The following is a 72,089-nucleotide window of genomic DNA, read 5'->3' on the forward strand; positions in this document are numbered from 1 at the left end:
GAAAATATAACAAGTTTAAATATACAATCCAGGTTACCACTGAAGATTCAATTGCGAAACGACCTTACCCAGTTCCACTGTGTTATCGAGATAAGGCGAGGGAGCAGATCCAAAAATGATTGCGTCAAGGTATCATTGAGCCTGCAGTGTCAAAACATCACCATCCCCTGGTAATAGTCAGAAAGAAGAACTCAGATGATGTTAGAATCTGTCTTGATTTAGTTGCTATTCTTGAAAAGATCTGGGTATATGTTCCAAATTTGAGCTTAAGGTTGAAAGAATTCAATACAAAGTAATGTGTTCGTATTGTGCGCTCATTATATACATGACGTTCAATATTTACTGATCTAGAGTGCATACAAGTGATTGACCTCTACTAATACTGACTGGCGCAAGAAACTTAATAATATTTAATCCTTGTATCACTGATATGCTGTATTTAATAAAATAGATTAGGTTATGAGTGAAGTATTTGAAATGAATATTATTATATTGCTCTAGGTAAATACTGTATCAATGTTTTAAATTTACTTTTTATATGCGTATATGTTTCAACGATTATATCAAAAGAATTCTATAAGGTTACGAGTACAAAGCATGCTTTAGTGTGTCGTATACCGTAAACACATATCACTTGTTTTAATCCTTTTCGTAGACATTAGTACGTGAATCCGTGCTAAATTCAATTGCTTAAATATATATATATTTTTTACTATGACGAATGCAAACAAACTATATAATGCAAGTGTTTTCAATACGACGATGCCCAATAGAAATGTGCGATGTTTTCTTGCAATGTCTTTCTTCTTCACGAATACGGCCCACTTATTAGTTTCTTACCTTGACTTGCAGGTTGACACAAAACAAGTCCTTAAAAGTTTCTTGTTCCATTATTAATTCACTTACAAATAATTCTTCATAGTTGCATTATTATTTTATTCTTTTCTTTATACCTTCCTACCTGTTCTTACTTCCTACACTGCTGCTGCCGATCCTGTGTTGTCAATGTTGCCAGTGAAGTTTAGACAACATTGGTAGAGTTCAGAAGGTTACTGAGCGGAGCGCTCAGTCACACCGCTCGAAGTGAGCGAAACTCAAAACTCGCGGAAACAACACGTATACAAATGCTGTTGGGGCAGCGTGTCCTGTCACATTTATTTTGATTTGTTATTTAACTTGGAGGCTTGCATGATATTTACTCTAACTACGCCCACCTCCAGCGAGAAGTACTTATTCCCTCTAACCACTAAGTCCGCTTTAAATATAAAATTAACTGCCCGAACATGACAATCGAACCCCGGTCGGGTTATAAAATAGAGAACATGTAAGTAATATTTAGAGATAAAAACAGCGTAAAAAATGTAGTTAAATACTATGGAGTCATAATACAAAGCTACCTATTTGAACGAGTACCATAAGTTAGTCCTTAGATTTCATATTTGTTTTTCTTCATGCGTATATCCATCATCACTGACGTTCGTGTCCGAGAAGGACGCGCGAGCAGGTCGTTCAAGCTCTCTTTGCTCTGATTCGGAGTAGATGTAATGCTTCCTTGTGCAGGTCACGTAGCACAGGTTGGTTCAGCCTTTGCATTTGTCTTTTTTAATATATAACAAGTTTGCAAGTGTACTATAAATCCGTGTGCAGTTAGTGGATAGGCTCCAAGAAAATAAAAGAGTAGAAACTATTAGGAGCTAAATAGTGAAAGATTTGTAATCAATGGCGAACTTTGAGGAAAGTTACAACAGTAAAAATTTAATTTTTATCACTTCAAATTGAGATAAGAAAAATTTCCAAACTTACTAACCATTGTATAGTACACGTAATCAAAACGTTAGCAAGTTTCTTAAGTTGAATTGAAACGATGGAACTAATTTTAACCGATGTGACTTCCTTCTAAATGCACCACTGCTTATAACTTTTGTTGGCGTCTTTCATCATAACCTGTTCCTAGTAGGGTATTGGCATACGCCAAGAAAAGTTGTTTATGACGCATGATGACACTATTCTCTTGAAGGAGTGAGTCACTCTTATATCAACTTAACCGTATATTCTTAATCTGTATGAAAATAAATGATATAATGTCACGGTCGTATAATATACCCAATGTGCTGCAAGCTCATTACTTACTCCAATATGTTTATGAGTAAAAGTGTTGACAACAAAAAGCGCCCGCATCTGTCCTTCTGCGCCCCGTAAGGATGTCTGACTACTTTTATAGCATCATCTACCCAGTAGGTTAGGTAATAGCCCATAGCTAAAGACTGCTAATAAAATAAGGCATTAGAATACAAACTTTAGGTAATCTACTCTAAAAATTGGTCGCACCACTTTCGCGATGAAGAAAATTGACATTTGGTCGACTGTTCGTTTTTGTAACTGGCAAAGAAGCGTTTTTCTTGAAAACTATATAGAACAATACGTAAACGTCGTTTGAAGTAGTCGTTTTTTTTTTCAATTTAATACAAATCAAAGCATATATAAGTAATCACGTAAGGAACTATTTTAAGAGCTGTCCAAACCTAAGGGCAATTAACGTAATCCAGTTCGTATGCATTACTGAGCAAAATGTGTACGCAGCAGCTGTAGAAACCGAACTCAAAACATGTTAGTAAGTATACAGATAAAGAAAGTTGTTTGCAAGTGTCAGGTAGTCTAAAAATATCGAGCCTTTGTAGGGTAGAATTGAGAGTTTGTTAGTTGTTATTAGGAAATATTATTAACCATATTTGCACCAGTTTAGTCAATGACTCCATAATCCCGTTGCTAGGGACCTTCTGTAGTTTGTGGTCAAAAATTGTGACACACGTTTCAACAGATTTCTTTTTAAATCTTAAGTTACACTGCTCAAGGAGTTTTCCAGACATCGAAACAAACAATAGTTTAACAGTGCTATGTCCGTGCTATATGGTAGCAAGAAAGCTTTCGGCCATTTGGTGCGTGTGTGGCTTTAGGCTTTCTACGCTTGCTGTATTAACACGTGGTTTCATACAATTTGCCTTTTGTTGTACTTGCATGCAATATTTTAGAAGATTCGCAATGCGTCATAGCATCACTGGTAGTTCATTAGCTTATTGGTTTGCTGCCAGCGTAAAACTCTTGAGTCAAGCTTGTATGGAACACTGAATGCAAGGTTGCACCCAACTAACTTTGTTACTGGAATCAAGTTTGTGGTATGCTTGCACGCTTTCCAACCAAGCTGGATGCAAGCTTACCGATTTCTAATGCAAGCTTACAATATACAGTTTGCAAGTTGTCTCTGCTCGTATGGTGTTCTATTTTGAACTGAGTTCTCTCAATTTCTGACAGGTCAAGTATGTAAGCGCACTAATGATGTTAGCATGGTTTACCACACTCTTGCTGTTGATAATTTCCAGCCGTTTAATTTGAATTACTAGGCACACTCGCATTAAGTGTCGACAATTCAGGTCCGAGTCTGTCATTCTGCCCGACATCATCAGTTCGTGGTGCAAGATACTCTTTCAATTCCACCAAACACCAGCTTAATCTACCGCGGTGATGTGTAAGCTTTGCCAGAGATTGTAGAACTTCTGGTCTCTTCGACTTCAATCTTTCCCGTATATTGATGTAGGTTATATGCTTTTCATCACTTGTGATCAACTGTATTAAAAATGGCTCGCATTCATTACGTTTCAGTAAGATTTTCAGATAAAATTTAATCGTGTATAATTCTTTGAGTCAGCTCATATGCTACTAAAGTGTCGTGCTCTTTTTTCTACCTAGCTTTATGCAAATAACTTAATACTATTTGATGATGGACATTAGGTCATTGGTAATGTCATTAGTGCCGATCATATTTCTGGACTTTTCCCAGAATATCATCCACTTTTTCTGTGATTGGTCGCTCACAGCGAGTTGCATTCTGGACATCAAAATTTTTGGAACGAAAGCGACTGAATTGCGTTTTTGCTGTTTTTCAACGTATCTTGTTCATAAACAACATTAATTTCGTTGCAGAACTTCGAAGCATTTATATCTTTATCGCAATAAAATCGTAAGATATAATGCAGCTTTGCCGAAAGCACACATATTTTGACGACATATCTTACGTCTGAATGCGAGAATTTCGATACATTTTCCATATACTTGCTTCAACCGTCGGCTAACGAATGATGTTAAGACTTACTCGCTGAGACTCATATAATCTGAGATTAGGGATACTCACACCATCTTTTGTGCAAAAGGCTCACTACTTTTGAACTACCTGATAGTGAAAAAGTGCCTCTGTTGCATCTTAGGACTTGGGATTCATAAGAGCAAACTATTTTAGGTCTTCTCTTGGCCCTTTATCAATGCATTTTCCACTACTATACCGCTCACTAAAACGTTTTTTATGTGAGGAAATGGGAGTACCCCGAAAAAACCCACGGACACGATGTTCTCCACGACAAGGTTACTTGGTCGGGGATGGAACCAAGGACCATATGCACCAGAGGTAAGTGCTCTACCGCTGTGTTTTCCTGTCCCTCATAGCCATGTTCTAGTGATCAATGTAGTAGTAGAATAAACATTGATATGTGGCTGCAGGAGTGCCTGAAGTACATTGCTTAATAAATCTCAAGTGATGTAATGCAAAGTAGATTCAATTTTCTAATACTTAATTTTTTGAAAATATGAAATTCTATGTATCATATTACTTTTGTACTCAAAATGTGAATTATATCTTTTTCATTCCTTTCAGGCAGTGGGGAATTTCGGAATGGATACCATGGACAGTATTGCATGTATCTCAATAACATGCGTGACAGCAGTTTTCCAAAAGAGTACTTTAAAAGAAAGTTGGAAGAAGATTGGATGCGGTGTCCTCTACTCTGTGACAATGAGTATCCGTGTAGAACACTCACGCCCATCGTTAAGTCCGAGAGAGAGAGGCTTAGTGGAGATATAAATAATTATTCACAAGAGGACAACAAATGTAGCTGTGTGATTATTTGGAATGTGAAAAGTAAATCTTCGTGTTTTAAGAAGGAGTTGTCTGTATTAGTAGAAACAGTAATTGAAAAGTTTTACATTGTACTAACTTTATAGACTGAAATTGATTTAAACTAGTCGCAGAGTAAAACAATACGCTTATTGAAAGAATATTAACGTGTAACAGATTCGCACTCTTGGCTTCATAGCAAAATATATTATTGTACATTAATTACAACTTGGTAGTGGTGATGATAATGATGAGGCCATAGAAATTGAACGTATTTTGTGAAATATGTTTGGATTGTAAAATAAAAAAAGAAATTAAAAAAATAGTCTATCGAAATGTATGTAAATGTTATTTTGAATCTTCGAAGTTTGACCTTTTAGATGGCATTATTTTATTTGATTGTGTTGCATTTTTAGTATTCTCATTCTATTCTTCTATCCCGTCGGCTAAGTAAGACGATGGCATATAATGTGAAATAAATGTTCAAAGGTATTACATGATATGCATATTCTATCCTGCAGTTGCTTTAGCTAGCTTTAACATGTTAGACGGCTTTATTTTATTCACACTACTCTTAGGAGAGTAAAATTCTAAATATATATCACAGGCTATTATTAACTACATACAGAATTCTCTGGAATTGTCCATATAGATATCAATATAGGTTTTTTCATATAAATATTTTGAATTTTGGTTGTATGTCATATATGGTGCATTGAGAGCACAAAAGAATCAAGTACTTTGGTTTTTGTTCCTTTTAGTTGCAATTCATGTTTGAGATATTTAATTGAAGTTCCTTTCATTGTTTATAGATTCATATGAAGATATTGTAAATACCTTTTGAATAAGAAAGTTTTGGTTCTAACCATGTATTTTCTGTCAGGAAAGTAATTGTACACCTATTTTTCGAGTATGGCATTCCTGCGCTCCATCCGTGGAGAGTATGAGAATTAAATCAATCAAATGTTTACTGAGGGGCTAAAAGAAAAGTTCAATCTGAATAAGACACTGCAGAGGGGCACAAACTGTGAATACGAATAGTGCATAGTGTAAATAAAGGACGACACCGAAAGAGAAAGCCAGAAACAGCTGTTAAACTTAGAAAAAAGAGTAAAAATTGTCGAAGTGAGAACATAAAACATAAATACAACAAATACGCCGACAACTAAACGTTCACCACGCCGTGATCTTGGTGTAGTGGTTAAGGTGCTGGCTTACAAATGCAAAGGTCACCAGTTCGAATTTTCAGTTGCGACATTTTTAAAAATTTTTGTAAATAATACATGCAGCTCGTGAGAGATGGTAAAAGAGGTCGTATTTAGTTTTCGTAGCAATTATTATTGGTAATGTTTAGTACTGATAATACTTTTTGTCTTTGCGTTTTGCTTTTATTCTTGTCTTAATTTTAAAAGAGAAGAAAATCCAAACAAATGCCAACAAAATTCCTTATACTTTGAATGTAAAGGCCATTTGCAATTAGTAAAGAATAAAATTTGAACGTTCCGATGTAGCTGCAAAAAGTAAAAAGAAAAACATGGAAGTGGAGTGTTCGAATCCATACTCATGGTTATTAAAAATACAATTTCTACATGCCTTACACCTCCCGGCCACGTTTCTACGTTAGCAAGTAAGAGGTTTCTGTTTAGGTTAGGCTGCTCAATAAGTTTTGCAAAGGGGCCCGGTTTAGCTCTGACGCACCACAGATGCGAGAAGGGAGCAAAACACTTTTTCTCTCTTCCTCTGTGTGTCTATTTATCTACTTATCTGTATATATATATAGACCCTATATAACGCTATTTGTGAACGCATTAACCACCCTAATTTTCAGCGGATTGAGACGAAACTTGGCCCAAACATTAATTGTTGATATATCTTGAGTTCGTTAACTAGAATATTCAGAAGAAAATGTTCAAAATGGCGGCCCTTCAAACTCTTAAAAACTTCAAAGGGAACCAAAATATGCCCATAAATAGGTATTCAGATTGTTTGAATAACTTTTCCTTTTTTACGGAAATATTTGTGTACAGAGACTTATTGTAATATTGGACCCGATTAATCGCATAAAGAAGGTTCTCGCCCTTTCGCTACGGTCAGGCTTTTGTTTGTAGGAGGGGGTTATTTTCGTATCGGAACAAGATGATTGTCAGTGATGATATGAAATTACACACTGAAAGTGAATTTACTTGTTAAACGTGTTATTTGAAAGAATAATATAATAAATGTGCTTTCCCCTAACACAGAGAACTGCAAATCATGTATTTCGAGTTCGGGAGCGTGAACAGCGAGGAGTGTTATTTGATTTGCTTTTTACTAGCACATTGCATTGCAAATAAAGGTAGGCAACATTAGTGGTAAGTAAAATAATAATAATAATAATAATAATAATAATAATAATAATAATAATAATAATAATAATAATAATAATAATAATAATAGGTGTTGTTTGTAGCAAGGCAGTATATTTTTCAATTCTTCTTCAAACGAAATGATTGTAACGCCATATCTCCCTTACAAACAAAATATTAGCAATTTATATCGAGAGAACGGGAAATTGTAGAGTGATGGGAGCAACGTTGGACAGTATGCACTCATACTACTCAGTAAAATAAGCGATTTCATTGCAAAATGAACGAAGAGTCATTGCTATGAACTTATATCGAGAGAACAGGAGGCTTTAGTGAGATGGGACAAACGTTGGACATCGTAGACCCACAAGGCGCATCGAAAAAAATTATGGAGGGAGCCAGCATTACTTATTTCCACATAATAATATAAAATAATATTGTCGAAATACACACACGAGTTAGCTAGTAATATTTCATATTATTATTATCAACAGCGTCTTTTCATTACGTGCGCATGTTTGACATGAAGCCAAAGAGAAGATCCATCATTCGAAGAAAAAATAAGAATAGTCAGTTACTTTAACTGTGACCGACGGAGAAAAAGACGAAAAGAGTGGCTGCCTGTAGCGAAAACAAACAATACTTTCTCTCAAATAGAAAAAATCAAGCCGAGATAGGTTCGAACTCGCACGGACGACGCGAAGTGTCAGTGCTTTGTCCATTTTTTTAGCTGACTCACCGAACGTGTTTCAGTAACTTACTTATTGCTAATTTTACTTGCTTCACTCGTTTAACTTGCTTTTTCTAATAACTTATAACGACAGGGACACGAACACAGAAACACCAAGGACAGTTAAACATCATAGATGCTCTCCCGCCGGGAATCGAACCCGGGACACCATACACCATACATCCGGCGCACGTGCAAGCCACTAGACCAGCAAGAAGGGCACTCCTCACTCTCTGTGTCGTTAGGGATTACGACCACTGTATTGCCAGCTATCACTTCTGTGGGTTGTATACTATGATCACATGTTTCTTCTTTGCTGGAAGAGTTAAACCTACATTCTATGTAATACATGAGGTATTTAGACTGGGGATGGTATCGAGACGAGACGAGACGAGACTTTATACAGTCTCGGTGTCGTCTAGGTTGATAAGTAGCGGTCTCGATCTCGTCTTGAGTCAAAATTCGCTGTCTCGCTCTCGGTCTCGTCTCGGTTAACAGATGCCTGTCTCGATCTCGGTCTCGTCTCGAAAGTCTCGAAATATATAGTGTGAAATTAAAAGTGTGAAAGTATTATTATTGTAAGTCTGTCGTTTCCGCTTCTTATTTTTTTGCCTTCATTCTTGACTTAGAATTATGGTATGATGTATCTCTTCGTAGCTAATTTGCTAGCGCTAAAGCTTTCCATGTGTGTGTTCCAGGTTCAATCATCAGTGGGTATAACATACCCGGGATGAAACCCTAATAGTAACTCATATTTCACTTTCAGCAATAGACTTTGTCTCAAATAGTTTTAGTACTGCCTATACAATTAAAATCTATTAAATTAACCCCAGTACTATACAGTAGTTTATTTCCTTCCATTGAATCAGAATTGTTCAATACCTCCTAACGGATAACTCAACACATAGCAGCACGAATGTATTTAATCGTACCGAAATTTAAATTTTACAATTTCTCCGTTATTATCCAATACATTCTGCTTTGGCTGCCATTTCAAAAACAGAATATAATATTCATTATCTTAACAAATAGAGTAAATTATTACTACAATATATTTTGTTTCAAATTGATCAAATGCTTTATTACCGTTTCACATCTCAGTGTTTAATTGACACTTTAAAACAGAAACTTCCTTAACCTTGTGGTGGGAGCTATGGCACTCATCTTTGCTATCTGTGGTCTCGAATTGGATCACCAAACAAGTTAGATTCAAAGTCCGATGTTTCGTATAGTTCGCGTCTCACTTTAAGTACATTCTGTTTCTTATACAAGTAAATAAGGTCGTAATGTATTACATAAGCATATATCCAGTGCCGTAACACAGATTAAGCTTATTCCTGAACTCTCAGCGGTGCATGTGATCTTTATTCGAGAAAACTAATCGTGTGTTCATTATGTTGAAATTTTATATTGATTGAAAATTACTTTCGAAACATGAACATACATATTATATAAGTGTATAGGTAATTCGAGCTACATGTATCTATTTTCTCTGTCCCGGCAATACGAGTGATTCTTAACTTTCTAGTTTTCTTTTCTATTAATTTTCGTAGTTTTGCTGCAATATGAAGAGTCAACAATGTATATATTTTTTTTATCGCTGTACGAATTTCGTTAATTTTTGGATCGCTTTTTACCCTACCTTACCCAGTAAAAGTTTATATATATGAGTTTTAGAGGTAGACTATGCTAAGTCACTTTTTGCTCGAAACAGATTTAATAATACTTTTTAATAGATTATGTTCTTTCTAGTGGTGTAATAATATAAGTCTAAAAGCATCCTATTACTTTGTATCTACTTAGTATAGTTTGAAAAACAGTACGATAGGTCTTACTTAAGGAACTGGTTTTTCGCTTCTATTGTACAATTACGAAATTATGACTTGGTTTAGTCTAACTCTGAGGTCCAGCTATAATAAAATCTTAATAAACCATTATCAACCCACTCCTAGATGAAGATCTTTCCAAGTCTTCTCTACAAATATTTATCTTGAGCAATTCTTTCTTTCTCAGGTTACTCCCCAGTTGTCCTTGATTTCGTCAAACCTTCTTGTACAAGAACGTTTTCTAGGCTGTTTATAGCTTGTGGTATCCTGTCTAGAATTGTTTTTGTTCATTGATCATAATTTCTTCCAATATGTCCAGCACATTTTCCAGCCCATATTAAAAATAATTTCATTAGTACTAGTCATTAGTTGCCAAATAATTCATTTCTACTGTATATATTTGTCCTACAAATAGTTCAAATCCGCTACTTTTGGAGCACAGACACGCTAGTTTTTGATCTTCGAATCTTACAACACTGACTCAATGCTTAATGTCAACACAATGTGAGGACTCCATTTGGTCTAGTGGCTAGCACGCTTGACTTCGGTTCGCGTGGTCCCGAATTCGATTTCCGGTGGGAGTACAGTTGAACGACCGAAGTTGTTCGGATTTCATTATTATCATTAGCTCCACGTCTCCTTTAGACGCCCTAGCACAATCGTGAGACTAAAACAAACCAAACCAAAAATCAATGTGTATTACTAACTGTAAGTCCTTGAATAACTGCATACAGCTATGGTATGGATCGAGTTTCAGGTGGTCGGTGGTCAAACTAAAACAAGTGAAATGTAACTAGGGTTTAATTATAACTTTTAATTACCAATGGTTTTGTGTATATCACGATTAAGGCTTAGGGAAACAACCAGGGTTACTAAAAATATATCAGTTACATTTGATTTCTGTTACAATTTGCATGTACGTGTATTGCTGGAACCAAAACTTTGACATTAGCATTAACATTATAAAGACTACGAAAAACATCGTCCTTTGAAAACATTCTTGCACCATAAAATAAATTCGGAGTAATTTAAAAATATTTTGCAGTTTAGCTACGTTATTTGCACTAGAAATATATATTTAAAATAATATTGGCAACACTACTTAAAATAATGGAACTGCGACTTGTAATTAAAACCACTAAAAACTATTGTTGTAATGTTATAGAAACAAACTAAAGCAACAATCATTATAAAAATTTAACACAAATACGTTATTTTAAGCAGTACAACAATCACTATCCATGTGTTTGGTATCTCTGAAACGGTTTGAAATAACAATTGTTGTAAATGACATTATGATCACTTAAGTATTTTGGCAGCATCTACATGATGAGACGTGATATGTCAGCACGTTTTCGAAGTCAAGTCTTTATAAAAAATTAATTTTTTCATTCCTTGTAACTTTGATCCTTCATTCATTCGAAATACATTATACCATGATCACAGTATTTGACGCTAAGATACAAATGATGCACATTGCACCGTCCATGCCATTTGAGTTATTAGAGATCTCCAAAATGTTGATGTTGGTGATACTGTATTGCCCTTTGTTACAATGAATAATGTATGTGGTATTGTTGTTTTATTTAATATCTAAATTAGCAGTAGGTAATGCCTTACATAGTGCAATTTGAGAAAATACAACTTTATTTTGCGTTACCAACACTGCTTGTTTATCTAGTGGTATTGCAGAGTATCTAGAATAATTCTTCCTTCAATATTTCACACAACATGGTACAAATTTTCAGTATTATATATATATATATATATATATATATATATATATATATATATATATATATATATATATATATATATATATATATATAGGCGTGGATCCAAGGGAAGAGCTATAGGGGCCATATCCTCCCTTAACGCTCAGGTATACACGGAATAAAATGAACTTCAACCCTGCTTCACACTGGATAAAGAGGCAAAGTATAGTTTAACCCCTCCCTTGATCATATTTTGGATCCGCTCCTGTATATATATATATATATATATATATATATATATATATATATATATATATACAACAGCAGTGGATTTTGTTTCGGGAGAAGCATGAGGAACGGGTAAGAAACATTTGTGTTGTGCGTGCAATGCGAAAAAGTGATCACAAATTCATTTGGGGAGGGTCTTCAGCCCGACACCTAGCCCCTAAATACGCCACTGTACATCAGCCAACCGTTCACATATTATCTCACACAGCAGCGAAACAAATTTTGAGTAAAGGGAAAATAGCTGTCATAATTCGAGACGAGACCGAGAATTTCGATACTGGCCAAGGTCTCGTCTCGATCTTGTCTCGATTCATAGAGGTCTGTCTCGGTCTCGTCTCGGTATGTAAAAGTCCGTCTCGATCTCGGTTTCGTCTCGAATTATCGAAACGAGACCGAGACTAGGTGCCATTCCTAATTTAGACCTACATGCTCTTCATATATTGTAATAAAAGGGTCATGCTGGGAATAAGAAAAAGAACATTCCTTGGGAAAAACGGAAACTATTGGCATCAGAAATATTTATCTAGCAGAAATGCACAGTAGTATATTTCAGAATAGTTACTGTTTAGTTCAGTAAACGAATAAAGGGGTATAAAATTGAAATATGTCGCGTCAACGAAATCGACCAACGAAATCGAAATTGACAGAGGCGGAAGCAGATGTGTAGTAATACAAGAACTTGGTTAAATTGATAATTGGTTCTTTATTCTGTAGTAGATCGTATCAAACTTTACGGGAGAGCAGAGAAAGACTTACTAACGCTGTCATAGAAAGGTTTAGTAACACGATCATATAGACACAAATGGATGTAACTATGAATACTACAACTTGGATTTAACGAAAGCCGTTTAGATATTCGGTGGTTTGCAGGGTTGTATAAGACACAAAAGGATAAGACAATACAATTCTTCATACCTCAGCTTCCAGTAGCTAGATACGTGCAATTTCTGGATAGATACTGAAACTCCGGTCGGGTTTTAATACATGACGTACTGCAGAATACAAAATGCTTTGCATTACTTGTTTGTTTGTAGACAGCTACTAGCTTAATGTTCTGAAAGGTTGTGTATAAACTAGGGATAGCCAATTCCGGAATTATTACTTTCCGTACTCCCGAAGATCAAACCGGACAGATTCCGGAATTCGGAAAATTCCGATTTTGGAATAATTCCGGAATTCGGAAAAATCCGATATTGAGAAATTTCTGATTTCCTTAACATTCCGGAATTCGGAAAAATCCGTTTTTTTCGAAAACCTGAGCTTTTCTCAATTCCGGAATTTTCTGAATTCCATGATTTTCCGAAATCCGAAAAGTGAAAGTCCTGCTTCCGAAAAATGAATTTATTTTGGTTAGTATGAATCGTGGCGGGAGTAAGTCTTTGACCAGGTAATGGCGACGGCTTTGAAAGAAATTGGGTGTATGAGAATTCAATCTGTCATATTTGTAGTTTCGTGTGGAGAAAAAGCAAACTTGTGAACCAGCGGTTTAGAACAACTCAAGTTATTAATGTAAACTTTTCCGACTTCATAAAAGAAATACGAAATACATTTTGAATCAAAGAAATATAACATACAAGTTTGCAAGCGGAGACAAAGAAACCTAACGTAACAAGGCTAAAAACGAATCTTTTACCGCGTAGCGATCGCGGTTCAGTAGTCATGGTGCTTGTGCGAATGCACATTGTATATTTTTTTTTACTTCAGTATTTTTGAACTCGATTGATCGGCGATAACATATGTTTTATTATATTCAGATATTTGAATACTCGGATGTTTCAATACTTGAACTATCAAATCTTCAGCAATAATAATAGTAATAATAATAAACTAATAATAATAATTATTATCTCGTAGAATATTAAAAGCTAGGAGCTAATTATCGCTCAGGTCATACCATTACAAGCAGAAACGTGACATTTGGAAAGAATGTTTTGGTTTGGTTTAATGTTGCTCACGAGAAGAGGAGTTTCTCATCTCGTTTCTAAAACAAATAAAATAACATGAGAATTAACATTTTACATTCGAGACGGGTCAAGGCTAACACAAAATTTTCGTCTCTCTTTGGACATTAGAATCGAGACGAGACGAAAAGTATGGTAAACAATTCCCGCCTTGTCTCGATTCTCGAAATAGTGTATGTCCATTCTTGAAGTAACAATTGCTCTCTAGATTGAATCTCATAGGCTATTTCGTTACATTATATTTCAGAGCTCATTGAATTATGCTCTGTGTAGGTATTTTGTAGCAATGCTTTTATATTTACCTCTGCATATCCTAAAAATTATATATAGTGATATTCGTGATATTCAGTTATATTTATTACAGTTATTTCTTTAAAACATACAGTAGAATACTTTCTACATGAAACTTCAATGGAACGTTGCAGTTTAAAATATTGGTAGTTGCAGAAGTGTGTCTTGGAGGTACGTAACCCTTTCCCCGAAATCTCTACTTTTAAGTAAGATTTGCCAAATTTCAACGGCAAGTTTAAAACTTTTATTATTATTATTATTATTATTATTATTATTATTATATCAACACCGTGTATAATCTTTAAAAGATATACGGTTTGTATCTGAATAATAAACACTAATTGACTGTCGATCTCGGTCGTCGAGAAATCTTCAGGAGGGAAGGACAGCGGTCACGCTCTGGGTTTGAGTTCCGAAGGGGCAAGTATTCGGGCTCGAACCAAAAATTGTTAAAATTTATAGGCTTCAGCCAAACATGTTCAAAATAGCTAGGACCGGGTTTAGGCTTCTCAACGGCTCGGCTTACAGCTCATTAACTTCGAACAGAACCGAGAAGTGAGCCGAGCCGATTTGAGCCATCGGCTTAGTTGAGCTGAATCGAAACGTGTCGATGGACTAGTTTCAACTTAGCTGGCTTGAACCGGTTCACATGAGCCGAGTAGAGGACCCATCCCAACCGAGAAAGCTCGAGCCATTGACTCAATTGAGCTGAGTCGATGGCCCGTTCCAACTGATCCGGCTCGGGTCATCGGCTCATCCCAATCGAGCCGAATCGTGCTGTTCGCTCAGTTTATACGAGCCGAGCCGGTTGATATCACTACCCGAGTTGGTCTTCTGCTTGGGCTCAAGAATTCGACAGTGAAGGTCTCAACCTTGATTTTAAGAACTATCGTATATACTTACATTGGTGACTATGACATTTGAGGCTGTCTCGTAATAATAATAATAAAAAAATCTCTTGTCTTCTCGTTATCTAGACGAGACGAGATACACTAAAATTGCCCCACGAGATGCACTAAAATTACGAGACGAGACTAGTGATGGGCAGTGGGAATATCCCCGGTGGGAAGGAATTTAAAAATGGGATTTTCCCGGTTTTTTTCCTGGCCTATAAATTCCCGGGAAGGAATTTATTACCATTTCTTTACTTTACCTTACAAATTATAAAAACCATATGACTAATTACTTTATTTCAATATGTTATGATTTACTTCTACGTTTTAAAGAATTTGGAGATTAAAAAAACTTAACATTATTTGATGGTACTTTATATAACTAATAATATGATTTTTAAGTTCCATTTCCATTTGCTACTAAAAGTAGGGTAATTGTTTAGTATTGGAGGCCAAAACTAGCAAAAAGTAGGATGATTTACGGAAGAAATGAGTTGATAGTGATGTTCAAGTAATCAAGAAAGTATCGAACATAATGTTTAAGGCAGTTGAGGATTTATAAAAAACGGAAAGGTAAGTGGAAGTGCTTTATGTGAGAAAAAAAGTGAGTTGCTGGTAACGAAGATAGAAAACATCGTCCCATGCGGATCTCTAACCCTCCTTCATACGCTAACGCTCGCTCTGCAAAGATGTCTGAATTTAATGTTGGTAACGTAATTTAACGTATGAAACCATAAAACAACCGCATCTGAATAGAATATCGCAAAAAAGTAGGTCCAAAGCTGACCGCCAATGCTAAAGAACAGCCAAAATTAGCAAATTACAAATTTACAAATGATGAAAAGGAACCATTGTGTAAAGTAATTTAGAATTATGTAGAAATAGAGATGAAGTACTATTAATAAACCCTGAACCCTGAAGTACTATTAGTAATAGATTTCGGTCTGTCTCCTCTCTCTGACTCGAATTTCTGAAGAGGTATTCGGACTTCTTTTACATGTGAATTAACGTATGGAATTTCGAGAAATAGGTAGAATGAAAGATCGTGTATGGCAATGTTACGTGCTAAAATATAAAGATAACTAAGTATCCTGCAAATTTTAAGAACATAAACATGTATACGCAAATGTTGATAAATTGGTAAGACATGTATATTCTAGCATTTACCCAATCTAATTGGTTTATAACATTTATAAATTTAATGTGTTTATAATATCAGTAATAGAGTGAAGTTGAGCAAATCCACTTACATATAAATGTGAACTATTACTATATATTTTTTCACATATTTAATTGATAGAACATATTGTAAATAAATATACATTTATGCGTTCTCTCTAAATATAATAAAGTGTTAATAAAGTAACAGAGTACCCTTCAGAATATATAGATTTTAAAGAATCCTCTGTGGACAACAGTAATAATATGCTGTGATATATACATTAATTCAACTTTGAAATCATAATATAGCAATAGAATGCAATTTTCTTTCTGATTGTACATAAATTCCCGGATAAGTTCCCATTTTGGGAATCTTCCCGGGAATATTCCCGAAAAATATATTCCCGGGAATTTACCCATCATTAGACGAGACGCACCCCTGTCGTGAGCAACACTAAAAGTACTCCACATTTCTGATTACATTTCTCATGGCTTTAGACCATTATTTCAAAACGAGTTAAAACGAGCTGAACGAGCGAGCGAGCCATTATCAAACTCGACTCAACTCGAAACTCGTCCTCGAAAACAGCTTGACCTTGATCACTACGCGGTGAACGATTCGTCTTTAGTCTGGTTATGTTAGTTTTCTTTATCTCCGTTTGCAAATTTGTATGTTATATTTCTTCGATTCAAAATGTCTTTCGTATTTCTTTTATGATGTCGGAAAAATTTACATTAATAACTTCAGTTTTTCTTAAACCGTTGGTTCACAAGTTTGTTTTTCTCCACACGAAACTACAAATAGGACAGATTGAATTGAATTGAATACACCTCATTTCTTTCAAATCAGTCGCCATTACCTAGTCAAAGACTTATTTCCGCCTTGATTCATATTAACAAAAACAAAATCATTTTTCGGAAGCGGAACTTTCACTTTCCGGATTTCGGAAAATTACGGAATTCAGTTAAACTCCCTAATTCAGAAGAATTCCGGAACTCGGGAAGAATCCGGAATTTAGAAAATTCCGGAATTGAGAAAAACTCAGGATTTACAAAAAATCCGGATTGTTCCGAATTCCGGAATGTTAACGAAATCAGAAATTTCTAAATTCCGGATTTTTCCGAATTCCGGAATTATTCCAAAGTCGGAATTTTCCGAATTCCGAAATTTGCCCGCTTTTACCTTTGGGAGTCCGGAAAGTAATAATTCCGGAATTTGCTTTCTCTAGTTTATGCACAACCTTTCAGAACACTGAGCTAGTAGCTGTCTACAAACAAACAGGTAATGCAAAGCATTTTGTATCCTGCAATACGTCATGTATTAAAATCCGATGGCAGTTTCAGTATCTAACCAGAAATTACATTTATCTAGTTACTGGAAGCTGAGGTATGAAGAATTGTATTGTGTCTTATCTTTTTGTGTCTTATACAACCCTGCAAACCACCGAATATCTAAATGGTTTTCGTTAAATCCAAGTTGTAATCACAGTTACATCCATTTGTGTCTGTATGATCGTGTTACTAAAGCTTACTATATGACAGCGTTAGTAAGTCTTTCTCTGCTCTCCCGTATAGTTGTGATACGATCTACTACAGAATAAAGAACCAATTATCAATTTAACCAAGTTGTTGTATTACTACACATTTCCTTCCGCCTCTGTCAACTTTGGTCAATCTCGTTGACGCGACATATTTGCTTTTTTATACCCCTTTCTTCGTTTAGTGAACTAAACAGTAAGTATTCTGAAATATATTACCGCGCATGCCTCGTAGATAAATATTTCTGATGCCAATAGTTTCCGTTTTGTCCAAGGAATGTTCTTTTTCTTATTCCCAACATTACCCTTTTATTACATTATATGAAGAGCATGTAGGCCTAAATACCTCATGTATTACATAGAATGTAGGTTTAACTCTTCCAGCAAAGAAGAAACATGTGATCATAGTATACAACCCTGTGTTAGAGGAAAGCACATCTATTATATTATTCTTTCAAATAACACGTTTCACAAGTTACATCGCTCTCAATTCCATATCATCACTAATAATCATCTTGTTCCGAAAGGAAAATAACCCTCCTCCTGCCTAAAAAAATCCTACCGTAGCGAAAGGGCGTGAAAAACTTTCTGAATACCTATTTATGGGCGAAATTTGGTTCCCTTGGAAGTTTTTAAAAGTTTGAAGGGGCACCATTTTGAACATTTTCATCTGATCATTCTGGTTAACGAACTCATCAAGATATTTCAACAATTAACGTTTGTGCCAAGTTTCGTCTCAATCCGCTGAAAATTAGGGTGGTTAATGCATTCACAGATAGCGTTATATATATACAGATAGATAGATAAATAGACCCACATAGGAAGAGAGAAAAAGTGTTTTACTCCCTTCTCGCACCTGTGGTGCGTCAGAGCTAAACCGGGCCCCTTTGCAAAACTTATTGAGCAGCCTAATGTAAACAGAAACCTCTTACTTGCTAACGTAGAAACGTGGTCGGGAGGTGTAAGGCATGTAGAAATTGTAATTTAATAACCATGAGTATGGATTCGAACACTCCACTTCCATGTTTTTCTTTTTACTTTTTGCAGCTACATCGGAACGTTCAAATTTTATTCTTTACTAATTGCAAATGGCGTTTACATTCAAAATATGAGGAATTTTGGTGGCATTTGTTCAGATTTTCTTCTCTTTCAAAATTAAGACAAGAATAAAAGCAATACGCAAAGACAAAAAGTATTATCAGTACTAAACATTACCAATAATAATTGCTACGAAAACTAAATACGACCTCTTTTACCATCTCTCACAAGCTGCATGTATTATTAACAAAAAATTTTAAAAACGTCCCCACCGAAGATTCGAACTGGCGACCTTTGCATTTGTAAGTCAGCACCTTAACCACTACACCAAGATCACGGCGTGGTGAACGTTTAGTTGTCGGCGTATTTGTTGTATTTATGTTTTATGTTCCCACTTCGACAATTTTTACTCTTTTTTTCTAAATTTAACATCTGTTTCTGGCTTTCTCTTTTGGTGTCGTCCTTTATTTACACCATGCACTATTCGTATTCACACATTGTGCCCCTCTGCAGTGTCTTATTCAGATTGAACTTTTCTTTTGACCCTCAGTAAACATTTGATTGATTTAATTCTCATACTCTCCAAGGATGGAGCGCAGGAATGCCAGATTCGAAAAATAGGTGTACATTTACTTTCCTGACAGATAATACATAAAAGTACCTACAAACAGGTTTCTCACTTTCTCACAAGTAAACCTTACGTTTGGGGGAATCGAGTTGCTGACTGAGACACATATGAGAAAGTAATGCTAAATGTGGTCAATATTTCAGTGAAGTTGTAGGTGCGAAGCTCCAGGGGTTTAGGAGATACAGCTACCAGAACATCACATGGAAGTACAGAATAGTCTTCATACAAAATCCTAAATCATGTATCACATGACCCTATTCCTATTTTTAAAACTTGAACTTAATTCAAAATGGCGGATTTCAAGATGGCCGCCGTCAGGTATACCCTTACTATATGATTTCCCCCTAGTCCTAATATGTATCCATATATTTTTTATTCATCTTTTGTCGTTACAAGAGGTCTTACAGAGCTTTTACCTCCAACTGTATGCAGACTACTCTGTACTTCCATGTGATGTTCTGGTAGCTGTATCTCCTAAACCCCTGGAGCTTCGCACCTACAACTTCACTGAAATACTGACCACATTTAGTACTACTTTCTCATATGTGTCTCAGTCAGCAACTCGATTCACCCAAACGTAAGGTTTACTTGTCAGCTTTCTGAAGACTTGATTCCGTTATGCTCTGAAAGCCTCATGATATTCGTAAGAGATCACCAAAAACCAATAAATTTATTTGTACACGAACTATTGTCATAATGTTTATTTTTGGTTAGCGCATGTCTATTACAAAGGTTAAATGATGGTACGAGAAAGTTCACTGATTATCTTCTGATATATTCTGCTCTCTAATTTTTTTGAGTATTGTGCATCTATTGTGTGCAAATTTATAATATGCATGCTTATACACTTAGCTATATAGCATGAAGACGTCAAGAGGGAAAATCACGCACACGACTGCAAGATGCCCAGAAGTGTTTTTTATTATTACTATTATATCTAGTTCAATTTAAAGCAAAGGGAATTTGAGGAACTGAGCTCGGGTGTATATTAGGAGTAAGCGAGATGACAATGGTAGGTTTATGTGGAAAATAACAAGAGTTTGAGAAACACACCCACACCCTATGGTAGGCGGTCAAAGCAAGTAGCTTTGAGTCACAATCGCGTAGGAATGGATCGCACTGCATAAAACCGTTTTTACGATATCAGATGACAGATGCCGATATCAGAAGGGGTCCAGTATTTGGACATTTCCAGGTGAAATCAGTCACATCACAACAAAAGAGTATGCAGAATAGTTACTTCACTCAGGCGACATAGCTGAAAAGTAATAGTGAAGAACTGACACAGCAAATACGAACACTAGGTACAAAGTAATCTTCACAGAAGGAGCAATTGTGGACGGTCAAGGATGAAATGCTTGTCATTCTTTTTGGAGGTGCTGTTACAGGCTTACAACCTGAAACGTGTCAAGCTAGAAAGCAACAGCAATATTAAGAGTAATTATATAGGTCACTTGTAACCATAGAAACGGTTCACTGCTTCCAATTGTAATCTAAACTAGCTTGTAGTGGCCACCTTTAACAAATTAGTATTTTTCGACATCTTGCACGCGTATACCCACCACAGCTAACGTGCCTCTTCTCTATGGACACACACGAGTTGGCGAATAGCACGCTAGTAATATATATAAGATATTTGCATCAAATTTTGCCGTTTTTAATAGACGTCAGTCTGTCTCCTCTCTCTGACTCGAATTTCTGAAGAGGTACTTGAACTTACATGTGAATTCACGCATGGAATTTCGAGAAATAGGCAAGAAGAAAAGTCGTGTGTGGCAATGTTACATGCAAAATTAAAAAAGGAAACACATGCAAATATTGTGAACATACACATTTAAGCGCAAATGTTCACAAAATGGTGGGGTATGTGTGTTCTGGCAGTTACCCAAACTAATTTGTTTATAACATTTAGAAATTTAATCCGCCTTATGGAAAGTCGTTTTGACAAATGATTAGCGTCATGTTAAACACCCGACATCTGAAGGAAGCGTATATATGTTGAACGCTTCAGTATGGTACTAATCACAAGCCAGGAGGACTCTGCATATTATGATGGGAGTTGGGGTTCGTATTCGTTTGTTCCAGTTTGAGAAGACCAACGAATAATGCTATCGGGATCCGAATCTTGGATCTCTTTAGGAGTCTTCCTAAGAACATCATTCATTTGCACAAATCAGTACATTGAAATAAGAAACTGGTAACGAAACAAATAACACCACTTCCACGGTCCTCGGATTCGGGCGTTATATATATCAGAGGCATATGCCGTATACCCACCGTCGCTGTTGCGTCAGCTTCAAGATACACCGGTCAATACCTGTAAAAGAATACAAGGTGGGACAGCAATGCATGATTTACGCCAGGCGAGTAGTGGGAGACGAAAGTAATGTTTACCCTTCACTGCTTCACAAATACCTTACCTGTTTAATTCTACTCTAGGCCATATACACTATTATAAGGTAATATCCTCCTTTCACTGAGAAAGAAACAATATAGATCACACACTTTGAAATTATGAAATATTATTTTTCATTGCATATTAAAAAAAAGAAATATTTGCAAAACACTTATATTTAACTTTTACCTTCGATGAATATAAAACATTTACAAACGTGTGAGAACACAAGACACAGGATTTCACTTAGCAAAAAGATGGCCCAATAATTGTGGTAGACGAACCGATACGATACCGAAATAATACGCGAAATTTCGACCGAACGAATATGATGAATCGGTTCGCGACTATGCAATTCACTACAGACACTTCACTTCCATTAAGTTGCAAGGAGTTGCCATTGATTATTTTCTATCGTTTTATCTTGTGGTTTTCATGGTCTGTCCACCTAAGTTTTAGTATTACGTGCTAAAATCATTTTATATTACTTTTGGAAGTTAAACACTAAAACTTTACATACTTCAATGGTTTTCGTGAAGACAGAAACTTAGTACGTTCACTTCACATGGTGGCTAACAAGACACACACACTTCTCTTCCTGCGTCACATAGTTGCCAGTTAGCAGCGCAAGAATACAGTAGGAAAATAAAATATAGTTCGTAGAAAACATTAAGTTTTTGCTTCATAATGTTGCTAATTATATATAATGAATGGCTCATAGATTAATAAAAATCACATTAAAAACACTGATTGTTCCAATAAGTTATGGAACTGACGATTATTGATAGATTTTATATTGTCACGCAAAAATCTGTCATCGTCATGAGAGTTTGGTGCGTGGGCGTTGCTCTCGAGAGTACCAAAATTCCTCCTCCAAATATGGGCTGACGGGAGGAAGCGAGACTGTCTGGAAAAGTGAGGCACCTTTTGGGTGAGAAATTCCTGAGCATTGTTCTTCTCCAAGTGTTAACTGGTTGCGTTTCATTCCTAAGAATTGACGCTGGGGAAATACGAGGATTGATTTAAAAATTCATGCCAGTCCATACCGTTATAATATGGCCCAGTTTTCTTTATCATCTCTGACGAGTATGATCATTTCTAATTCATTTTCGTACTCATTGATAATTAAATTGCATCAAAGTGTTGCAAATCACTCATCTCCTGCTCCAACTGATATTCGATTCTTAAATCTGCGCCTTAGTTTGTCTTTTGACAATTCACTTACATGAAGGAGGTTAACGCCAGCAGCCCGCCCCATTTTTTCCACACTGACCTAACACTAATTCGAGCTTACTACGACACACTGGCCCGCCAGACTGATCATCACTCAGCACCTATAACGAGGAATTTAACTGCTAGTGTTTTGAAGGATAGTTGGCGTTGTCGGTGGAAAACGAGCTTTACACGGGAATGACTTATCATACAGTGTTCAGTACTTAGTCCTGTATATGTACACCAAGTTTTATACCGATCATCACGTTCTAACCGAAATATTTCCCTTGTTAGAAAAAATCATATGACTAGTTATATAAAATACAGTCAACGAATTTGAATTTTTGTAACCTCCAAATTGTATAAACCTAGAAGTATATCATAATAAATGAAAATAAAGTAATTTGTCATACTTTTCTTATAATTTGGAAAATAAAATAAAGAAATGGAAATAAATTCCTTCCCGGAAATTGATATGCAAGAGAACAACCCGGGAATATTCCCGTTTTTTATTTTCCTTTCCACCGTAAATATTCCCACTGCCTATCACTATTCTTGAATGAGTTGACATTGGTAAAAGTTAACATTTTACAAATAGAATAAACGAAAAAAATAACTAGTGCAATTTAATTTACGGTGGAAAACAATAATGATATCAAAACAAAAGTACAAAGAAAACACCCCAACCTCTTTTCGTTTATTGTTATTCATATCATTATTATTATTATTATTATTATTATTATTATTATTATTAATATTAATAATAATAATAATAATAATAATAATAATAATAATAATAATAATAATAATAATAATATATAAAGTCAGTGGTAGCTCATGCCTTCAATATGTATACAACAGTGGCTTTAAACACATTATAAATTTCCAATGGTCTTTGTCAGGTCGGGCTTTATATTTGTGAAGAAGAAGAAGAAGAACTAATTTTTTCAATAAGCAATTATTCTGTATCATAATAAAACCTGATCGTATATTTGATTGCAAGTACCGTCTATAATTGCCGGGAGAGTATCCATGAAATATCGAGTAGAGTGGCCGTTATGGCAAGTGCATCGTGCTTTGTGTGTCCTGTGATGCCGAGAGTTGTGTGGGGTTTTCTATACATATTTACTGAACTTACACACTTTTTCTTTCCTTTACACGTTCATACATTCCCTCCTTTTTCAACACTTTCTAGCAGTCATTTTACACTCCTCAATTTTCTCTACCTCTTGTTCTGTTGAACTTGGTCTTCAGCCTCCTTTATCTGTTCGAATTTCTCTCCTTATTCTGATCTTTTCCTATTGTACCATTCTTCTCTCCAAAAAATCACAGAAGAAACAATTAAAGAGAAAGCGCAGGAAAAGTGGTATGAAGAAAGTGTCAAGAAGAGCAGTTTGAAAGGAATATACACATATAAAAGGCGTTATGAGAAAATAAATTATATGAACAATGATTTGCGGAGCATTTTTATTTTCAAAGCCAGGTCAGGGAGCCTTGAACAGGGGTAAGATTCAAAAAATTTAAAGAAGTGAACGAAAAATGTCAATTATGTTTTAAAAAAGACGAAACATTAGAACACTTATTGTTAAAATGTGTAGAAACCCTAAAAATCAATTAAAAGTGGAAATGGATCGATGAAATGAAAAAGGAAGGAAATTTGGTTAAATTAGCTTGGAGGCTAGGCTTTAATGTAAATGGAAGGGAACTAAGTGATAAAGAAATAGAAAAAAACAAAGTACTTCTTGAATTTTGGTGGAAAAAGAAAATGGAAAACTTTAAATGAAAAAAGGGCAGTACTTACTTTCTCTTTTTTCTTTTTTTCAGGAACCAAACTTCCGAAGAGAAGGAAGGAAAATACCTTGAAAATGAAACCGGAACCTGAAATTTGACTTTTCCCGATTGCGACACTTCTTTTTCCACGTATTTTCGCTTTATCATACTTACTACTTTCTATCTGTTTTACGACTTTGTACACATCTTGTTACTTTTTTTATCATTTTTCAATTATTCTAATCTTTACATTTTACACGTTTAATTACCTTTCTAAATTGCCGATATTCTTGTTAAATACAGTGATAATGATACTATGCAAAATTTTTGTGATACTACAAACAAACAATCAATTGCCGAGAGAAGGAATTGTGGTTGATGAAGAAGAATAAGAGGAAGAAGAAGAAAATTGGAAATATAAAGTTGCTTTTGTGAACGTACTTGTAAATCATTTCATTAACACTTGCAACGTAAAATATAAGGGGAGTATAAGAACAGTGTTAAATTCTTATTATATTTCAATTCACAATGGCTGGTAAGGCGTCTGTTAAGTTGGAATTGTTATGCAAAGAAGAAATTGCTTATGACTTACCTAGTGATGATCCACTCGAAGGGAGAGGGTGGACATACGAACTAATGAATGACAACAAAGAGTTAATATTATCTACAACGGAAGGAGAGGTATCAGCGGACAAGGATACAGCTATGTGCTCTTTGGATGTGAAACTAAACGTTGATAGGGTGAAACCAGAATTAGCACTAGAAGAAGATCCTAAATTTGAAAGTAATATAGAAACGCTAAGAAAAATTGTGGTTCAGGAGACTTGCGCGTCGTATTCTAATGACTCCCAACAATTAACAACAAAAAGTTTAAATTCAGTTCGGCCAGAAAGGTAATGTTCAATTTTTCATTAACTAATTGGCTCAGATTGATAATACGGTTACATGGTTTCGGAAATTTTGTTGGTTAAAAGCAATACTTCACGAGAAATATTTAGGCATGGGAGATACCATGAACGTAAGTTAGTAGCCTACAATTTGGAAATGACATGGCACACAGAGACAAGCTGTATACCAAATAAAAATAATAAAAAGATTGATACGATCCATACAATTCTTATGTAGTTCATATCTTGATAAAATAATTATTTCTTTATTATTGGTTACACATTTCGTACTAATTGTTTCACATATTTATAATATGTGTGGTCGACGATATTGTTTTATTTATATAGAGACTTATGTAAAATAACAAGTAATGAGAATGGTAATTATCCTAAAATTTCACAAATGTAAACCTGTAATGTATTATATTCGAATTAACTATGGACGTTTGTGATTTTATTTTGATTTAGGTCAAATGGGTCTAGCTTGATTTTTCCGTCGGACTTCGAAAGACATAAGTAAATTACAAGATAAAGAATATTTTAACCAACAATGGATGTTAATTTTTTGTAGTGGTCCATACAACAGTTCATTTCATAGCTGCACTCATTTTTTCAAGAAGGTCAACTTTTTACATTCCCAGGAATTTTTTTAGGGTATGGACCTGCATTTTTCAATATGGGATCACTTTAGGGGCTTGATGTACGTACATAATTTATGAATTATTGTAAAAACAACGCTAATCAGCATGTGCTAGATGGCCGGTAAAAATAAGATTGCTGTGCAGATTAGGGCATTACGCAGAATGTGGGTAAACAAGGATAGCGCAAAATTCTGTATTTAGGGTGACTTACACGTCTTACGTGTTGAATGTATTCTTGTACGTTCCTAAGTATTTTATAGGTAACATCCTGAAATGCTTTCCTTGCTTGTATATTTGTGTTCCAAAGTAACACAATACATTAGGGACGTAACTTCTTAATTATATGGATCCCTTCATTCCCAAACATTTTCAAAGTTCTGTGTTATGATTTGCCACACTAAATTTTGATACTTCATTTCGCTTACAGTGGTTACTAGCTAACTTGACAAGGGGTTACTTTGCACATCGGGCATTACTTCGCACAAAATATGAAGAGAGTTTCACAGTCCTCCGTCGGTAAAACCATGAACTGTATACACGAAGTTTAACTACCGCCTATGATAGAACATGTAACTTTATTATGGTGTTAATGTTGGGGTCAGCATCAGTTCTAATTACAGTAAGGCTTTGTTGTTGTAGTGGCGTGAAAAACAGTCACTGTAAGGACCGCCAAATTTTAAAAGAATTTCCGTCAATGTTAAGTCAGTCTCGTTATATTATACATTGTAACTTGCATTATACAACGTAACTAATAACCGTTTGAACATTTTAATACAAATAAATTAGTAAAACGTTGGTTAAGCCCTACGGAGCGCCATTCCGTGCGTAATTATTTGACAACACAGATTGTAAGTCATTCATTAAAAATACATATTAATGAGTTGGATCCTAAAACAAACGGTGCTGACAATCTCTTACAGTTGAAGCTTGCAAGGTCCCTGACGATTCGAATGAATCGCTTCTACCCTAAGACCTTACATACCACCCTAGTTGCATGCCTTCGGTATTCAAGTCATGACAAATCAGGGTTAATTTCCGAACCGCAATTGGGCTGTCAACATTCAGGCCTTGAGGAGGCATTTTAAGAAAATAAATGTAATGAAGAGGACGACAAGAAATACACCCTGGGAGGAGATTTAATGCAACAGCCTCACATTTCAATTCATCAATTTTTTAATCATTAGTATTACTTCAGGCCCGCTCGTACCTACAAAATTGGTACGTTTACAAATGTAACCTTTTAAAGAGCGCTAGCTTATACTTATGTGTGGCTTTGTAGCAATTGCACTTATCTTTATCGAGAATAAAGTCACATCCAAGAGCATTTGTCACAATAGTGAAACACAAGATAACAGTAATATTAACTTGTTCATTAAACATTATTGTTGTTCAGGGCCTACTCGTACGCAGCAATCTTAATATGTTCTCATAACATAAACCTTAATTTTACCATATACTGCGTAATTGACTTAGGCACTCCGTACTATCGATACATCATAGTATCGGGTGTTTATCGTAGTAAAGGGTACCGTGGAATCGTAAACGGGCTTCCCTTTTTCTTTTTCTCGAGATCGGTTTATGATTCCCGGCACAAGAATACAAGAGTTATTTTCAAATATCAAAAAGAATAACATTTAATTTACTTTCTCTAAATGGAAATCAAAACTCTAATTATTTTCTATAAATCCAAATCAAAACTAATTATTATATCAAAATCTAAAATCCGAACATCAATTTTTTTACTATTATACTTTTCTCTAATTATGCCAAACATTAAAAATTAGAACAAAGTTTTGAAATTTTAGTCAATTGCCGAATCTGCACATTAGCTGGGTCCCAACCAGGCGTCCTACTGGTTTCATCACTTTAATTTTATAACGAAAGTAGGGATGTCCCTAGGGAATGAACTATATTTTAACCTTCAACTCTTCTTAACTTATAATATCGCTTTCTCTGAAGTCAATTAACTTCAGGTATTATTAGTCACATTGAATGCACATTGACTTTTCATAGTAGACTGCATATATATATATATATATATATATATATATATCGAACAACGTGGAACTTTATCAAATTCAAGGTTATTGTCAATTACTTTCAATATTATACAAAATTGTGTTTAACTTACAGTATTTTGACGGCGACTTGATCTTACATTACAAATTTTGCATATTTTCTCATTATACAATCACAACATCAAATGAAAAAGTTCACTATCTGAAGAGCACATTTTTTAATTACAAAAAATTTTAACTTTATGATTAATTGTAGTTATTACTAGTACTTCTCTAATTATGTTCGTAATTATATCTAATTGCCTAACATGTCTCTAAATGCTTGATTGTATGGGGACAGTTAATATTAATATAAACATAAAAGAGAATGATTACAAACTCATGCAAAATTTGATAATAAAATTTTATTATGAAGTATGGTTCCCAAAACTGGAAAGACCTAAAAAAGAATACAAAACTTAAACATCCTAATAAGAATTCGATACTGAAAGTCCGCATCCAAAACGGGATAGCCATACTTTTCAAAAGTGGTGCGTTATTATTTCAATTTCAAAGTCGGAAATCGCGTTGTAAATCAATTACCTGTTTAAAATTTCCAATGCTGTCTCTCCCATCCACATTCATCTTTAATCTCCAAATGCTGTAAGGAAACTATAAAACATGACATCTAAGTAAACGTACCTGATTGCAAGGCGATATTGATGGTTTCTTGGACTGGTGCGTCAGTGGCGGTGGGCACACACTTTGATTCTGAAAAGTAACCTTCGAAATTCGGGGAAATAATCAAATAAATAAACAGTAATCCTTTCTTCATAATCTAAAATTTAAAAGTTCAAATTCGGTATTTCTGATTTCTCATCTGTTTTGGGGTTTAACCCGAGTTGGGGTGAAATTCACGTTTTTTTTGTGCTAAGATTTTAATTTTCCATCTGTGCCGGTTACGCTTGTAAGCTGTAATTTAGCACGGTTACGTGTACTTTTCCAGTTAGTTTGTTTAATTTCGGAACTTTTCTCCTTTTTACAGCGTATTTACTAAACTTCTACGTAATGACACGCCTTCCTTTGCGACGTTTGGATTTACGCTGCATTGCGATACCTGCCATAAATTTCTTTTTAGGTTTGCGTTTACTATTACTATATTTTGCCAGGTAGTTTATTATACAATGTTCGTACGTGTTTTCGCTTAAGCTTTTTAGCTCTCTTCGGAGTCGATGTATACTTCTTCCGCATGTTTGATTCGAAATAACCTCGCCTACAGCTCGACTTTAATTAGCATGTAGTTCGTTTTGACCGAGTTTAGTTCGTTCCGAATTACGCTTACCAAGGCACTTTCCTTTTATTCTCAAATTATTTCCTTGTGCACGCCTAACGTGTGGTTGTGCGTGCTGAGAATACGCTCTACGTGGAGGTCGACGCACATTGTTTTCATCATGAGCAATCAACATGTCTACATTTTGTGTAGCACTACACTTAAACTTTCGCTTTTTACAATTTCGCAATATTGAAGTACTAGCTTGAAAATTCAAACATTTCGGCAACTGAAAATTAATAACTGTTGCATCTGATGTACTGATATGATCACGCCTTCTCATTTTAATTCTACTGATTATGCTCCTCGAAATCGAGTTTACTTTAATAATGTATTACGAAAACTCAACTGGATATCATTGGCCATCTTATTTTTCTTCTTAACTTTGGTGTTACATTTCGGTTCTATAATGGAAATATACTTTCGACTGCGTGTGCTTTATAGGAAGTGTTACTTTTACGCTTGTTTACGGTAAACATTTCCGACCGATATATTATGTACGAGACCTTCACTACGTAAACCAGAATTCGCTTGGCGGGTCTATTGTGAATTTGAAGTCGTTTCCTTCTACAATGCTCAAAGCTGATAAAGTCGGAATGGGTTTACAGCACTAAAATGCAACTTACGTTAGACATACACTGTTACAAAGACATATATTAATTTGTTAATTCGCGCAAAACCATTTGCCTGCGACACAAAACCGACAACACTGTAACTTCGTTATCACACAAAATCATCAATTGAACTCTCAAGCCTTCCCTGGCTTTTTCGAGAGGGCGGATACGCGCAACCTGAACGCTACCGCTTATCATGTATGAAACATCGGTATCCCTTGCCGGCAAAACAATTAAATTAGAAACAATTTGTTACAGGTGCGCGTAACGATTCTTCTTTTTTGCTATCTCTACACTGCATATTTCCTTTTCCTGACTGTAATCGACTTTCTGGTTTATTTGGCACATATATTTTACAACTTGGGCTGGCTCGAATTCAAGACGGTTTCTTTTCCGCCTTGCACTCTTTTATTTTGTTGGTTTGCCTACAGTCAAACTGTGCCGTTCGCATGTATTAATAGAACACAGTGAGTCCTTTCTTTCATTCCGCTACACTATTTTTAAACTCAGCAGTTACTGATTCAAGAAGATATGCCGCGTTAACTAATTCAGAGAGGACTTCAGTTAAGGAGTTATTGGCTACTTTGATATTATTACGTAAGCTGTCTGCTTTGACATTCAATTCGCTCTTTCCTACGCTCCCAGATCGTTTCTGTTACAGGCTTTTGAAGTTCACCTACTGATTCATGTATTTTTTGTCCTAGGCATCCAATATTCATTACCATTTTTGAGCAATGGTTTCTAATTTTTTCTCTAATTCCTCTCTCAACATTGCTTGAAATTGTTCTAAAACACTAGCCTCCATATTGATATGAGATACGAGCAACTAATTCAAAGTACAAAAATATAAATGTCTGAGTTTAATACGAAAAGAGGAAACATGCACTTAAAACATGAAACACTAAGAATTTTGATATTTCGACCATTAACAACCAATCCTTGTGTTTACATCTCAGGTTTCACTTTGCGAAGTGCTTCAATATAAAATTAACACAGATATAAAATAGTACCATATATAAAATATTTTCTATGACTATTCTATCAGGCTTTGATTCCATTTTGTACTAATACACAATAACACACTCAGCAAGGCCATGTGATAATAGGTAAAAAAGAATATCACGTGACAGTTTCTACACAATAACTGTGTCTTCATCAGACTTCCACTCCTGGTTGCTGGGAGTTTGTCGTCACTTATATATACTGTCCGGAGATCAATTTTAATTAGGTTCCGCCCCTTCTTTAAAAAGTAACACTTGTCTGGCTTTCACTTTCACTTTTTAGCTGCACACGTGTTCAATTAAAGGTTTACTTTTTTCCTCTGGATGCGTCCTGTTCACTAATTATCCTTGTTTTCCTTGTTATTTTGTTTCTCTTCCTTTCTTCTTCCTTTTTATTCCTTTTCTTTAAGCAGAATCTTCTCTCACTCCTTATTTATCGAGAATCTTGCATTCCAGTTCATCACCTTGCGTCCTGTTTCATAATCTCTCTGGCTTCCTTCTATTTTCTCACCAAAGTCCTGTTCTCTACTTCTATGACCTCTGCTCCTTCCCACCCTATCCTGTGGTTAGTTTCTTTCTGATGCTTGTATATCGCATTGTTGTCCATTTTCAATCTTACAACATCCTGGTGCTGCTTAATCATTTTTTTGTATTTTTTTTTGTTTCTCCTTATGTAAATTTTGTTACACTCCTCGCATCCTACTATATATATTTTCCCCCTTGATCTTTGTTCGCTATAGCTTTTCTCCTTTTTCTTCTGACTAGTTCAATTATTCTACTTCCTCTTTATTTGTACGTCCTAATTCCTGCTTTTCGAAACATTCTCTATATGTTCTCTCTTTGTTTGCACAGTTATTGTGTTGAAACTGTCACGTGATACTGTTTTCTTTTTACATATTATCACATAGCCTTGCTCAGTGTGTTAAAAAAAAATGCTTGACGTGTATTTGATCGAAGAACCTCGAGATTACTGGTCAAGCCCCTAGACCACTGAACCACTATCACAACGCTGTAAATGATTCGTCTTTAGTCTTGTTACTCTAAGTGTCTCTGCCTCAGCTTGGAAAGTTGTATGTAATTTTTCAATTGGTTTCAAACCGCCTTTCGTGTTTTTCTTATGATTATATACGTGAATTATATTCGGTACAGTTTCTATTAATACGTTGAGTTGTTCTTAAACCTTTGGATCGCAAGTTTGTTTTTTCTCCCCACTAAGCTACACATAAGACAGATTAAATTCTCATACTGTGCATTTGTGTCAAGACAGCCGACAATACTTGGTCATAGAATTATGTCCGCCACGATATAAATGATAGTTTAATTTGATATAGTGAAACAAACTACAGCAATTTATTTTGAGACAATAGTGATATGTTACTCCATTTCATATTTCTACAATATTTAATGTAATAAAACATGTAATATAGCGAATGATTACATGTTTTCTTGCTACTTAATCATTATCTCCATTTACATTTCATTGTTTGTTGAATTTTTTACAGGCGCGATAATATCTTTGCTTTCCACGGAGAAAGGAATACGTTTACTATATTAAATAAAGCCATTTCTCATTCTTATGAGGAATCTGATACTTCCACGCAGTTTGCCAAAGGATTTCATCGATCAGGTTTGACAACAAATATGGTGACACAGGAAAGTGAAAAGCGTCATACGTACCAAACTAGTGATAAACGCTCTAGTCAAAGTTTAACTATGTCAAGTGGTGAGTTAGTGCATTCAGGTGAAAAATCTCACATTTGTTTAGTATGTGGAAAGGAATTTAGATTATGTTGAAGTTTGGCTACGCACATGGTGATTCAAACAGGAGGAAAACTACACACGTGCCAAGAGTGTGGCAAGGAATTTAATCAACGTTCAATTTGGCTACACACATGTTAATCCACACAGGAGAAAAACCTCACACGTGCCAAGAGTGTGGTAATGCATATACCCATCGTTCGACTTTGGCTAAACACATGTTAATCCACACAGGAGAAAAACGTCACACGTGCCAAGAGTGTGGTGAGGCATTTACTCAACGTTCATATTTGGCAGCACACATGTTAATCCACACAGGAGAAAAATCTCACATGTGCCAAGAGTGTGGTAAGGCATTTACTCGACGTTCAAATTTGGCTACACACATGTTAATCCACACAGGAGAAAAACCTCACTTGTGCCATGAGTGTGGTAAGGCATTTAATGATCGTTCGACTTTGGCTACACACATGTTAATCCACACAGGAGAAAAACCTCACACATGCCAAGAGTGTGCTGAGGCATTTACTCATCGTTCGACTTTGGCTAAACACATGTTTATCCACACAGAAGAAAAACCTCACACATGCCAAGAGTGTGGTAAGGCATTTACTCAACGTTCAGATTATGCAGCACACATGTCAATCCACACAGGAGAAAACCCTCACATGTGCCAAGAGTGTGGTAAGGCATTTACTCGACGTTCAAATTTGGCTACACACATGTTAATCCACACAGGAGAAAAACCTCAAGTGTGCCATGAGTGTGGTAAGGCATTTAATCATTCGACTTTGTCTACACACATGTTAATGCACACAGGAGAAAAAGTTTACACATGCCAACATTGTGGTAAGGCATTTCGTCGACGTTCAAATTTGGTTACACACATCTTAATCCACACTGGAAAAAACATCACACGTGCCAGGAGTGTGGTAAGGGATTTACTCGGTGTTCACATTTGGCTACACACATGTTAATCCATACAGGAGAAAAACCTCACTTATGCCATGAGTGTGGTAAGGCATTTACTCATATTTCACATTTGGCTAGACACACGTTAATCCACACGGGAGAAAAACCTCACACGTGCCAAGAGTGTGGTAAGGCTTTTACTCATCGTTCACATTTGGCTAGACACATGTTAATACAAACGGGAGGAAAACCTCACACGTGCCAAGAGTGTGGTAAGGCATTTAATCTTCGTTCACATTTGGCTAGACACACTTTAATCCACACAGGAGAAGGAACTCACATGTAACAGGAGTGTAATAAGGCATTTAATGGACGTTCAGATGTGGCCAGACACATATTAGTCCACACAAGAGAAAAACATCGCACTTTGCAAGAGTGAGATAAGGCATTTAGTCAACGTTCAGGTTGAAGTGCACACATGTTAGTCCACGCAGAAGAAACTTACAAGTGCCAAGCGTGTGGTAAAGGATTTAGACTATGTTCAAGTGTGGGTACGTTTATTTAACTCACAAAGGAGAGAAAAATTACACATGCCAAGGGTGTGGTAAGGCATTTAATCGAGGTTCCAGTTAGGCTGCACAAATGTTAATTCTCAGAGGAACAAAATATCACACATGCTACGAGTGTGATTGCGAATTTAAATATCGTTTAAGTTTCGTTACACACATTTTAATCCATACAGGAAAAAGAGGTGACGTATGCTAAGAGTGCGGTTAGAAGTTTAATCGAAGTTTAACTCTGACTACACATGTTAATATATATTAATAAGCCCTCAGTGTGGTATGTCATTTGATAAACGTTGAAGTTTGGCTAGAGAAATGTTAATCCACACAGGAGTAAAACATCACACACGTTGTCCAAGTCACTCTCACTCTTTTCTTGCCATCTGAGTTGAACATTGTAGATTCTTTTAATTGAGTGTTCTCTACCAATAAATGATAACGATATTTCACTGCATCTCCAACTGTCAAACGCAGACTCTAGCCGTTGCCTTCCTACTGGGATCACAATGGAAATTATAAAGCATAGAGATAGCACAATTTTTTTTCCCGAAGCAGTAGCTCGAACTTTAACTTTTCCCTTAACTTCCCTTTGTGAACTTTTCTGCGGTTTGATGCCGTCTTTTTGTATTTTATGCATAGACGATCCTAAGTACATACAAACATTTCTTACTGCCAAATTTAACATACAGATTTACAGTGTGGATAGCTTCATTATTCAAAATCTATAAAAAAAACTGTTGACCATCTATCCAAACGTTTTCACATACCTTTCATTGTCCGATTGCGTAGTCCCACTCTGGAGCTATACCAATGCATAACTTGTCCATATTACAGTAATATATCGAAAAAGTAAATATCACCTATATCAACAAACGCTTCCAAACTCAGCACCCTTTATTAATGCAATATATACTACCACACTTTAGACCCCACACCAAATCGCTATCAGCATACTCCTTGTCCCTAAGGTTTACGCTCTGTCAGTACACTTTACTCTCGTCAGGTTCATTGTTCTTAACCGTATAGTGGTAAGGTGAAAAAATTTTTTATGAATGGTAACATTTTGCCTCCTGGATCCAAAAATATTTTTGTCTGATAAGATGTGAACTTGGATTTAAATTTGTATTATATTTACAATATTACATACAAACACCAGACAGCGAAACTGTACATTTTTATTGAGGCTATATTTTTCTTGTTAAAATTAAGTTCAATAATTGTGATTTTTATTGCTTATATACCGGCACTAAAAATAAAATATTTATTAACTAGAAAGAAGTAAACCAGGATTTCTCCTAATAGCGGTATATCCACGTTTCAATTCTGAAGCATTCTCCACACATCATTTTTGCGTGACTTAGGCAAATCCACTTACAGAACTTTTGGCAAAATATCTGCCCTTACTGTGTTTATACATGTAACATCGTTCTCGCTTTCCTACGTGAGGAGGTACACAAGCATCCTCTTCTAGAGTCAATCCCAAAACCTTGCTGTGTTTGCTGAATGTATAACATTACTATTAGTCGGTTCTACATTTTAGAAGTGATAAAATCACGTTATTTGCCATCGTGTAGTGTTTCTTTCTTTGTCATATTCAGTTGGTATCTAGTCTACTATGTCCACCCCACCTTTAGTGTCGTAAAATGTGACGATATCTGGCTTCCTGTTATCTCTGGTACTCTCATCTAATTTGACGTCATTGTGCATACTTGAGATCAGCACTAAACATCGAATTTTCTTAGATGTATACGAACCAATGGTGCAGTTCTAATGAAAACCAAATACAATATTGTGTTCTTTCCTCCGTTTGTCATTCACAAACGCGGGGGCAACTCTTTCTTGTTTTTACGAATTGTCCCTATAATTGTTAACTTATTGTCTCATTCCATTGATTTAACCAAATTGCAGCTTGTAAACCGATTACTGTAAAAAGGTATCTTTACAAAATGAACCATGAATCTGTTGACACAATCTCTTCACTACTTCCTCAGGTTTGTTATCTATCTTGAACGGGCCTTCTGGTTGTGTCCTCGCATACACTTCTATATTTGTTGTGTAGTATAATGTTTCACCAACAAGAATAAAAATTTTAATTCCACATTTTGGAGGTCTTTTAGGCATATAAATACGAAATCCACATCTTCCCCGGAAACCGACAAGTGTCTCACCCAAAGTTGCTAACATACCAATTAAGAAAACTGTTGTTGCAGTTGTTTTCAAATAACTCAAAAAAAGTCACGAATTGGGGCTAATCTGGGGCTGAAGGTTATATCTGATTATGTTATTCATTAGCATCTTCCACTTTTTCATCCATCATATCCTGCACAGTAATCACTTTCTGCTCAGTTTGGCTTCTCCGGTTCCCATCATCACATAGAGATGACCCTACGCAAAAGACACATTCATTTGTCTGATTAACAATACACATTTGTTAACTTGTGCTTCGCACCTCCGCTCATACTCCGTCCTCGTTATCCCTTTACACATTTTTTTATTTTCTCTAATTGTATTGTATTTAAACTGAATCAATCTGTCTATATTAATTTGTGTGTTATATATGTTTACTTACATTATAATCCTAAAGATCAAAGTTCCATACGCCCATTTTTCTTTTTCTTTTTGATTTTTTGTTAGTTTTTAAACCGTATAATTGTAAAATTTCGATAGAGCACAGATCTCTACTTACACTTTGTAAATAAATTCTTTTCCATCACTCACGTTACAGAGGGCGAAACCTTCTCATAGGTTGATAGTCACTTTGATTTGCCGGTAAAACGTAGTGCATTCACATACTTTCTCAGCTGGCGCACGTGTAGTGAGGCGTAGCTGCCAAGTCTAGACTCTATTTATTGCACTCATGTGGGCGCACAGTGATGCTAATTCATTAACAGGCGACAGGTTGCAAGAAATTGAGTTTTCACGAGCGTAATTTGGCTCGAGTACACAAGTAGTATAATTTTTAATCATCATTATGATCATTTTCACTCTTATCCTGTTCTCATCACATAGTTTTGAATACTGTTTCAGTTCGGTTATTTTACCGCATATGATAATTGACGATGGAAAGTCTTTCATACATCCTTGAAGATAAAATTGCCGGGGTGGCTCAGTTCTAAAGCGTTCACCTCTGATGCATGGGGTCTCGGGTCCAAACCCTGCTCCCGCCAAGTTAACTTTGTGGTGGACAAACACCGTGTGCTTGGGTTTCCTCGGAGTTCTCCAGTTTCCTCCCACTTTCTTCATTCCACAATTTCATTCATGCTCAGCATACACTGAACCAAGTTCCCAGAGTTCTCGTTCTCCGATTAGTGGCAACCACCAAGCATCATCAACGAGTTCACTTCCATTTAAGAAGCATACAAATGCACATAGCATCTCGAGCTCCGACTCTGACTCCAACCAGCTTATCCTCCTCTGCAGCCTGTCTATAGCTTGCTACAACAAAACTACAATCTAAAGTACTTTAGTTCGAAGGTTTTACTTCTCTAACTTTTCCAGTATTGGCAACGCAAAGATATTTCGCAAATGTTAAAAACAAAAAAATGGATTCATCATTAAATCACAGTCGGCTAACTTCGCAAAAAAATTCGTGACCATCCAGTTTCGAAATGTTCAGGAAAACTGCAACTTTAACTTCTCTCTACAACATCCGACACTAGCAACCTCAGCCATATACCATTTCAATAGTAGTACGGGGGGTCCCTCTATCTATAACACTTGATATATAGGCTAAACTTCCTGAAATGTGATACACCTTTAAAAATGCATCCGTATTCGGAACAATCAGAGACCAACGTACATAGTTCGAATTCTGAGAACATCACAGGATACTATCAACGACCTTTTGCATAAACAAATCTTAATTTTCAAGAAGAGATGCCGATTTGAACAATCTTGCTCATTACGACCAATTCCTTTCCCAGGTAAACGCTGTCAAGAAAACAAAGTACATCCTACTAACAGGTGCAACCTATGAACCTGTTATCCTACAAGGAGGTGCACACTTTTCCTTTTCCTATGAAAACTGTCAGAATCTGCAACAAGTTCCAATCTGCAACACTTGGTATCAATTCCCGCCTCCGAGATACAGCTACAGGTGCAAGTCTCGGCTTGCTCCAGAAGAATTCGGGCCGAAACTTGTAGTACCACTATTGACTCATTATGTTCAAAATCGAAAAGGTGAGACTTCGAAAGACGAATCAATTTCTTTATATGCATAAACTATTAGCATTTCTCACCCACACTCTTAAAAACGTTCATCTTTTGCACAACCATTAATATTAAAACACGTTCAGCACGCAGCTCGCAACATTCTTCACCTCGATTTTCATGCCACTTACAGTGGTTCGTACGTGCACTCTCATGTATCTCTACCCGAAACAACTATTTAACTTCATAGTGATCATGTATCTAGTTATTCGACTATGACCTTTATTTCTATTTCTCAACATTCTCTTGTACTTACCTCATAAACTCATATTTTAACAACTATTACACGAGGAACAATTTGACACATTACTTATCAGTAAAACGCATCTCCCTCCGAAACATAATTGCAAATTTACCAGCTATCAACTCATTCCACACGATATGAAACTTCCGGCTCGATGCGCAACTAGCGGCGTTACAATACTATTTTATCCTTACCCATGTAATATTTTCCATAAGTAGGAGCTTTGCTTTATATATACTTAAACACAAACAAAATATTTGCTGAGCAAAACAATATATTCACATACAAATATTACATACATGTTACAGTTTCGCCAACTAACATTTTGGAATCATCAGACACTATGAGATACATGAGAAACGTGCAGTCTTATATACGCACAAGAGCTGAGATATCTTGCTTCTGATTGGCTCCTGGTAGCAGACAATCCACTTCAAGTATTCTAATTCGTATTTCCCTATACCGAGGCTTCCTATCTGTTGTAAATTAAACACACACATCAAAAGGACGATTTTGCACAACTAATCTAAACTAACAAATAATTGGCATAAATAATTAAATAATATTATATATATATATATAAATACACGTAAATAAATAAATATATAAAGAAACAGATAAACATACAATTACTCATACGCTTAAAAAGACAACACACAAATACAGTATATCTAGTGGTAGGCGCAGAAACCGGTTTTCCGGTTTCCAAGAAAACCCTAAACCGGTTTTTCAAAATTAAAAAAAACTGTTTTCACCGAAACCGGTTTTCTCCAAAAAAACGGTTTTGGTTTTTCAAAAAAGCGGTGTCGGTTTTCTTCAAAAACCCGGTTTCAGTTGACCGAAACCGGTTTAGGTTTTCTTAATTTTCGGTTCGGTTTTCATCGAAACCGGTTTCGGTTTTCTCCAAAACCGGTTCTTGTATTCTTCAAAAACCGGTACGGTTTTTTAATGAAACCGGTTTCGGTTTTCTTCAAAGCTGGTTCAGGTTTTCATCAAAACCTGTATCAGTTTTTCCAAAACTGCTTCTATTTCTGACCAGAATATTTTTCGTTGTTCTCCAGAACCCATTTCCTTTCCACAGATAGTTTTATGTGTTTTCCAGAACAGTTTTGAGTTTTGGTTTTTACTAACAGAATTGGAGACAAACATATAAACTTTTCTTTGCACATAAACATATAAACCTAACATTTTAATATATAGGGTCTATAGATATTTATAGTCACAAGTGATTAATTTAATGGGGAGAATACTGAAATTAAACACTATGCCCTGTATGAGAGAGTTGCGTAATATTATGTAGTAGATAGAAGAAATGGTAATACTAGTACAAAAATTGCTTGATTTATTGTCTTCACGAATAAAGACAGACGGAGTCATTCCTATGGAGGCTCATCTACCGCCTTTTCAAAAATTACTGTGTATTGTTTCTTTGAAACAGCTCTTTCTTAGTACCGTCGTTGAATTAATCTACTACAGCAAACTTTTTGGTTTGTTTGAAAACTGGATACCGAAAGTCCGGATAACTATTTACCAGTAAGAAATTGAAATGTATGTAGGCCTATTGGTGTTCATTTCCTGGACTCAGAGTACAAAATTATTGTGTATATCAATTTTTTCAAGAGCTCTGAGCCCTCATTCACTAGCGGTTTTTGAGCTCGACACAACGTAATATTTGCGTTTAGTTTGCGGTAATGAAAAGTATTAATAAATAAGCATTAATAAATAGCTTTTTTCAGTTTTGTATTGTGCTGATGTACGCACATTTTGCTTTGCATGAACACAAATCGCTACCACGCAGTGGTCTCATGCAGTGACACACATCACAAATGGAGTGTTTTGTCGAAGCTTCGGATTTCTAAGGATGATTCTATTTCATTCCTGTGCAGTTAATGGAGAAATTTTGTGTCTTCTTTAAGGTCAAGTTGCTATAGTAGTAATTGCGTGACCTGACCTAACTTTTGATTATCCAATTTTGGGGCCACCATGGACCACAGTGAATGAATCAGGGATGCTTTGGCCCGGGATTGCGTCACCTATTGAAATTTTGCTTATGCTTATTCAGGGGCCATGCACGCTGGTGTAAATGAGTCAGAGGTACCTTGGCAGTGCTATGACGTCATTCAATTGGGAGTATTGGAGCAGAGGTCATGATGATTCTTTAAATTTACTAAAAATATGGTCTTGATGATTCATTACGTTATGAAATAGTACCGGTTCACGAAAGCTTTTTTTTTCATTCCCTTTTATGGCATAAAATTTAGAGATTGTTATATCTTTGATGAGATGGACTAACACTGGTGCAAATGAAATCTTTAGTTTTACGTCCCACGATTAGGCTAAAGAGACGGTGACGATAAGAAATGAATGAAAGTGTGGGAGAAAATTGGAGTATCCCGATCATATTGTTGCCCACCACAAAACTATTTTCGGGGGATTTGAACCAGGGACCCCATACAGCAGAGATGAACGCTCTAACACTGAGCCACCATGTCCCTTATTGGTGCCAATGAAGTAGAGGCATTTGGTTTGAGCTTATGTGTTTGTTTGACGTCGGGGTGACTTTATTTCACTTTTGGGACCCCACATAGACCATAGCGAATGATTTAGAGATGCTTTGGCCCGGGATTGCATTACCTATTGAAATTTTGCTTATGTTTACTCAGGGATCAGGGATCACTCAGGACACATAAGATCACCTTGATTTACATCAGGTGTTTGGGGGGGGGTTTGGACATCCTTCCCTTTGATGAGTATAAAAATATCAATTTCAGATTTTTTTTAAATTATCCTATTATTTTGATGAGACATTTTCGTTATATAATAGAGTACAATGATTTATTTTTAAATTTGGAAGTCATCGTTCCCTTTGATGAGCATTGATTTTGGATCCTTATTACGTTGGAGGCGTATTTAAAATTATTCCCTTAAATTTGATAAGTACTTTGTGATCCATTTTTTTCCGCTTCAGGGGTAAACATGGATACCCTGCAATCATCCCGAATTCGATTCTTGATGCTAGTTTAGGAAATGTTGAATTTAACGTCCCCGCAAAACGATGGTGAGAAATGATAGGACGAAACAGGGGAAACATGAACTTACCTGACTGAGGATTGAAGCAGGGATCTCACATATTAGAGACAAGCGTTGAGCCACCGTACACGTGTGTTGATTACTACGTTATAGACAATGCAATGGTCCCGAGTTTGATTCTTGGTGCTAGTGTTAGGAAATTTAACTTCGCCCTTGAAACGATGATGAGAAATGATGAAATGAGAAAACATCATAAACTTACTTGGCTGAGAATTGAAGCAGAGAACTCACACATCAGAAATAAGCGCTGAGATTCCATGCCACCGACCACGTGTTTGGTTTTTGGTCGATTTTATCCCCTTTGATGAAGTGTTATTATCCTATATAGTTATATGGTCATGTATATAGGTCCATTCCCTTTCATAAGATATGGGTATATTTGTGCACCCCTTTAAAAATTTGGGAGGGGTACCTTGGCCCACCCTTTAAATTTTAGAAATTGCCCAATTTAAACATTTGGTATTATAGTACTGGACTCTAACATGTATTATGATAAATTTGGGTGGTCCACCTCGTTCCGTTACAGGGGTATAAAATTGCCAAACATAAATATAAGCAATACGTTGTACCTGCTGTTTGTCCTTTTGGCCCAATTTATCTTTTTGGATGAGGTCCTATTACCTTATATGGTTATATGGTTATGTACAGGGGTCTATTTCCCTTCATTAGACATAGGTACATTTGTGCACCCCTTTAAAAATTTGGGAGAGGTACCTTGGCCCAACCCTTAAATTTTAGAAATCGCCCAATTTAAAAATCTGGTATAATAGTATATAACCCTCATATAGATCACTATAATACCCCTTTGCACTCCTCTTAAGCTTTTTGATAAGAGAGAACCACGATACTTTAAGATTACCTTCTTGGTCTTGGTGTTAGTTCGTGTAATTTATATCTTAAATAACATTGACGGTTAGTTAAAATCATCTCAAAATATTTTAGCCAAAAATTTTGAGTGAGTGCAAAGAGTGAGTGAGTTGTTTCACGGTTAACCGCCAAACGTTATTCGGTTTTTAACTATTCGGTTAAAAATTATAGGTCTTTAACTATTCGAGTAGTCCACTAATTTTCAGTTATTAGAAAAGTTCAAGTGAAAATTTGAAACTAAATTTTTCGAACTCAAATTTTTCAAATCAAAAATATTCATCCTGAAATTTTCGAATTAAAAACATCAAACTAAACTTTTCGAACAAACAAGTTGAAATCAATATTTTCGAATTCAAATTTTCAAACAAAAGAAATCAAACTGAAATTTTCGAATTATAAACATCGAACCAAAATTTTCGAACAAAAATTTGAAATAAAACTTTTCGAATTCAACTTTTTCATGCCAAACAATTTCACACTGAAATATTTTAAACTTGAAATTCTAAACTAAAATTTTCGAATCAAAACATTTCAAACCAATTTATAGAACTAGAAAGTTGAAACTAAAATTTTCGAACAAAAAACTGAAATAAAACTGAGCAAATTCAAATTTTTCAAACCACACAATTTCACACTAGAATTTTTGAACTAGAAATTTTAAATTAAAATTTTCGAAAAATGAAATCAAAATTTTCGAACCAAAACATTTCAGTCCAAATTTTTTAACTAGAAAGTTGAAACTAAAATTTTCGATTTCAAATTTTTGAAACCAAACAGTTTCACACTAAAATTTTTTAACTAGAAAATTTAAGCTAAAATTTTTCGAAAAATGGGATCAAAATTTTCGAACCAAACATTTCAATCCAAATTTTAGAACTAGAAAGTGGAAACTAAAATTTTCGAACTAAAAGTTTCAACCTGTTTTCGAACTAAAATTTTTTATAACGAAATTTTCAAATGAAATTTCTGGACCTAAAGATTCAAACCAAAATTGTCGAACTGAAAGTTAAAGTTTCGAACAAAGGAAATAATTCGAAATTTTCAAACAAACTTCTTGAAAATATTTAACCATAGCCGTTTACTGATTTTAAAATTTTAATTGTCTTGAAGAAATATTTGGACTAAGTTTTGAGAGATGAACCATTTGGTAAACCATAGCCAGACCGAGACAATGATATTGCTTGAAATGAAGTTTAATCAAGCTTTATTTCATCAGACAGTACTAACTTACGATCCGTTTTAGTGCATTTTTGTTTCAGATCAACGGCCAGCCATAATGGGACTTTTGTTTTCGTATCATCATGAAAGCACGCAAAGCTTTTTAGAACGGTTACAGGCGTTACGCCACGTAAAAACCCGAATCCCTACCACAGAATAAACATAAACGCATATTTTTCAAGACCTTGAATCGAACCTGGGACCATTTTAAGAGAAGGTTACTTACCACTCTCCTGTAATAACAAAGTACAACTCAAGATAGGTTGAATGGTTGGATTTCGTAATGAAAACAAATGCGATTTCCTGTGGCAAGGTCAATTAAGATGATTTCTGCAAGAGTCAGCATCAGCTGTACTTCCTTGAAAACGATAACGTTTCATGGAAAGACTGACGAATGAAGGTTTACGCACTGTTGTGAAACGGCGATCTATAACAGTAGACACTTATCGCAAACGGCACAACATCGAAGGAAGAAATCAAACTAACTATCGTATATGAGGGAAGAAATCAAACTAACATCACAAACACGTTTTCAAGAAATCCTATTGCAGAACACGAAGAAAACTGAGCTTTGAATGATGACGCAAAACAAAACTGCAAATGCTGCATTCTCTACCAGTGAGGAAACAGAGTGATTTCAAGTGCAAAATAAAGATTTCTTTAAATTGAAAGTCGATCAGTTTACAGTATAATATTGTTTCAAGAGATTGGCTGGGTCGATTGATCTCATCAGATAAGAATCGCTATGGTAAGTAACCTTCTCTTAAAATGGTCCCAGGTTCGATTCAAGATCTTGAAAAATATTCGTTTATGTTTTTTTCTGTGGTAGGGATTCGGGTTTTTACGTAGCGTAACGCCTGTAACCGTTCTAAGAAGCTTTGTGTGCTTTCATGATGATACGAAAAAATAGTTCGATTATGGCTGGCCGTTGATCTGAAACAAAAATGCACTAAATCGGATCGTAAGTTAGTACTGTCTGATGAAATAAAGCTTGATTAAACTTCATTTCAAGCAACTTCATTTTAATTCGAAAATTTCAGTATGAATATTCTTGATTTGAAAAATTTGAGTTCGAAAAATTTAGTTTCAAATTTTCACTTGAACTTTAGTAATAACTAGAAATTAGTGGACTCAAAATTTAATCGAATAGTTGAAAACCCTTTAATTGTTACTCGAATCGTTAAAAACTGATAATTTTTAATCGAATAGTTAAAAACCGGATAACGTTTGGCGGTTAACCGTGAAACAACTCACTCACTCTTTGCACTCACTCAAAATTTTGGCTAAAATATTTTGAGATGATTTTAACTAAATTGTCAATGTTATTTAATATATAAATTACACGAACTAACACGAAGACCAAGAAGGTAACTTTAAAGTATCGTGGCTCTCTGTTATAAAAAAGGTTAAGAGGAGTGCATAGGGGTATAATAGTGATCTATATGAGGGTTCTATATTATACCAAATGTTCAAATTGGGCGATTTCCAAACTTTAAAGGGGGGGCCAAGGTATCCCTCCCAAATTTTTAAAGGGATGCACAAATGTACCTATGTCTTATGATAGGGAATAGACCCCTATATATAACCATATAACCATATAAGGTAATAGGACATCATCCAAGAGGATAAATTGGGCCAAAAGACCAAACGCGTGGTTGGGCAATTTCTAAAATTTAAGGGGTGGTCCAAGGTACCCCTCCCAAATTGTTAAAGGGGTGCACAAATGTACCTATGTATAATGAAAGGAAATAGACCCCTATACATAACCATATAACCGTATAATGTAATAGGACCTCATCCAAAAGAATAAATTGGGCCAAAAGGACAAACAGCAGGTACAACGTATTGCTTATATTTATGTTTGGCAATTTTATACCCCTAAAACGGAACGAGGTGGACCACCTAAATTTATCATAATACATGTTAGAGTCCAGTACTATAATTCCAAATGTTTAAATTGGGCAATTTCTAAAATTTAAGGGGTGGGCCAAGGTACCCCTCCCAAATTTTTTAAAGGAGTGCACAAATATACCCATATCTTATGAAAGGGAATGGACCCATATACATGACCATATACCTATATAGAATAATAACACTTCATCAAAGGGGATAAAATCGACCAAAAACCAAACACGTGGTCGGTGGCATGGAAGCTCAGCGCTTATTTCTGATGTGTGAGGTCTCTGCTTCAATCCTCAGCCAAGTAAGTTTATGATGTTTTCTCATTTCATCATTTCTCATCATCGTTTCAAGGGCGAAGTTAAATTTCCTAACACTAGCACCAAGAATCAAACTCGGGACCATTGCATTGTCTATAACGTAGTAATCAACACACGTGTACGGTGGCTCAACGCTTGTCTCTAATATGTGAGATCCCTGCTTCAATCCTCAGTCAGGTAAGTTCATGTTTCCCCTGTTTCGTCCTATCATTTCTCACCATCGTTTTGCGGGGACGTTAAATTCAACATTTCCTAAACTAGCATCAAGAATTGAATTCGGGACGATTGCAAGGTATCCATGTTTACCCCTGAAGCGGAAAAAAATGGATCACAAAATACTTATCAAATTTACCGCCTCCAACGTAATAAGGATCCAAAATCAATGCTCATCAAAGGGAACGATGACTTCCAAATTTAAAAATAAACCATTGTACTCTATTATATAACGAAAATGTCTCATCAAAATAATAGGATAATTTAAAAAAACATTCTGAAATTGATATTTTTATACTCATCAAAGGGAAGGATGTCCTATACCCCCTCCAAACTCCTGATGTAAATCAAGGTGATCTTATGTGTCCTGAGTGATCCCTGATCCCTGAGTAAACATAAGCAAAATTTCAATAGGTAATGCAATCCCGGGCCAAAGCATCTCTAAATCATTCGCTATGGTCTATGTGGGGGTCCAGAAAGTGAAATAGGGTCACCCCGACGTCAAACAAACACATAAGCTCAAACCAAATGCCTCTTCTTCATTGGCACTAATAAGGGACATGGTGGCTCAGTGTTAGAGCGTTCATCTCTGCTGTATGGGGTCCCTGGTTCAAATCCCCCGAAAATAGTTTTGTGGTGGGCAACATTATGATCGGGATACTCCAATTTTCTCCCATACTTTCATTCATTTCTTATCGTCACCGTCTCCTTTAGCCTAACCGTGGGACGTGAAACTAAAGATTTCATTTGCACCAGTATTAGTCCATCTCATCAAAAGGATAACAACCAAAAATCAAGTATTCCTTCCAAAGTTCAGCAGCGAAAATAGAACCTACTAATTAACGTGAAATCCGAACCTCATGAGCTCCTTCCGGAAATCGAACTCTGGTCTCCCACGTGAAAGGCGCATACGCTAACTGGTTAGCCACAAAGGAACTCCAAAGTTTTCGAGTTTCATATTAATACTAATAGTTAATAATGTAATAGGTCATCAAGAAAGAGATCAAACCTTGTTTTGGTAATTTTATACCCATAAAAGGGAACGAAACAAACCATCATAAGTAAAAATCCCAGTTCAGTGACGTCAATCGAACATATTAGCTCGAACCAACTACCTCTATTTCATTCATGCCAGTAGAATTGCGGTGGCTCAGTGGTAGAGCGTTCACCTCTGCTGTATGTGGTCCGTGGTTCAAACTCCGCAAAATAGTTTTGTGGTGGACAACATTATGCTCGGGATACTCCAATTTTCGCCCACACTTTCATTCATTTCTTATCGTCACCGTCTCCTTTAGCCTAACCATGGGACGTAAAACTAAAGATTTCATCTGCACCCATGTTAGTCCATCGCATCAAAGATATAACAATCTCCAAATTTTATGCCATAAAAGGGAATGAAAAAAAAGCATTCGTAAACCGGTACTATTTCATAACGTAATGAATCATCAACCACATTTTTAGTAATTTTAAAGAATCATCATGACCTCTGCTCCAATACTCCCAATTGAATGACGTCATAGCAGGGCCAAGGTACCTCTGACTCATTTACACCAACGTGCATGGCCCCTGAATAAGCATAAGCAAAATTTCAATAGGTGACGCAATCCCGGGCCAAAGCATCGCTGATTCATTCACTATGGTCCATGGTCTCCCCAAAATTGGATAATCAAAAGTTAGGTCCGGTCACGCAATTACTACTACTGCTATGATCAAAAATACAATAATTTTAAACCATCTAAAATGTTCTAATTTGGGGGGTCATAAAAACGGGTAAAAGTGGATCTGAAAAGGTAGGAGGACTGTAGGTAGCAGCATGACGTCACGCTTGTTCCCCCTTCCCATCTTTGTCCATTGCATTTTTTTTAGGAACTGGGTGACGCCTACATGTTTTTTCGAAGTGGGGACGGAGTCCCCCGCGTTTAGAATCTACACCCTAAGTTGCCGTTTAAATTTATATATATATATATATATATATATATATATATATATATATATATATATATATATATATATATATATATATATATATATACAGTGGCGGATCCAGGATGTGATCAACGGAGGGGCTAAACCATATTTTTCCATTTTATCCTGTGTAAAGCAGAATTGAAGCCCATTTTATCCAGTGTATACCTGAGCGTCAAGGGGGGCTATAGTCCCTATAGCCCTCCCCTTGGATCCGCCACTGTATATATATATATATATATATCAATGCACGAAATATTGATTTAGCCTCTCATCGTCAAACTGTTTTGAACAATTGAATAACAAGGCTCCCTCTACGCGGTGTGTTCTTCCTCATATAGGTGTTATTTTCTTCCTTAGTGTGATTCTAGGAAAGTGAAGTGCATTTGATTTTAAAAATAGGAACATTAAACATAATAAATAAGTAAGATAAAAATATCAGATTTAATTTCTTGGGGACGCAATCGAAGGGTGGGTACATTTTATTTGAGGGGGTTATACTGAAAAGGTTAATTTCACATTATTTGCGCAATATTAATATATACTACCAGTCTGGGGTGCAGGTATAGCCTACGGGTAGCGCCCGCCTCCTTGGCCCCCTTTGGCAATGTTACTTGTACCAGATTTGAATAACAACTCCAGATAAGGAAAGTTCTATTAATATTTTATTTTCTTTAAGAGATGTTAGCTTAAAACTGTTAGCTTAAAACTAAAATATTTTTGTATTAAAGGATGTTTCGATGTGCACAATAACTAACATTGTTAAAATATACTGGTAATCAAATGTACGAAAATGTCATTTTCTGTAATATATAAAACAAAATCCTAAACAACGTTTTTGATAACTTATAACGTCCTTAAATGTATTTTATTCTAATTTGAACGTTTTGGAACCTAAAAGTCTTAAGCCTATAATGTGTTTAGCTCTTGATAGTAAACATTTGCAGGTGCATATGGTGCAACGATTGTCAAGGTCAACTGCGCAAACGCACTGCGCAAGCATTTAATATTCATTTCAGTGAACTGCAAGATAAGGGTGAAAGTAGCAATTAAGTGTTAAGCAATTAAGGTGAAGCAAAGCACAATATGTCACGGAGTGAAGTGTGGAAATACTTTGAACGTGCCAAGACTAGAGAAGAAGCTAGATGTTTCTTGTGTAAAAAAGTACTTAGATGCAAAGGAGGATCGACAAGTGCTTTATTATCGCACTTGAGAACTAAACACATGTCTTGTATTAATAAAGTGATTGCACGGAACACTCAATCAGAAGATAATGACGATCCTGGAACCTCTGGTTCTACAAAACACATCACGTTAAGGTAAGAAGATTTGAACACTTTTCTTTCTTATGTAATTTGATTCAAGGGATATATACCGTCGTGTGTTTTATCATGTAATATTTCATTTAATATTTAACTTTCGTTATTTTGGACATCCGTTTGGTCTAGTGGCTAACAAGCTTGCCTACGGCACGCGTGGATTCGGTTCCCGGTGGGATACAGTTGAACGGAAAAAGTGGTCTAGATTCCGTTATAATCAGTAAGTCCAAGTCTCCTTTAGTCATCATGGCATGACCGTGGGGCGGTAAACTGAAACAAACCAAAACGTTCGTTATTTTATTTTATCTCAAAAGTGGCTTTAAGGGGTAAGGGACACTTCTGGATGGTACACTTTTGCCGTAAATTTCCATATGGGTGTACCATTCAGAAGTGTTCCTTACTGTACAAAAATGTTTGAGGCTTTTTATATTGTTATAGCCCTGTGCATACTAACTAGGGTTGCCAGAAGCCCGTTATTATATATTGCGGTTATTTTTATTAAGGTCGGTGACCAGTACACACTATAAACTGCTTACCAGTCTCATTATGACCACTATTTTGAAATTTATAATCTAGAATAAAACATTAAACATCCTAATTCTTGAACAGTGTCTTATTTGCAAATACAAATTTCCATTGTATTATACATTCGGTGATTTTTTTAAAAACCTAGGGCAGTTCTTTTCATGATTTTCATTTTGAGTTTAACATCCCTTTTAGCAGCGATGCTTATGAGTGTTCTTTTCATTTATTTAACAAGAAATTTGATAATTAAATGTTATTGTGAAACATTGTTTTCGACAATAGACACAGACAGAGGCGGATCCAGAACCGACTTCTGGGGGGCGGTGGGTTGTCATACTGCTACTTTTAAAGGCTCCAAACTTTGGGATGGGTTTTATTTATATATATAAAATAAGAAAGTTTTCTCTTCAGGGGGAACGATCGCCCCCTTCCCTGAATCCGCCCCTGGATACAGAAGTGTTTAATTTGTCATAATTGTGCGGCATAAATATAGCGTGAGGATTTGTCCAAAATTGACACGTACAGATTAAGATACTATTTTCTCATCTCTCGATAATTTTAAAGAAGTAAAAGTTACTGGTAAATAGAAGAATTTGATCGATACGACTTCAGAACACAATTTATATATTACGCTTATAAATGCGTTTATTAAGGATATGCAGAATACGGGTCCAAATGCATTTTGGTGGTCGCTAACGCTTTCGCCTTCGGTGTGAGCGGTCCCGGGTTCGATTCCTGGTGGGGGCACTCAGTCGAAAAAGTGTAAAACGCTTTTTCATGCCAGCCATCCTGAATGAGGTTTTCCTGGGTTTTCCTCATTCACACCAGGCAAATGCCAGGGTGGTACCTAACTTTAAGTCCCAGGCCACTTCCTTCCTTTCCCAATCCTTTCTTCCTTCCCTTTTCCCGGATTGTGTGCTCGCCGAGGGACGTCATCCCTCAAAACGTGAAGAGCTAAATGGCCTTAAATGCCGATAGCCCAGAAATGTAAATCCTAATGCATTTTGTCCAAGACAGTACATTTCCTTCCCATGGATGGGTTCGAAGAGAGAGACTTTTCACTTAGGCCTATATCACAGGAAATTTTGAGCGGGTGCCGGTAATTTTTTATATGTTTGAAAACAGTTGCGCGTATACCTTACCAAAAAATTATATCCTTACTTTCATGCCCACCTGCAACGGGAGTCAAGGAGGACATTGCCCCCTGGATTATCAAAATTGGTTTCGATTCCTCAAAATACATATCAAAACAAATTTCCTTATTCACACACATTACTGTAGTAAACTTACGCCATGAGCGTAAGTAATTGTTTTACATTCAGTAGAACTTATATTGTGTGTTTCAAGGGGCTTGTATTTGCAATTTTGCTTGTATGTCAGCCTCCCTCTTGGAAAAACCCCGCGGACGTTACTGCTTAAACTACTGGTGTTTAATATTGTGTGAGCAGTGATTTCATGGTGTGGCCTGAGGATACTGCACCAGAACGACGAAATTTCCGTGGGCATTTCTCTGATTGGGCTTAACCTCTGGAAAAACCAGTATTATAGTAGTACTGTACTACTTACACTCGTTGCTTATTCAGTTTCTCCGGGGAGACTCTTCTTAAATTGTCAATGTGTATCTGTGTGTGTGTTTGGGCATATACCATCAGTTGTGAGGGGAACAAAGACGAGGGTCATTCAAATAGTTACAAGGCTCATTTTATTATAGAATGCTATTCTCACAAAATTTTATTTACACTATGCATGAAACACTCTCATGTGAATGCATTTGTCCTATCTACTTTTGGAAAATAGCATGGAATCAGTTTTCCGAAAGCTTGTTTCAGGTACCCATCGAAGACTTCTTGAGGCTTTGAGGTAGTGTTGGGTAAAATACTTGTAAAAATGTAACGCGCTATAAATTACTTTACTTTCCCTTACTGCATATCGTTAACAGTAAGCGAACGCTACTTCCCCTAGAAAAGTAACTGTTACCCTACTTCGAAAGCAAGACAAGTAACGCGTTACATTTATGTCCGGAACTTTGAATATAATCATATACAAAAAAACATTCTTTTCATTAAATTTTTCCTACTACTATCACTATTATTATTATTATTATTATTATTATTATTATTATTATTATTATTATTATTATTATTATTATTACACATTCTGATTTTTCCCGATCGTAATAAATGTTTAGGACTGTAGGTTGATAATAGTAGCGCTGCTATATCCCTTCATGCGGACAGTTTAGGCTTGCTCATCAGCGTTAATTATGGCACCCATCAAACGTATCTACACTAATAGCAACAATAAACAATGCGCTATTATTGAAATGCTGTACTGCACTGCAAAAAAATTGTATGCGTAAACTGCAACTTTTGATCACTTCTTTTACATTTATATATTTTTGCAACAGAAGGAGTGAGAAGCGTGTACAAAACGTGTGAGAAATGTGCACAATTTGCACCCTTGGAAGTTTCTGCACATTTCCCACACATTTTGTCACAATTGCACTCCTGTTGCACGCATATATATATATATATATATATATATATATATATATATATATATATATATATATATATGAAAAGAAGTAATTAAAAGTCGTTGCAGTTTAGGCGTACATGACTTTTAGGGATTATCCCAAAAAATGATCAAAAGATTGCGATCTTGGGCAAGAACTTTAAGAATGATTAAAAAAAATGCATCAAAGGATTGCGATCTTGGCTAATAATTAGTTTTCGGATCAGGGATCACAAAATTTTTGAACGGCCTCTAAATTGAGTTTTCGTATTTTTTTACGGAATGAGCACATCATACTGAGTTTAGAGATAGTTTGGGTTCAATTGGATTCAATTGGCTAAGGATAAAAGTCAATGGAGAGCTTTTGTGAACTCGGCATTGAACCTCCGGGTTCCATACGCCATAGAGTTAGTTAGTTAGTTATATGTAGTTCTTCAGATGTAAGGCATACAAGAAAATTTTTGATTAAAATATATTGGATATTTAGATCCAAAAGTTGTGGGATTTTGTTTTACAGTGTCTGTGTTGCACTATTAGTAGTTGCTATAGCATATTGTAAACATGTTTATTTACAAATACAAATATTTTGAAAAGTGAGATATATATATACAGTGGCGTATTTAGGGGGGCTTCCAGGCTTAAGCCGCCGCCCCGAAATCTTACTTGCTATAATAAAGTATATGTAATATCTTGCAGAATTTTCACATTTTCAGGCAAAGCCCCCCGAAACAAAATCGTAAATACGCCACTGTATATATTAACCGCGATTCTTAATTATTGATTTATAAGGATAATCGTATCCTATAGAACATATTAGAATATTTTTTACGTCAAAGTTTTTACGTTTCGATTAACTTAAAACCTATTTATTCAAGTTGAAAGAGTATATATTATAAAATCGCTATATTATTGTCACGATAACCAATCGACATATTACTTCACCTACTTCGACATTTCCTACTTCACCTACACTCAATATACATTTCGTTTTTTTTTTAATCTCTTGAGAAAATGAAATCTTTTTTCTCCATATCTCTCCATATAAACAAATCTCTATAAGTATAATCAGAAAAGCACTAAACAAGAATGAAGTATTGAAGAAAGTATTAATATAGTATTAGTAAGAGCACGTGTAAAGAAATTATTAACATTTGGACAATAGCTTTATCCGCAATGCTTGTGTGGGTACTGTTTCGGTATACTCTAGAAATAATAATAATAAAAAAGCTTCAGATTTTTCTTCAAATTTGTAGACGAACTTCTGCCTATTGATAAATATTTCCCGCCGGTACACTTCAGACATTTTACTTTTAAATTATGTCCTCATCCTCAGCTTTTAAGAAAAAGTATTTTTTCAAATATTTTCGTTAAGGAAAGCTAGACTATCATTGCACTTGCAGTTCACTCACTGAATGTATTGATTTAGAGCTGTAAAAATCTACTACAAAATCTTCCAGGTACTTGGCTTGCAATCAGTACACGTGATTTCCCTGAGGTTATACTCACCTTCTGAAACCAGCAAGTGGCCCTAAGATCTTATCTGTTTCTTTGTGTGTCGGTGACTCTTGGTCACTGACAGTTCATGCTCCATTGCTCCATTCTAAGAGATTTAAAACAGGAAAGAAAACAAAGATTTGTTTCCGGAAAAACATACATATTATAGTTACTCGTCCGAAATGTAACGCAAAAGAAACTAAAGCAAACTAGGTATATTCCTTAGAAATTTTTAACGCGTTACCGTTACAGTTACTTTGGAAAAAAGGGCTTAGCGGAATAAGGATGTGAAAGCTTCCCCAAGCATATCTGCACCAAATTTACAGTATCGATTAACATTTATGAGAAACTCGGTTTCCAAAAGTTTCAGCCCCCCAAGCGCTTTTGGAGGGGTGTTACTAGGGGGGAAGGAAAATTGAATTTTTTTCTCTCTCCTAAACGGCTCAACTGATTTGCATGAAAAAAAGATGTTAGGTGTCCTCAGCAAGAGAAAAGTCGGAAAACATATTTTTTTTTAATATTTTGAGGTTGAAAATTGGTATTTTTTTTTGAAAATTTCAAAAATAAATAGTAGAAGACTAAATGGGACACCCACAATTTTTTGCCAGCTTTTTCTTGAGATGGTCCCTAACAACATATATTCTTTTCATTTTGTTCGCAAGTGTACCTCATAGTGAAAAAAGGCAAATGTACATAGGTCAGCATCTATGTGGTATACGAATGATACACACTGTACACCACTAGGATAACCAATACCTTTGAATGAGGGAGGAGATGAAGTTGTTATAACATTGGAATCTTATGATAACAAGTATTTTTTGTCTTAACGGTAATTGGTCTCTGAGGATGAAGGGGATTCTCGACCATATTCACACCTCCTTTGGCTACACCACTGCTGTACATGAACTGAAATTATACATTCCCGCATTTTTTTTAATTATGCATATAATCAATGTTCTGTGATACATATAGATCATTCTTTAGTAATTGTTCTTGTTTTTTTTTTTTTTTTTGTAACAGTTGGTTAATAATATGCCTGTTGTTAATAGCTATTCATGTGTTAGTTTGTTTCGATGGTATTACTGTATATGTGTGTTTAATATGATCAAATAAAGAATGAATAGAAATAATTTAATCCTCATCACTGTTTCCGTCCAATATTGGAACAATTTCGGTTTTCGTGAACAGAACTGTTGGCTGCTGTTCTCACGTTGCTGCTATTTTGTATTATTTATCATATGCGAGGTATTTATCGAAAATCATTCGACCCGAACGAAAGGAGTTCCACATTCTGACTGTTTGTACTTCTAGTAAGTTATATTGGTTTATCACACACAATATTTTCTAGACCGATACTTCGGTCTGAATCATAGTGCTTTCTCCAAAGTAGGGTCACGATGGCTTAGTGATAGAGCGCTTACTTCTGGTGCGAGATGGATCTCATTCGATCCCAGGTTATAAAAGTTCGTGGTGGATACCATCATACCAGTGAGTTTTCTCGGGATTATCTGTTTTCACTTACATTCTCATTTCACGAATTATTTTCCAATAATTAGCTTCCATCTATTACCTGTCTGTATTATTGGTTCGGATTTGAGTTTAGCATTCCTTCGGTAGCAAATTTATATGAGCTATGGAGCTACCAATTAACGTGAGATTCAAACCGCTTGCGTTCCTGTCGGGAATCGGAGCTGGGTCTCCTATGCCAAAGTCCCGTATGCTACCCACATAGCCGTGAGTGATTTCTCTGTCTTCATTAGTCTAGAAGACATAATATTTAAACGTTTTGGATTTCATATAATTTCAGTTCTTCCTCGATAGCTAATTCTGTACTGAGACAAAATAGATCAATCAAATATACTTATTTTTCCTTTTTCGAATTCTAACGAGGTTCTTGTAACTTGGACTACGTTCTAAGACTTTTGTTAGTTGAAACATTGTCTTTAGTTTCAGTTAGTTTAATCGTATGTCATTATACTCAACGTTAAATAAAATATCCCAGGATTTCTTCAATTTCTTTGGGGTGACCCTTGCCCCCGCCCTGTACCATATCGGGTTGTGTATTAATGGAAACTACGGCTAAAAATAATAAACATTCCCTTTCCCCCAACTTCGATCCGACATTTTGTTCTAGATTTATGGCTTTTTTTTTTGCATTATCCGACAGATTTTTGGCTGGTCATAGTACCGAAAGGAAGTATTTGTACACCCAGGTTGGTCTATACTTTTTGTCTTATCTTGGTGTCAGGAATCTGCTCCCAAACGTTGTCAGTGTTGTTTTGAAACACTGTATATTTCTGTATATTTCTATCCTGTATATTTCTATCCTGTTTCTGATTAGTTCCTGTCTGCTAAGCACCTTCTAGTTTTCCCAAAACCAACAAAAAAGTGAACTACATCCACTTCATCGCCCCCCCCACCATGCTTTTTTGTTGTATAGTACTTATTAAATATTTATACTGTAGTATAAAGAAATTGAAAATATTGATTAAAATATCTGGTTAAAATGCTAGTAGAGGAATTCTCTCTTTAGTGCAGAAATTCCCTCCTTGTATCTTACCGCCATTTTAGGCGAGAAGGGATTAGGCAAGATGTGAATTCCCATCTCACCTAAAATAGGTGACATTCTTCTCTTGGAGATATCAGTGACTGATAAATCTTTAGGCGAGATGGAATGGAATCTCCTTTTTTATGGAAGATATTTTTCCTTCTCTGATAACTTACTACAAGGATGCTGGTGACCAGAACGCCTTCCAGTTTCCCACCACCCTAATTTCAAGACAGCGGAAGTACGAACAAGTCTCCTGAGGCATATTTGTCAGAACAACTGTTGCATGCATACCCACTAATTGGCATAATGAGTCAAATAGTAATACACTGAAACAAGTTTCAATGCTAATATTCATAATTTCATTGCTTTTGTCTTTAAAATAAGTTTATATTTAATTTGTTCATAAAATTACATTGTGATTTTTCTTAAACATAATATTGTGTCATTTTCTTTTTTAACAGTACCTTTGTGGAAGCTTCCTATTCGGATAGTTCTGAAGATTCTCCTGGACCATCAGACTGTGTTGAGGCCACAAATATATCAGAAGATACTACTGTGAAAGTTTCCTGTGAAACTGTCACCAATGACGAAACGCGTGATGATGTAATTAGAGTTCCTCAAACACACAAGAAAAAGCGAACGTATGAACAAAGATCAATAGTAAATTATCTTAAAAATAGCAGTCCATTTACACCAGAACATGAAGAACAGATTATGAAAAGGATTGCAAACATGATAGTAACAGATCTACTCCCAATTTCATTTATTGAAGGGAAAGGGTTTCCGGAGTTAATGTCCTTTCTTGAACCAAATTATAGCGTACTGTCTAGGCGAACACTATGGAGACGCTTGCAGCTTTTTTATTCTGAACTGAAAGAGCAAGTACAACAGAGGCTACAGGGAGCAGAAGTAGTTGCTTTAACGAAAGATATATGGACGTCTCGAGCAACAGATTCTTACATTACAGTGACATGTCATGCTCTGTATAAGAACTTCTGTACATAAGATTTTGTTCTCAAGACAATTGAACTAGAAGAACAACATACAGCTGAAAATGTAGCTAATGCTATTAAACTGTGTATGGAGGAATGGTGCATCAAAGACAAAGTAGTTGCATTAGTTCACGATAATGCATCGAATATGATATTGTAAACGTTTGTTGCCGGTTTACAATGTATCATGTTTGGCACATACATTGCAGCGATCCATACTGACCAATTTAGAGAAAAGCAAGGTAACAAATATAATTTCAATCTGTAGCAAAGTGGTAGGGCACTTCAAACATAGCACCACTGCTTCAGTCGCGCTTTAAAAGAAAAACAAGAAATTCTGAAGTTACCAAAGTATCGCCTTCAATATGCAAAGACTGGCTGGAACAGTGTATATTCGATGATAGAACGGTTGCTGGAACAAAGAGAAGCAATAATTGCAGTGTTCTCTGATAGAAATGTCACTAAAACTATGGATGCAAGGAATTTACAATTAACTGAAGACATGGCAAATCATGGAAGATATCGTTCGAGTACTGAAGCCACTACAAATGACTACAACAGTTATGTGTGATCAAAAGTGTTCCATTTCTTTTGCTTTACCATTAGGCTTTGGTCTTATTTCTAACCACCTGAAGGAATGTCCTTCAGATTCTGAAATTTTTAAGAACTTGAAATCTCCAATATCAGTTGACTTAGGAAAGCGTCTTCAGCTCGATGCATTACCCGATTCTGAATCATCAGATTTTTTGTCAAATAGTGTTCTGAAATGTTACCTCTTAGCAACATTCTTGGACCCAAAGTACAAATGATTACCATTTCTGAATTTTAAAATGCAAACAAAGATCCATAGATTGGTTCATGATATGCTCGTAGAATCTGAAGGATCAGAAGATGATTTATCACAGCAATCGTCCGGTGGGTCATCAGCATTAGACTATTTGCTTGGAATATTTCCACCGTGTTCAAAAAGTCCTAATGTAACAGATGAGCTTACTCTTTCTAAATCAGATCAGTGTCTTTCGCAAAGTGGCAACAGCCTTGAATGGTGGAAACTTAACGATCATCGGCTTCAAAAATTACCATGTCTTGCTTAAAAATTCATGGTGATTCCAGAAACTTCAGTCGAATCTGTTTTTGTTTGACTAGTATTGGTGGATGGCAACTGCTTCACCTGCAGATATTAATATAAGTTTAGGGAGCTTATATCTCAAACTTTGGTTTAAGCTCAGGGGGAGAAGAGCAGCACCTTTTTTTTCGCTGCGTAAGTAAAGAGAAGTGTAGTCCTTGGTTCTATTGATGTATGTGATACATGTGAAATATTTGCATAGGGCTTTATTATTTCTCCGCATATACGGTACGTTAGTGGATTATGAAGTAAGATAAGAGTAATATTAGTATTGTTGCATTCTTACTGAAACTTGTAACAGAGGAGAGGCGCTTTTGCTATTTTTGATCTAATGTCGTTAAGAAGAATAAAGGTAAGATATATCCATGAATCTGTGAGATGTATTTCAGTTTTCTCTTTTGGTGAATTTTGGCAAGTTTATGTAATTTATACATTATTTCAAATAATGACATTCCCAGGCTTGTGATCATAAATTTGCATGCAAACAAAAACATTTGTATATGTAAAGAAGCAGTTCTTGTTTTCATTATTAGTGCATTTTTAGGACAAAAGCTCAGTTGTCTAAAAATGACTTTCAGAGCTTCATATTGTATCTTCGTGAGTGATTGTAAAATTTATTAAGAAATCTGGTTGCTGGACACTATTTGTGTATAATTATCAATTTCTTGTAGTGTATTTTTTTCTGTGTGAAGTATTTTTGAAAATAAAATAACTAATTACATAGTACAACATTAATATTTAAAAAGAAACTTTTTCATAAAATGAAATAACAACTCCATTTCTTTGTAATGAAGAAACTTGATGTATTTGGAGTTCAGGAAACTTGATGTATTTGGAGTTCACAAATTTTGTCAATGTCAACGCGTGTTCTTTCATCTTGCTTTGATTCTAGATGTAGAAAGTTTGAATTGAAGTATATATCTATTACGTATGTATCTTCCTAATAAACTTCTAAAGTGTGCCAACAGTATATATAAACATTTAAAAACAAAATAATACAACTCTTGTATCTTTCAACACAAAACTCCACAATTTGCAGACAAATAAAACCGGTTTTGAAGCTTCTAAATAGTTTTGTAATTTATTTTGTACTTTCTTTCTACTTGTTAAGAGCATGTAGGTTAAGAGATAATATGAGCAGCAAATTTAAACGCATAAAGAAGGATTAAGGTACTAGCAAATGGCTCCACGACACCACGTATGGAGGATATCTTAGCGAACCATTCTGACATTTTTTTGATCCCTTCTACGTAGCTAAAATTAAAGAACGCTGAAATACGTATTCGTTTATTTTAAATGAGAGGTTCAAATTACATGTGTGTAACCTTAAAAGTTTACCTCACATTTAGCGAAATTCACCGTATTTTTTTATTTTATTTATTTATTTATTTATTTATTTATTTATTTTTTGGTGAGGTTTACCTGGATCGTTGACGGAACTTGCACAATACAATATTTTAAGTTTTTGTTTGCAAATAAACCTACATCTGTTTTATTTTCTGGTTCTAATCACCATAATTTGCATCGTTGGTTTCTTGAGCAATGAAGAATTCGTATTTTCCATTGAACCGATGTTCAACGTAGTAGGACTTTGCTACTAGTAGTTTGTAATTCCCATCTAAGCGCTTCACATCGTTTGGACTTAACAGTACAAATTCTCAAGACTGCGTTTCGTTCAGTTTGACGAGCTGTCGTGATTGTCTAGTCAAGTTTTCAGCTTTTACTAGAACCTTTAAACGATTGGGCTTATATATCTTTACAAGCAATTCGTAAGGGGGGAATAGAGTTCGATCCCAAGACCTTTGGCATGCAGTACAACTACGTTTACCACTCGATCATCTGTCTTATGTAATAAGCAGCCTCTTATTAGGCTTTTATATTTAAAATATCACCTTGGTCCAAATTTGATTACCCGTAGTTCGCTAATGGTATATTTCCACAAGGCGAGTATAGGCTTCTTCTAAAGGTCTTACTAAATACTATTGAAAAATATAATAAAAACTCACACATAGTGTTTTTTTTTAAGTAAATTTTTGCATATTTGCGTACTTTTCCCGTAAACGATAAGGTTTATTCCAAATTCAATTTTCGCGCCTCTATTTGCCCATTACCCAAAGTAATATATAGAGAATTCGCGACGACAAGGGATTTTGATCTGAATAATAACACGAATTCCCTGCTTTTAATCGACATTTAATTTATTCGTGAATATGGTTTTCGTCTGTTAATATTGATCCCAGATATTTGAAAGTATTCACTTTATCAAAAGTATTATTCCATATTTTTACGCATCCATAAGTTGCAGTATTACGATCCTGACCAACTTCCATGTATTTAGTTTTCTCTGCATTTACTTCTAAACTTATGACCCTGTAAGCGTTTAATAAGACCACTTCATTTCCTTCTACTGTTTTCCTATCATCCCCTATTAAATTTACATCATCACACGGCATAACCTGGTGAATTCCATTTAACTCTATGCTCTGGTTGCTATCTTGCAAAGTTGAATAATAATGGCGACAACGCATCTCCTTGTTTCAGGCAGTTCTCGACGTGAAAGCTCATGGATATAAATTTTCCTACCCGGAGTTTACTTTGTTATTCATTTAAACATATCTTAATTAATCTAATTAGCTTCTTCGGTATTTCAAATTATGTAAGAATGTCGTACAATGCTTCTCTTCTAACCGGGTCGTAAGCCTTTCTAAAATCAATATAGAGATGATGTACCGGTGCATTTACAGTGAACTTATGTTCGGTTAACTTTTGTCCGCTTTTGCATTAATATAGGTGAACTTATGTCCGCGACCCGCCACTACATGCAAGAAGAACATAAGGATGGAAAACTTGCTAACTTAATTTCAAATATCTATATGTTAATGATAAAAGATCACTTTGGAAGAACTGGGAAATAACGAAACAACCCCTTTCCATCCTCAATTCTGCCTTCCAGATGGTGGTGTGCAGCGAACAAGCGCAAATGTGACGCCTGGGGCAGAATTCAAGAAATAGGTGTCTCCTTAGGAGAAAGCGAACTTTTCTGAATGTACAGCTGCCGACTTGCCAGACGAACAACAAACACTGTCCCAAAACTCTAGTCTTAGTGATCATCTCATAGGTGACCTTCCCTCCTCTCCCTCCATTTATTCATAAGCTCTGTGAGTGAAATCCTCGTAGTGTTGATAGAACAACAGCGGAAGGCAAGAATTCATCCCTCTCCCAGCACTCAACCATGCGTCAGTCTTCGACAAAAAAATTTCCAAGAAAAAACGATGTACTTGCCAAAATGAAACATCTCATTCCAGTAAAAAAACGAACCGGTTCCGGTGAAAACCTAACCGAGTTTTTAAAGAAAACCGAAACTGGTTTCGGCGAAAAAACGAACCGGTTTTGGAGAAAAACCGGAACCGGTTTCGGTGAAAAACCGAAATGTCGGTTTTGGAAAAAAACCGAAACCGGTTCCGGTGAAAAACCGAAATGTCGGTTTTTCGAATTTCTGTTTTTTTAGAAGCCGGTTTCCGGTTTTTATAAAAATCGGTTTTGCCTTTCTCTAGTATATACTCGTATACTATACAACCACATATATATCTATATATAAATATATATACTATAACATACATATATATATATACACACACGTATATAGAGATAACTAATATGGACTAATAAATACATAAACACGTGTGAGACAATCAATATATATACCACATTATAATAGATATATGTATTCATATCTTATACTTTAAGTTTTTTCAACAACCTATTACACTGTTGGTCGATGATCAGTCCTGAGTTCCAGTTCGTAGCTTTATTACCCTCCATTTCTATAAACAGTGCCTCCTTCCATTTCCTAACTATGCTTCTTTCTTCCTGGCCTAAAATTTTACTTCATTCCAATTAACTGAATGTCCCGTGCCCTTACGTGTTTGTAGACCGCATTTTTGTTCCTTTCTAGCCTAACGTCATCCTTATGTTGTCTTATTCGCTCTCTTAGTCTCTTTCCAGTTTCCCCAATATAACACATATCACACTCGCCGCACTGAATTTTAAAAACCAGTCCTTTTTTTCTCCATCATTACCCCTTGTTCTTCTTCTGTCTTCTTCCTTCTTCTTTCCTTTATTACATCCAGAAGCCTCTTACCCCCTTTTCTGTAAGTTGAGATGTCCACAACTTCTTAAGCATTCTTTTAATGATTTCTGTTTCTTCTTCCAAACTTTCTATCCCCCACCACATTTTTCTTATTTCTTCCATTCCTCCTTCATTTTGCTCTCCTTCTCGGCTTATTTCTTTTTCTTCGTTTATCTTCTCCCATCTCCTTCTGTATTTTAGCCTCTTTCTATCGTATCCATTATTCTCCACCCGCTTATGGAATGAGTGTATACTCTGTTCCGCCTTGTCTCCTTCACTGGTTATTTGTTTAATTCTATTCTCCATGTTAATGATGAAATTCCTCTTGGTCGAGTAATCTACATCACTTCGGGCGTGGCAATAGTTTCCCGACGCGCAACTTTTTTGATACCATTCTGTGTATATCACTCCTTGTTTCCACCTTATTCTCATATCCAGGAAAACTATAGCCTCTTCCTTTTCTACCTCTAGCTCCAGTTGTATGCCTTTCTCTATATCCTCAATTTCTTTACAAACTTTTTCAATTGCCTTACAGTTCCTTTCCAAATCCCCAAGCAATCGTCAACATATCTAGCAAAAAACACTAATCTGTCACTTCCTTTCATCCTTACTTTCTTCTCCCAGTCGTTCATAGTAATTTCTGCTAGCACTGGGCTCAACCTGGAACCTGTGCTTAATTCTTCATTGATTTTCAATAAATTATCACCTATAACACAATAACTGTTATTCCATATAGTCTTCAGGGCCTCCTTCAGTCCTTCTCCACTCCAACCATTGATCTTCCTATCCTTCATCAATTCAGTGATGACTTTAACAATGTTGTTTCTTCTTACACTTGAAAACATAGCCTTCACATCGACACTGAAAATGATATTTTTAGCTTTGCTCTGTCCTACTTCCTCCAACCTTCTTCTTAACTCAACCGAGTTTTTCACACTGCTATTGTCTTGTTGCCTCCTTAACATTTCCACAACCTTCTTTAACTCCTCCTCCAATGGTTCAAATATATTTCCTCGGCAATCTAATACTGGTCTCAGTTTTACATCCTCCTTATAAACTTTTGGAAAACCTTTCATTACCGGTATCCTACCTTCTTTATTAAGACCTCTTTCAAAACCTGCTTTTGTTAGAGATACTAAAACTTTTTCTTTAATTTCCTCACACATAGATCTTTCACCTATCACCTCGTAAGTATCATCACAGATATCATTCAATGTTTCTTTGTATCATTGTTTTTCCATCACCACAATGGCACCACCTTTGTCCGCTTGTTGCACACATATGTCTTTTCGCTTCTTTATATCCTTCAACACACTGTACTCGTGTTTTGAAAGGTTCCCCTTTGGCTTCTTTATGTTCCTTTCCACAATAACCTTAGCCTTTCTCCTTATCTTATCCCTTATCTCCTTGTCCTGAACTTGAACTATGGCTTGCTCTACCGATTATATAACCTCTTCTGCGTCCAATCTTTGTTGTTTCACTTTAAACTTATAGCCTAAACTTAACACTTTCTTCTCATCATCCGACAACGTCACATCACCTATTACTACCACCTTTTTGTCAATGTCCTCCTCCTGATTTGACTTCCACCCTAACCGCCTTCTCTTCACTTTCATATTAAATTTCTCTTCCCACACTTCCAGTCTCTTCATAACTATATCCCTAGTAAATATCAACAAACTATCACTAATGTCACTTTTTAACTGGTATACACATGGTATAGTATTGACTCTCCATCTAATATTCCAGAACATCTAATCATACTATTTATTACAAATCTTTATGTGTCACAATGATATTCATGTATGTTCTACCAGGTCGTCCTATTCCCCTCCCATTCCAATATATTTCTAATAATTTCCGACATTACCTGATCTCTTCCAATATTAACATCCATAGCCGCTCAGACAGAAATTGCTTTTAACAATTGTATCACTGCCTCCACTACAGGCTTCATTCACCCATTACCAAAACCAATCCGCTCCTGATCTAACACTACTCCTGACATAGTGATCACATGATTTCTCGCCCACAGTATTTTCATCTACATGCTAGATCCTCTGGAATGTAGATCGCTACTAAACTTACTAAACTCATACAATGTCAGCGACCTATCCTCCTTTTACTGGAAAAGAATTTAACCCTTCGAATACCAAGACTGGATCAATTTGGCCCAGATGATGTTTTATAAAGAAATGCTACAATATCAAAGAGAGGTAGTGGGCTAATGTTTTAGGTATTCCTCCATTAACCATTCCGCAAGCCACGTGATTCTTTACTCCTCAAAATTATGTAATCTGTCACGTGATTGCTTTCAAAGCGCACTGCACCAGCAAACCGCTCTGCAAGGACCAGTGTTGGGCAAAATCAATTGAAATCAATTGCAATTGATCAATCAATTGAAAGTAATTGCTCTGAAAATCAATTGCAATTGATTTCAATTGCAATCGATTTCAATTTGTGATTGACAATTAATTTCAATTTCAATTGAATTCAATGATAAAATTTGCAATTAATTTTTCGTCAATTGTTAATTGTTAATTGGTCACCAGGCAATTGAAACTTTTAATTGTTAATTGTCAATCGGAAAGAGTGCAATTGAAACATTTAATTGTTAATTGCAATTGACAATTGAAACTTTTAATTGTTAATTGTAATTGTTAATTGCAACGGAAATCAGCAATTAAAACTGAAAATAAGAAGATATGTGTATATTGTGTTGTCCACTTGTTACTGTTTTACATATATTTAAAAAAAAGGTACTTATAAGAATTGCTGGATAACTACCATCCCTTCGACCCTCCTGGGAAGAAAGACGTAAAACTAAGCATTTTTTAATTATATTATGTTTATGATTCTATCACCCTCGAAAGAACTCTATATGCCCGTCATGTATACAATAGGGATGAGCACAAGCGAGTTCGAGCGAGTTTTCTTTAAAACTCGACTCGACTCGAAGCAGACATCTTTGAGCTCGACTCGAGAACTCGGCTCGAAAAATTTCCCCCAACTCGACTCAATTCGGATCGAGTTTCCAGTCGAGTCGAGCCAAAACTAGCCAATTCGAGCTAAATCCTTTGTGTAGTTCCAAGTACTACTCTCTTCAAGTATCCTACATAGACAATATAATTATCCATGATACTACTACTACTACTATAAATAATTATTATTATAACACTGTGTATGAACATGGAATATTGGCGGTTTGTAACTGAATATAAAAATTAGTTGACTGTCGATCTCGGTCGTCAAGAAATCTTCAGGAGGCAAGGACATCGGTCACGAGGTTCTAGGTTTGAGTTCAGGAGGAGCAAGTACTCGGGCTCGAGCCAAAAATTGTTAAAAGTTATAGGACTCCAGGCAAACATGTTCAAAACTGCTCGACCCGGGTTTAGGGTTGTTAACGACTCAAGCGGCTCTCTCACAGCTCATTAACTTATCGAGCCGAACAGAGAAGTGAGCCGAACCAACAGCTCATCCAACCGAGCCAGCTCGAGCCGGTTGCTCACAGGAGCTGAACCGAACCGACCTGATTGCTTACCCCAACCGAGCCGGTTCGGGCCATCGGCTCAGTTGAGCTGATTCGAACCCAGTCTATGGACTCGTTTCAACGGAGCTGGTTCGAGCCATTGGCTCCAATCGAGCAGAGTCGATGACTCGTCCCTACCGAGCCGGCTCAAGCCATTAGCTCAATAGAGCCCAGTCGATGGGTCATCTCAAACAAGCCAGCTCAAGCTGTTCGCTCAGTTGAACCGAGTCGAGCCGGACATCACTATCCCGGTTGGGCTTCTACTTTGGCTAAAAAAATTAGACCGTGCAGTTCTCAGCCTTGATGGTATACTTATATTGGTGCTCACGGCGTAATTAACTTGTTCCGCCACCAACGAATTTCGAGGTATATTGTTTTGCATTTTTGTGCGTGTTTGTGTCGCTTTGTGACCCTATTCCTACATTTTGTGCGTCACCGGAAGTGGGTCAAAATGGGCCTATCAATATGACGGAACAAGTTATTGCTGTTCCGCCACCAATGAATTTCGAGGTCGTTGCCTTCACTTCGTTTTGTGCCGTTTTGTGTGTCTACTTCAACGTTTTATGCGTCATGGGAAGTGGGTTATAATGGGTCCCCAAGGTGGGACGAAAATGAATCACTGTTTCGTCACTAACGAATTTCAAGGTTGCTTCTTTCGCATCGTTTAGTGCCAGTTTCCTGCCGTTTTGAGCGCGTAATTTCCCGTTTTGTGCGTTACCGGAAGTGGGTCAAAATGGGCTTCCAAGATGGGACGAAAATGACCGAGAGTTCCGTTACTATCGAATTTCGAGGTCGTTAATTTCACATCGCGTACCCTTTTGTGCGCCTATTTCGACGTTTTATGCGTCACTTGAAGAGGGTCAAAATGGACCTCGAAGGTGGGAGGAAATGACCACTGCATCGCCACTACCGAATTTCGAAGTCCTTCCTTTCTCATCGACTAGTGAATTTTCGTGCCGTTTCGTGCCCCTATTTCAACGTTTTGTGCGTCACCGGAAGTGGGTCAAAATGGGCTTCCAAGATGGGATGAAAATGACTAAGAGTTCCGCCACTATCGAATTTCGAGGTCGTTAATTTCCACATCGCTTTCTCTTTTGTGCGCCTATTTCGACGTTTTGTGCTTCACTGAAAGAGGGTCAAAATGGGCCTCGAAGGTGGGACGAAAATAACCCACTGCTCCGCCACTACCTAATTTCGAGGTCCTTCTTTTCGCATCGACTAGTGAATGTTTCGTGCCTCTGTTTCCACGTTTTGTGCGTCACCAGAAGGGTGTCAAAATGGGCCTCCAAAGTGTGAAGAAAATGACCCACTGTTCCGCCAGTATCGAATTTCTAGGTCGTTTCTTTCGCATCGTTTAGTGACTATTTTTAAAAAAGTTTTCTGTGCCTACTTCCTCGTCTTGTGAGTCACCGGAAGTGAGTTAAACGGGCCTTCAAAGTGGGAGTTAAATGACTCACTGCTCCACCACTACCGAATTTCGAGGTCCTTCTTTCGCATTGACTAATACCTGTTTTGTGCCATTTTGTGCCCCATTTCCACGTTTTGTGCGTCACCAGATGTGTGTCAAGATTAGCCTCGAAGGTGTGACGAAAATGACCTACTGTTCCGACACTATCGAATTTCTAGATCGTTTCTTTCGCATCGCTTAGTATTTTTTTTTTTTTTTAAAAAATCTGCATCTGTTTCTCGTCTTCTGCATCACCTGAGGTGAGTTAAACGGGCCTTTAAAGTGGAAGTTAAATGGCTCACTGTTCCGCCACTATCGAATTTCTAGATCGTTTCTTTCGCATCGCTTAGTATCTTTTTTTTTAAAAAAAAAAAATCTGCATCTGTTTCTCGTCTTCTGCATCACCTGAGGTGAGTTAAACGGGCCTTTAAAGTGGGAGTTAAATGGCTCACTGTTCCGCCACTATCGAATTTCGGGGTCGTTTCTTTCGCATCGTTTAGTGCCTGTTTTGTACGTTTTGTGTGTCACCGGAAGTGGGTCAAAATGGATCTATGAATATAACGAAACAGGTTAATGTTGTTCCGCCACCAACGAATTTGGAGGACGATTCTTTCACATCGTTTAGTGTGTATTTTGTACCGTTCGGTTCGCCTTTTTCCATGTTTTGAGCATCACCAGAAATGCGTCAAAGTGGTCCATCAAAGTGTGAGGAAAAAGAGCCATTGTTCCGTCACTATCGAATTTAAAGGTCGTTTCTTTCGCATCGTACAGTGCCTGTTTTGTGCCGTTTTGTGCTCCTATTTCCACTTTAGTGCGACAAGAAAAATGGGTCAAAATGGCCTACAAGTATAGCGGAATAACTTAATGCTGTTCCGTCACCATCGAATGTCGATGTCGTTTCCTTCACATTTTTTATGCATGATTTGTGTTGCATTGTGCATCAACGGAACTGGGTCAAAATGGTCCTTGAATGTGGGATGAATATGTCTTTTTCTGCCATATTTGTAGGTCCTCTTTGACCCACTTTCGGTGGCGTACAAAACGTGAAAATATGCGCAGAAATGGTACAAAACATGCACTAAACAATGCGAAAAAGCGACTGTGGGATACTGGTGGAATAGTGGGTCATTTTTCTTCCCACATTGAATGCCTATTTTGACCCACTACCATTGATTCAAAAAACGTGGAAATAGGCGTAGAAAACGGTAGCGAGGAAATAATTATCAATGATAATTATAATAATTACCTATATAATTGAATTCATTGTAATTTGGTCCATGACAAACACTTTACCATTTCGCACTAGATGTTATGCCCGTTCTTCGCACGGATCAGATAAAATATCAATGCAAACAAACTGAACAACGGGAGAACAATTAAAAAACTTTTCTAAAATTGGATATATTTTGTGTGAATATATATCCACCAACGTACATGTGTTTTCATTGGGAAGGCCGATGGGGGTTGAATTTGAACGTAAACACTATCGGGGGTATCACTATACATCTGAGCAACCCCGATAAATATGTTTTTGACACAAATATTGGTCATTTTCTACGACTTTTACATGTCCCGGTGAACGCCTCTTCAGAACCCCTTGGTTCAAATTGTGAAAAAAATCTCCTTTGGCCCCCAGCCGATACTGCGAAAACTATGAATGTGACACTAACATCTGTCATTTTCTACTACTTTTTACATATCCCGGTAAAAGCCCCTATGATCCTCTGGTTCCAATTTTCAAAAAACAACGCCTTTGGCTCGCAGCCGATGGGGCTGCATTTAGAAGTCAATGCCTGTGGAAGTATCCCCATTCATCTCAGCGACAGTGAAAACTATGGATTTGACACTAATATCGGTCAATTTCCATTATTTTTATATGTCTCGCAACTCTCCACCCCCGGTGACTCCCAGCCATCATACAATGGTGGCTAAATTTGAAAATCATGGCTAACGAAAGTATCACCATTGAGCTCAGCGACCCCGAAAACTATGAATTTGACATTAATATCGGTCATTTTCGATTATTTTTACATGTCTCGGAATTCCCCCCTCTGGTGACCTAAGGCCCGCATACAACGGTGGAAGAATTTGAAAGTTATCGCTAATGGTAGTGTCACCATTGATCTCAGCGACCGTGAAAACTATGGATTTGACACTAATATCGGTAATTTTGGATTACTTTTACGTTTCGGTATCCCCTCCCCGTTGACCCCCGGCCCGCAGCCGAATAGGGTGAATTTGGAAGTTAATGCGATCGGAGTTTCACCATTGATTTCAGCGACTGCGAAAACTATAAAATCGACACTAATATCGGTCATTTTCTACTACTTTTACATGTCTCTAAACGCCCTTCTGATACCCCCTGGTTCGAATTTTGTCAAAAACGCTTTTCCTTGGTGTGGGACCTGGACCAAGGTACCCGTGACCAAAATTTGGTTACTCTCGGTCAACTTGTCTGTTCCCTAGGCCGTTCCCGGAAAACGTCCCCCTGAAACCCCCTTAGTTCGAAATTTTTAAAAAAACTCTCCGTCTTGATCTGGGCCCTAGACCAAGCTACCCGTGACCAAATTTTGAAAAGATTCGGTCCACTCGTCTGATCCACAGGCCACACAAAGATAGACAGACAGACGCAAACAAACTCATTATTTTATTTATATTAGAAAGGTCAGATCCGCCGTTATTGTAATAGAGCGGTACTTGAGCGATTGATTGTAGAAATTCAAACTCTGATGAGTGATAATTTCATAGGCTTGTTTTATTACAAGTTTAAACTCTTTATTCAGTAGAGAAGGGGGCGTGAATCATGGGTCAGAGTTGATGACAATAAGTTTTGGTGGGTCTGTGGGTCACAGTGGGTGAGAGTGGTTCATGGTGGGTGGTGGGTCAGAGTGGGTCACGGTGGGTCATGGGTCATGATGGGTAGTGAGTCAATTGGTCGTGGCCAAAGTTTTCATTGTCCCATACCCTCTCTGAACTACAGTGTTGAAAATTAATCAGTGAAAATCAATTGCAATTGATCAATCAATTGAAAGAAATTGCTGTGGAAATCAATTGCAATTGAATTATTGCCAATTGATTTCAATTGCAATTGAATGACTGAATTCAATTGCAATTACTTTCCACTGCAATTACTTTCAATCAATTGATTAATTGCAATTGATTCTCCATTATTAATGGCCAACTGCAATTAACTATTAACCATTATCTACTTACTTCAAAAGTCAATTGCAATTAACAATTAATTTACAAATTAATTGTTAATTGTTAATTGAATTGAAATTTACCCAACACTGGCAAGGACTGTCAGGTGTAATCAAAATACAACGGGTGACAGAATTTATTCCTAACAAAGACAGCGTATTTCTATGTATAAATTTCTAATGTTACCGTACTATAATTCAAGTATTGTTTGAAAGAATCACGAGCCGCCACTGACAGTGTATACTGCGTATAATATGTACTGTAATATAAAGAACGATCAGGTACATCGCCCTTTTCATTGTACGTTAGAAATTTTAACTCCCTGAATGAAACTTGATATATATATTTTTTACAAGAAGCAGGAATGGGTCAAAATAACTCACTTTACCTAACATTGTAAGCTTGGTATTCTAAGGGTTAATCCACTCTTATCTTTACCACCAATCATTCAACTCGCAATTGAGTAGTTCATCTCTCAAACCGCATATATATCACCTCACCATCCTAAAATTCCTCCACGCTACTTTCGTCTAGTTAAACACTCACATCAAATCTATACAGAATATGTTTGCACTGGAAACCACGAAGCTCTTTAGCATCATAGAGCCCTCCACCGAACAGTGTTTAATTATCTTAACGTATATAAATTACGACAATGGATTAAAATTTGAAACACAATTTCTGCCATATCACACCCTTCGCAATATTAGATGCGTTTCAACGCATTAGCTGGTAAATTTACCCAAACCTCTTATCCTCTCTTACATCACGATCAGGAATTGCACAGAGACCAAGAAGAAT

General features: G+C 36.2%; 2 protein-coding genes across 2 annotated transcripts; one reads left to right on the forward strand and one right to left on the reverse strand.

Moving 5' to 3' along the window:
- The first annotated feature begins 24,843 nt into the window (after positions 1 to 24,843).
- Positions 24,844 to 33,149, forward strand: LOC145676181 (uncharacterized). Its single transcript, XM_081747087.1, has 2 exons — positions 24,844 to 25,626; positions 32,706 to 33,149. The coding sequence occupies exons 1-2, from the start codon at positions 25,262 to 25,264 to the stop codon at positions 32,995 to 32,997; spliced, it is 657 nt and encodes a 218-aa protein (XP_081603213.1). The 5' UTR covers positions 24,844 to 25,261; the 3' UTR covers positions 32,998 to 33,149.
- A 30,453-nt stretch (positions 33,150 to 63,602) lies between these two features.
- On the reverse strand, positions 63,603 to 64,277 carry LOC145675306 (uncharacterized). The gene has a single exon (XM_081745696.1). The coding sequence runs from the start codon at positions 64,275 to 64,277 to the stop codon at positions 63,603 to 63,605; it is 675 nt and encodes a 224-aa protein (XP_081601822.1).
- Positions 64,278 to 72,089: the final 7,812 nt, after the last annotated feature.

This window comes from Thermobia domestica, chromosome 18 (assembly GCF_964235325.1).
Source record: "Thermobia domestica chromosome 18, izTheDome1.hap1.1, whole genome shotgun sequence".
NCBI classification, from domain to species: domain Eukaryota; kingdom Metazoa; phylum Arthropoda; class Insecta; order Zygentoma; family Lepismatidae; genus Thermobia; species Thermobia domestica.

Excerpts from the sequence above, each read along its gene's own strand:
- LOC145675306 (XM_081745696.1), bottom strand. The coding sequence starts at position 64,277 with ATGTGTGAGGAAATTAAAGAAAAAGTTTTAGTATCTCTAACAAAAGCA.
- LOC145676181 (XM_081747087.1), top strand. The coding sequence starts at position 25,262 with ATGGCTGGTAAGGCGTCTGTTAAGTTGGAATTGTTATGCAAAGAAGAA. Across the intron at positions 25,627-32,705 it reads AATTCAGTTCGGCCAGAAAG|GCGCGATAATATCTTTGCTT; the intron begins GTAATGTTCAAT and ends AATTTTTTACAG.